Source organism: Dipodomys spectabilis, unplaced genomic scaffold (genome assembly GCF_019054845.1).
Source record: "Dipodomys spectabilis isolate Male_0828 unplaced genomic scaffold, ASM1905484v1 ptg000115l, whole genome shotgun sequence".
Classification (NCBI taxonomy): domain Eukaryota; kingdom Metazoa; phylum Chordata; class Mammalia; order Rodentia; family Heteromyidae; genus Dipodomys; species Dipodomys spectabilis.
This window is the reverse complement of record NW_024870792.1, coordinates 11,208,443-11,280,531: the sequence shown is the minus strand read 5'-3', so window position 1 is coordinate 11,280,531 and position 72,089 is coordinate 11,208,443. Positions and strand designations below refer to the sequence as shown.

The 72,089-nt window shown below is 35.4% G+C and overlaps 1 protein-coding gene across 1 annotated transcript; it reads right to left on the bottom strand.

Moving 5' to 3' along the window:
• Positions 1-41,321: 41,321 nt before the first annotated feature.
• Positions 41,322-43,105, bottom strand: LOC122115053 (dnaJ homolog subfamily A member 2-like). The gene has a single exon (XM_042688372.1). It carries the CDS (start codon positions 42,986-42,988, stop codon positions 41,750-41,752), a length of 1,239 nt encoding a protein of 412 aa, XP_042544306.1. The 5' UTR covers positions 42,989-43,105; the 3' UTR covers positions 41,322-41,749.
• Between the last annotated feature and the right edge of the window lie 28,984 nt (positions 43,106-72,089).

Genomic DNA, 72,089 nt, shown 5'->3' with positions numbered 1-72,089 from the left:
AGAGTTCTATTTCCACTGCAACTTAAGATCCAATTTATTAGACAGACCTTACAGATAAGATAGGTATCACACACCACATTTGCTCATCCCCAAATACTCCTCTTTTTCTAATTCTAAAGGAAGTGAAAAGGGGAGATAAAAGGTAAAATGATATGTCTTCTAGAACTGCATGTCCTCAATGTTCATGAGAACACTGCTATGAGATTCATCATTACTTTAGGAGTCTAGAAGAGGAAAAAAAGCCATCACACCAGAATAACTGAGCCATTGTTCTTCTCTGTTCCCTGCAATTCTTATAATTTAATGACGATGTGATTCATTAGCTTTATAAATCTGATAACATTACTTTGTTTATTATTTCATCTCCTTCTCCTTTAAATTTTAATATGCAAGTTGGTTAAAAATAACCTTACTACTTAGGTTTTAATATGTTCTGTATGTAGTCTATACAGTATACACACTTTCAGCCTTGTAGAAAATAATAGCAAAGATATCCTTTAACCATTTTTCAAGATAGTTAACAGTAGAGGACTAGTTTAGATATTTACATTTCTTGCATGAAATTCAGTGAAAATCATTAAATAGTATGTAGCCCAGGAGATTTAGTCTTCTTTCTAAGAACAAATAGCACTGTAGATTTAACTATACTACCATAATTCAAGAGATGTACAGCCTGCAATATCTAAAATTCCACTATATTCATTGTTATACTAACATGCACATAATAACATTTACTGTAATTAATATTACTAAATCCTAATTACTAAATCCTAATTACTTTAATTAGAAATATGCTGGTCTTATTCCCAATATTCTTAAGAACCTAAATACTTAAAAATCATTTTTTTTCAGGTTCATGTCTTTATCTTTGTTTTGTGGAATTATTTTCAAGTTCTTTAGTATTCAAACCTAGGGAGTGTTCCAAGTCATATCTGTCATGATAATTCTTGTATGAACTTATTAACATTTTCTAATATTAAAACCTTGGTCTCTCTCTACCTGTTTAATTTAAAGCACATGGTTCTATCACATTAGATTATTAAGGCTAACATCTTCCTCAATTTTACTCTGATTAGTTTTTAGGATGATCAATTTAACATCACAGAAAACAATCAGTTTTCCTTTTCCTAATACATGGATATTACAATTGTCTTTTAGATCTCATTAGAACTTCATTGAATTTATGGATTGTAGTAGAAAGAAGATACTGTATGTTTTTAATTTTCTCAGACATTGCCTTAGGGAAAAGAGAGTAAGGGGGGAGAGGAAGAAAAGGAGAAAGAAGGCAAGAGAGAGTAGAGGGAGAAGAGAGAAAGAGAGAGGGAAGGAACAAAAGGGAAGGAAGGCGGGAGAGAGGGAGAGAGACAGAGACAGAGTGGGGCAGGAGACAGATAGACTAGCGAAAAGCCAGAAAAAGTTATTAGATAAAATATTCCCTAAGCTATTTTAAATCTTGATCATCTCATATACTTTAAAGTGACATAAGATCAGAGTCTACTTTAGTGTTATCTGTTCACTCTATAAATCAGTAAAATAGTGCACAGGAAAAGACATTTCAAACTTAAGGAGAAGACTGAAACAGATCTATTTTTATCTGTTTTTAGGAAGCAGTTATATTCTGCCTCCTTGAGCTAAGTACAGAGAAGATTTGAACATTGGATGCTGATCCTTTTCCAATAACAACTCCTTAAAAAGATAGAAAAGAAAAATTTGGTTTTGTTCACTTTGTCTTGTTTCAAAGGTAATATATTGACATCAGTGCTCTCTATGAAAGTCATGTTAGTGTTCACAAACCTAGAACACCTAAGTTAGAAAAACTGAAGTACTGTGGTTTGAGTACATATAAATCTGTATGTCCACCTGCCAAATAGATGACATTTAAGAGCAGCTACCAACTTGAAGGGGTACTACTGTAAGTTTGGGCTCAATATAAAAATATGAAATTTAAAGAAAGACTAAGTTGAGTGTATGTGTATGTTTTGCCGGCTATCAAAGCCAGGACCTTGAACATACTAAGCAAGTCTTCTACAGGTGAATTGTACTTATTCCCAGATATTTCCTTTCTTTTTAGTCCCCATCAAGAAATACAATATAAACAATTTGTTTTTTCCCTTCCTCTCCCCAAATTATACCAACATCAAATACAGTGAAAACAGGCATTGTACCGCTGGGGAGGGATATACAAAGCAACAAAGAAATATAAATATGTTAGAAACAATAGCAAGAAAGAAAAACCATTAAAGTCCTTACCTTGGGGTTCATTTCGCCTAACATCAACTTGTCTGACCATTTCTGCTTGTCTCAGATATATACTAGTTATTGCAAATAAGTGAAACCATGGGACCGATGTTTCTTTGGGCCTGGCTTACTTTACCTAATATAATTTTTCCAAGTCTTTCCATTTCCTAACAATTTGGGCAATGTCATTCTTTATGATGGAGGCATAGAATTTTAAATAAGGATACAGGTGGACCCATTGCAACAATGAGATGTACAAGACATTATGTTGAAAGACGAACTTTATAACTTTGGCAGGGGGAGGGGTTGAGGGGAAGGGGGAGATGGTAAGGCAAGGATGGTAAGGGAAAACAAAGGAGGAGGCAACAATGCTTGATAAGAAATGTACTCATTACCTTGCTCATGTAATTGTAACCCCTATGTACGGTATTTTCACAATAAAAAAACATTAATAAAATAAAAGCCTAGAAAAAAAAAGAAATACAATATATTTGACTCAAGATAAATGTCCCTTCCTTGGAAGAGGAAAGAGTAAAAGGAATTGAAGAAAATTTTAAAAAGAGAGGGTAACTATGCCCAACAATAAATGTACTCATTACCTTACTTATGTAACTGTAACCCCTTTTTACAGCCTCTTTACAAGAAAATAAAATTTAAAAAAGAGTTGCAGAGTTAGTGTTCTTATAATTGTCTCACTGACAGAATTCCTACTGAGATGATATCTAGGGTCATAATACATCCCTTTGTGTGCACTCAAAATGATCTGGCAACCTGACTTTCACCTAAATAATGACCTTGGGGGTTCATGCCCTTTAACATTAATATATCACTCTGCTCAAAGAGAACAGCATCCACTGTACTGAAAAAAATAATTGAAAACAAAAAAGTTATTGAAAATTGTTTTTCCTACCACAAAAAGTCTATATGAGTAAGCATTAATATGATATTTTTATTAGGTTCAAAGCTTATGTTGTGACTGGAATTCCTTATTTGGTGGATGATATTGGCTTGTAATCAGATAAAAATGTATAAAATGTTTCAAGGAAATCAGAAAGCTCAACAATGACAAACTTACTAATGAAGAATTTTGAGTATTAAGAACAGTGGCAAGGCCTAGGAAGGTGGCTCAGTGGTAGAAGGCTTGTCTTGCATGCATGAGGCCTTGGGTTTGATTCCCCAGCACCACATAAGCAAAAAGAAAAAAAAGCCAGAAGTGGTGCTGTGGCTCATGTGGTAGAGTGCTAGCCTTGAGCTCAAGAGCTGAGGGACAGTGCCCAGGCCCAGAGTTCAGATCCCACGACTGGACCCCTCCTCCCAAAAAAGAACAGTGGCAATTAAATGACAGTATTATTTTTCAGTTGAAAAACATTTGTATTTAACAGTTTTGACTTCAGACCCAAATTTTGAAATGATTCTTATTGGTAAATACATACTCCAAGCATTCACAGCTGACAACTGAATGTAAGCATCCTAACCAAACACCCATAATACCAAAACCCTCTCAGGTACAGAAAAATGAATGGTGTCAGGTATATGTCACCATGAAATTCCATCGACTTCATTTCCTTGTACAGGAAATTAAATTTGAAAGAGGTAAAGAATAGTGGTGAAAGAAAAAGCTATAAGAATTGTCTTGGGTTTTCCATTTCATCCATTTCTTCTCTTGGGCTTACAGGTGATTTGTCTATGTGTAGAAACTGTATCTCAGATTCTCATGTATCAGTAGGATTTTAGGGCTGCTTTCACCACAAAATCTGTTGAGAATGCCAACCAACCTTTGCCAAAATGAAATGAATACCTATGATATAAAGTGATATTGCAAGTGAAAATATACTCAGGAAATGTTAGTATTAATCGGTTATAAAATGCGCTTCATTAGGTGCTGTATAGAGGGGTTAAAATTACATAAGTAAGGCAATGAGTACATTTCTTGTCGAACATTGCTCTCCCCTCTCTTACTTTAAAGTAAAAACTCCATGCAAGTTTTACATGGGGATTCTTTGTAAAAGATGTTTTATATTCCTTGACATAGTGCAAACCCATCATTTATATGATCATGGTACTTTCCTCTTTCTTTGCTTCTGCTGTAGTTATTGAAGAAGAAATCAGAAGGGAAGTTGCTCTTTGCCATCACAATTTGCATTAACTAAACAGATGTGTTGAATGACATTGCTTGACATTGCTGTTTCATTGTTTATCAGTGGGAGGACACAAGGTTTGTAGCCAGGTATGGTAAACATTGATGGCTCTCAGGGGAAAAAAAGTAACTGTCAGTGAAGTTGAAAGGAACAATGGGAACTCAGAAAGGACAAAGATTCTATGTTAAAAATGCAAAACAAAATAGAGACTGAACAAAAGCATCACCCAAATGAGCAGCTGTTATATATAGGTGTGTATATATACATTTATCATTGTAGTGCCCCATTAAGAAAATGGTTTCATTTGCATCTCTGAAATCTAGCTATAAAACAACTCCTCATTAGAAAACATATCATAGGAGATTGCAAAAGTCTTGTAAGTTGCATTCTTTTTGAACAACATTCGAAATATCAAATACCACTGTGCTGCTTCAGTGATGGCATGCAATTATATTTAAGCCTCAAGGCACAATGAAATGCTGAACAGTTTAATCAACTAGACAGTATTAGAGCATGTTTCTCAGCAATGTGTCCCTTTACAATCTCTTATGCTTGCACAGATCCCGACTGCGGTGTTTATTTGACTCTTCTTCATTTCTGAAGAGCCCAGTGATTTTCTCTGAATGATCATATTTAGATGACACTCATTGCGGCTGATCTGCTCTCCATGAGATGTTGTCAGGAATGTCTACACAAGAGAGTCTATTATGATCTGTAGAAAAAATAGTTTTTACATTAACTTTACTTGCTAAATCTTTGTATTCTATTTCCAAGTGTCTAATTGGTAGCAACTTTACCTTTAGAACATATTGCTATATTCTATATTTTCAATATATTATGGAAAAAGAGAAACAATTACTACTTAATCTTGATTTTTTGTTGTTGTTGTTGGTTATGGGGCTTGAACTCTGGGTCTATGTGCTATCCCTGAGCAATTTCAGCTCAAGTCTGAGTGCTCTACCACTTGCGCCACAGCACCACTTCCCTGGATTATTTGTATATGCAACGTAAATTAGTGTGTGTGTGTGTGAGAGAGAGTGTGAGTGCGTGAGTGCGTGAGTGTGTGAGTGTGTGCATGTGTGTGTGTGTGTTTGCTGTCCTGGGGCTAGAACCCAGGGCCTAGACACTATTGCTGAGTTTCTTTGCTCAAGACTAGCACTCTACCAATTGAACCAAAGCTGCACTAACAATTTTTTGTAGTTAATTGGAGATAAAAGTCTGATGGACTTTCCAGCCTGGGCTGGCTTTGAACCACAGTCTTTAAATGTCAGCCTCCCAAGTAGCTAGGATTATAGGTATGAGCCCCCAATGCCCATAAAGTCAGAGTATTTTTTTATAATTACTTAAAATATTTAACAATTTACTGAAAGCCAAGAAAAGTTTAAACTAAGCAATTTAGATAGTTGCTAAATAACGTTTTTAATTTGAGCTTTAGTCAGCATTTGGTTGAAATTTTCGATGGACATTATTATAGCACTTTCTAAGGTGTATTATCTATCTAGGGTGTTTACAAGTTTTTACAATGTATACATTATCATCATAAAATTATATAGAGCACAAAACAAACCTAAGGGAATATTGTAAGGAACAAATCGCTTTGAAATTACGTGTTTTGACACTTTATCTCATGTGATTTTTATGGGAATCAGCATAGAGCCTGTAATTACATGTACTTAAATCAAGCATGACAATAAAGTAATTGTCACAGAAGGTCATTTCTTGTCATGAGGAATAGATTAGTCTCCAAATGTTTAGAAAGTAAGATCTGAAATATACTCAGAATATTAAATTCATTCCTAGTTACCAGTGATGATACTGTATTTGTGCTCCCTTCTAATTATTTCACAATGAAGTTTTATCTGGTAAGCTAATCAAGATGATAATAGCCTTTATAATTACCACTTGATAATTTCAATGTGATGCTGGCAGGTCAACTAATTCTCTGTCATAGTAAGCTAGCAGTGAATACTGGTTAGTGTACTACATGATTTCATTTGCTGTATACTATAAATAGTTGATTCAGTGTAATGAAAAGACCACTTACTCTTGGTTAGGGAGATAGATGCTATGCTTGCTGCTTTATACTTCTAGTTTGTAACACGTACAATCTCATAAACTTATATTTGTTTCAAAATTATTATAAAAATAAAAGACATAAAAGTTGAATTATTATCAAAGCTTCCACTCCTCTAACATATTAACTGTGCTAATTCCTCTGTGGTCTTTGACTTTTTCCAAATTTGTGTTTGTGATACCAATCTTCTCATTTCCGTTTTCTGACCTCACAATCTAAAAAGGTAATGTTTTTTTTTTTTTGACGTTTACAAATAACTGAATTGTTATAGCCATTGCCTTTTTGATATCAGGTTGATCTAGCCATTTTCTTCTTTCTCAGCAGCTGCTGGTTTTATCCAAGCCCTTGTTATCTCTCACGACAAATACACCAATAATATTGAAGACCTTTGTTTTTGGTCAACTTACTATCTTGATTATATATTGTTGCCAGAGATTTCTATAGCAACTTTCCAACTGCAGAACAATAAGCCAATTGTTGCCAAACTTGATTCCAAAGGGTAGAACACGAGCCTAGAAAACATAGGTCTTGAATTTAAACCCCAGAACGAAAAAAAATTATGAAATTGGTATAAAAGTTACTTGAAATATCTCCTCCAGTTTCTTGTTGAAATTATAAATATTTTACAAATGTAATCCTAAGTACATAAGTTTATGTAGTGTCCTTTATCCTGATGAAATACGTTTATTATTTCCTATTTAAAAAAGCATTTGAGTTTGTCTTTAACCTTGGAGCTTATATGTACTGTTTTATACCCAGTAAACAATTGATTGCATTGGGAACACATTGTCTGTGGTACTTGGGGGTAAGCCTCAGTGGTCTTCCAAGACATTAGAACAGTTATTTGTAATATAACTCTTGATCAAAACCATTTTCTAACTAGACTCATTCTAACATCTTACTCATGGATTTTTTATTCTTCTTTCTTGTCAAGGTGATGTACAGGGGGATTACAGTTACATAATAATAAGTACATTTCTTGTTGAACTTGTTACCTACTCCCTCATTTTTCTCCCACTTTCCCTACCCCTCTCCAAGTTGTACAGATCATTTCCAACATTTTATCTTGTGAGTATCGCTGTTGCATTGGTTCCCTCCTTGTCCTTTGTCTCACCATATTGTTGTTCCCTTTCCCTTCCCTAATTCAGATAAATACATATATACAATACCAGAGTACCAAAATCAAATGCAGTGACAACAGGGATGTACAAGTCGTTATGTCGAAAACGAACTTTACAACTTTGGTGGGGGGGGGGGGGAGGGGGCAGGGGGGATTGGGTGGGGAGGTAGGGGGGGAGGGATGGGAAGGGAAAACAAAACAAAGGAGGAGGCTACAATGCTTGATAAGAAATGTACTCATTACCTTGCCCATGTAATAGTAACAGTATTTTCACAATTAAAAAAAAAAAACCATAGGGAGAAGAACACACAAAAGAAACAAGAAATCACGTAGTACTTTAAAAACAACAACAACAAAGTAAAACCTCTTTGTCCATGTCTTGGAGTTTATTTTGCTTAACATCCTCTTATATGGTCATCGGTACATATCTATTGAGAGATTCTGCTCATCTGCTAAGATTATCCTAGATGTATACTAATTATTGCAAGTAAGGGAAACCATGGGATCTATGTTTCTTTGGGTCTGGTTTATAATAGTTTTTCAAGTCTTTCCATTTCCTAACAAATGGGGCAGTGTCATTCTTTCTGATGGAAGTATATATGTGTGTGTGTGTGTGTGTGTGTGTGTGTGTGTGTGTGTGTGTGTGTGTGTGCACGCCACATTTTCTTGATTCATTCATCTCCTGAAGGGCATCTGGGTTGGTTCCATATCAAGTATGGTGAGTAATGCTGCGATAAACATAGCTGTGCTGATAGCTTTAGTATGGCCTTATTTGTGGTCATTTGGATAAATTCCCAGAAGTAGGATTGCTGGGTCATAAGGACGCTCTATGTTTAGTCTTTTGAGGAACCTGCATACTGCTTTCCAGAGTTTACACTACCACGAACAGTGTTAGTGCTCCCTTTTGGCCACATCCTCCCCAGTATCTGTTGTTATTACATTTCTTGATTATAGCCATTCTAACTGGGGCGAGGTGGAATCTCAATGTTGTTTTGACCATTTCCCCTAAATTCAGGAACAAGACAAGGATGTCCACTGTCTCCACTCCTCTTCAATATAGTATTAGAATGCCTACCTAGAGGAATAAGGCAAGATGCAAACAAAAAGGGGAAACAAATAGGGAAAGATGAAGTAAAGCTCTCCCTCTTTGCAGATGACATGATCTTGTATTTAAAGAACCCCATGGACTCGACTCCCAAATTTCTTGAACTCAAATGAAACTTTGGCAAATCCGCAGGGTATAAAGTTAACCCTCAAAAATCAATGGCTTTTCTGGAGGCCAATAAGGAGAAGAGCACGGCTGAAATCAGGAAAGCAACTCCTTTTGTAATAGCCCCACCAATAAAATACCTAGAAATCAACTTAATCAAATGAAAAAACAAATAGGGATACAGATTGACCCATTGCAACAATGAGATGTACAAGATGCTATGTCAAAAAATGAACTTTACAAATTAGGCAGGGGGGTGAGGGATTGGGAGCATGGTGGGGGTTAGCTGAGGAGGTGGGAGGGAGGGGATAGTAGGGGAAAAACAAAGGAGGAGGCAATAATGCTGTACTCATTACCTTGCTTATGTAACTGTAACCCCTCTGTACAGTATTTTCACAATAAAAAAACTTAATTAAAAAAATAAGTGAAGGACCTCTATGGTGAAAACTTAAAAAAACTGAAAAAGGAAATTAAAGCAGAACTAAGGAAGTGGGAAAACCTTCCATGCTCCTAGATTGGGAGGATTATCATCATAAAAATGGCAATACTACCAAAGGCTATCTACAAATTCAATGCAATATCTATCAATATCCCAAGCTCATTTTTCAATGAAATAGAAGAAGCAATCCAAAAATTTATATGGAACAATAAATGACCCTGAATAACAAAAACAATCCTTGGTAAAAAGAACAATGCTGGAGGAATATCAATACCAAACTTCAAACTGTATTACAAAGCCACAGTAATCAAAACAGCTTGGTACTGGCACAAGAACAGACCCGAGGACCAATGGAATAGAACTGAAGATGCAGAAATGAACCTGTAGACCTATAGCCACCTTATCGTCAATAAGGGAGCCAAAAAGTAGGGTGAAAGAAAGACAGCCTCTTCAGTAAATGGTGCTGGCAAAATTGGTTAAAAACCTGTAGAAAACTAAAGTTAGGTCCTTATATATCACCCTGCACCAGAATCTAACTCCAAATGGATCAAATACCTCAAGGTAAAAAGCAAACACCCTGAAAATATTTCAGGAAGGAACAGGAGAAACTTTACGGTCCCTTGGCACAGGCTGAAATTTTCTTAATAAAGACTCAGAAACACAACAAATCAAAGAAAGGTTGGACAAATGGAATTGCATGAAACTGCAGAGCTTCTACATGGCAAAGGACATAGCTAGCAAGATAAATAGAAAGACCACAAATTGAGAGAAGATCTTCATTAGCCATACAACAGACAAGGGTCTTTTATCTGAAATATACTTAGAACTCAAAAAAATTAAATTCCCAACAACCAATCCTCAAAAAAACAACCACTTGACTAATAAGTGGGCTAAAGACTTAAAGAGAGACTTCTCTGAAGAGGAAATAAGAATGACCAATAGACACATAAGAAATGCTCAACATCTCTGACCATAAAAGAAATACAACTCATAGTTTATCTAAACATAAGTTCATTCAATTTGCCTAATCTTAGTTTTCAGTCCTAATTTTTCTCTCCTATAATCTTTTATTTTTAATTATATTTTTATTCTCTTTAAGCAGTTATACAAAGGAGTTACCAGTCAAGAAATCAGTTTATAAACACAATGCATGTTAATCCATGTCACTCCTTTCATCCTTCCCCCAGCCCTCCAAACCCACTCATTCCTTCAATTTTCCTGGTTTCATAGGATGTACATTCAATGTTATGACTGTATTCTCCTCCCATTATTCTATTCGTTTTTCTACTTACCTTTCATTTACCTCTCCTACTTTCAAGTAGCAGTTTCCTGGTACTCATTTTGATGGATAGTGAGTTTGTTTTTCTAAAGAGTTACATGGTTTGAATTGTCATTTGGAAATACCATACTTTGATCAATACCTTTGTGTATATAAATTCTTTATTGCTAGCTCTTCACTCGTTAGGAAATGTGTATTCTCTTTCCTTGTTTCTAGCACAATGGAATGAGTTGTTTTCTGAAAGGTTTTATGCTTTTTCCAAGTCTTATTATTTTGACATTAAGTTATATGTCCTAACAGTTGTTCATCTATAACTTTAAATTGATTAACATTTTACTTTAGTGTCCTTTAAGTCAGAAATAGAGAAGTAACTAAGTATTTCTTAACCTCTCAGGTCTTGAAGGCAAAAATCTATTTTAATTTGTCTATGTATTTCTATATTTATTCATCATGAAAATCTACTTCCCCAAATAAGAAAAGCCATTTCAAATGCACAATCTCTGATTTGTCCCTAAGATTGCTGTCTGAAAATCTACATATTGAATGGCACTGCCAGTACTATGGAAGAGAATGAGGCACTCTAAACCACTGAAGATACTTCACATATAGTATAGATGCAGACAAGACTTAAAACCAAAAGGAACAGATTCATGTTTAATGCACACAAATTGCTCTAATAAAAATGAACAAATTGTGTATGTATATTATGCATATCATTTGTTTTTTCCAATACATGTTTAAGAAGTATGTCTGTTTTATTTTCTTTATACATTATAATTTCCTTCACAATATTCATAATGTCACAGAATATACTGTGTATACAATGAGATCTACAAGAGGATTTAATTAGTGACAGTTTTGTTTTACCACATGTACCAGACCTATCAAGCATATTTAATAGCAATTTCTTTTAATTGAGATAAAAGTCTTTTTAGGTAAGTATAAAAACATTCCATTTTATAGGTTAAAATTTGAAGTCTCTAGAAAGACATGGCCAGGACAAATATCTACTAAGTTTTTGAGCCAAAGTTAAATCTTGTATCCTAATTCCATGCTTCTCTCTATGTTATGTTTGATTGAACACATAAATTGTGTTTGAATTAGGCCACTTTTGGTGATGGAATTAGATTATACTATTTTAAATCATTGAGTGTTTGTACTTGGCCATTGTAATTCATAGTTATGTTATTTTAACCACTATATCTTTTGGTGGTTAACATAGAAATGATCCCTAGAACCTCAAATTTCTATTATTTATACTTTAATATATATCTCCCTTTGATGGAGACAGTGCCTTATGATTCTAACTAGTTAATTATGCTTAGATGAACACATAAAGGTGAGGTATCTATATTGATAAAGGTTTTCTCTGTTGCTAGCGTTGAAGAAGCAAATTTTTTTGAGTCCTATACTTTTAAAGAAATGAATTCCGCCAATCTGCTCTAGGGGGGTTGGGAGCTCCCCTGGTGAGCTCCTTACTTTCACCTTGTGAACCTTTGATAGAAGACTCATTTGCTTTTCCTAGTCTCCTGACACTCAGAACAGTGAGAAAGTGAATATGCATTATTTAATCAGTTGAGTTTTGGTGATTTGCTATGTAGTAATCGAAAAAAATATATAGTGTGGATTTGTTTTTATTCTTTAAGTCTAATAAACTATTAAAACACCTGATACTGGTTTTTTCAGTTTCAAAAATATATAATCTGAGAAAGCAATTTTTTCTTAACTCCTAATTCCATTATGTGAATGAATATGCCTTTGTTTTACTGTGCTACCACTGGGCATAGTAAGCAATTAATTTTCTTTTGTCTTTTTTCCTCCTTTTAGCCCCATAAACCTTTCATTAATTGACTAAGCATAACTATATGCCTCAGTGAGCCTATTTTATATTAGCTTTTTTACTTCATATTCCCTGAAGCGTTTTTTAAAAATTGGTTTTCAACATCTAGTAAACATATTCATAATACATTTTCCCCTCTTATTTAAACTTACAAACATTCCCTCAAGTTCATTAAACTAGAACTCAAGGGAGCTCTTGCTTTCCTGGCACTCTGGTTTGTGATTATAATTTTCAAATATCTAAGAAAGAAGAGGCTACTACCTCTGTCATCTTTTCTCAGGTCCCTAATCACTCTTCCAAAAATCTTCCCAGTAGAATATAATATTTAATATTTAATTAAAAGATAAAAGGACACTGTATGTGTACATGTGTGAAGGGGGGAGAGAGAAAGAGAAAGACTGAGATATATTCTAAGGTATTGGTGCTGAAGGACACAAGGAAGCTGAAAAGTAATTGAAAAGCTTGAAATCCAAGACAGCTATTAGTGTAGATTGTAGTCTAGATTTGAAAGCCTGGAATAAGGAGCAATGTGGGCAGGAGGGAAGATCGATATCATAGCACAAGTATTCAGGCAGAGAGTATATTCAGCCTTACACTCCATTTTGGTACATGCCCTCAGCAGATTGAATTAAATTTGTGCAAAGGCTTTGCCGTTATCTATCTATCTATCTATCTATCTATCTATCTATCTATCTATCTATCTATCTATCTATCTATCTATCTATCTATCTATCTATCTATCTGTCTGTCTGTCTATCTTCATCCTATACTTCAACCAACATAATAAATTGGTACTGACTGAATGCAGAAGTGATCCACTATTAAGCCAGACATTAATGAAGTTTACAAAATATGTAAAACACTATTGCTTCTGATTAAATCCTTTGTGATTTAGAGGATATAGGTTTCTAAAAGGAATAAAGGTATGTTGATATGTAATGACATTATTATTAATATTTTAGATGAGTTAATAAACACACATTAAAAGTATTTACAATATGGTAAATATTGGTAGATATAACCCATATAAACCAAAGCTGTTTGGAGTCTCTACTAATTTTTATTTGTTTGTTTGTTGTGTCAGTACTTGGGCTTGAACTTAGGACCAGAGTATTCCTTTCTAGCTTTTTTCACTCAAGGCTAGCATTTTACCACTTGAATCACAGCTCCACTTTCAGCTTTTTGTTTGTTAATTGAGGGTAAGAGTCACAAACTTTTCCTACCTGAGCTGGCTTTGAATCAAAACTCTCAGATCTCAGCTTCCTTTGTAGGTAGGATTACAGATATGAGCCACAGGCACTCAGCTCATGCATTGACTTTAGATCATCTAAAGATCAAAAAACCCAAAAGTTTGAGAGCTGCTCTTGTGGCTCTGTGAAAATAAGAAAATCTGAGAGGTGTTCCATGAGGCCCGAGACAGGATGCTGATGGGATGAAGAGGATCATTGATCACTGATATGATCATTGACTCATCTATTCATTATTGAGATACCTTCATATGTTTCAACACTATGGACAAATGAAAAGTAATGGTTATGTAAAATAGTCAAAAGCTGCCAGGAGTATTTACTGTCTTCATTTCCAGCTTGAGTGTCTTCAGGAGTCCTCCTTTATGATGTGTTTGGTCCTTCGTTACCTGCCCTGTCTCAGCCTCTTCTGCTCTCCTTTCCCATTCTATCACCCTCTAGTTTCCGTTACTTATATATATGCTTGTACTATAACAAGGCTGTTCCTTCTAAACTCCACTTTGAACTTTCACCCATTCAGATTTTTTTAATCCAGATTTATTTAAAGCAGCTCTCTTTTGTTGAAGCCTTCTCATGTGGAGTTTGGCTCTCCAAACTTTGACTCCTCCAAAACAACATTTACCTCAACAAATATCATTCATGTTTATTCCTGGGTTATGAAATCTCATACCTAGTGATTGTTAATTTTTATGTTAGTATTACTAGCATTTAGCATTTTTTTTCTAGCACAGACTGGGACTAAACATAAAACAATTTTATTATTAGTTATATCAATGTTTGGGATTCATTACTGCACAGAAGGTTCTACAATGGAAATAAGAGTAGAAATAGCATTTTTTAAAATGTTTTTCCATACTTAAAAGCATCCAGTGGACTCAGAGACATCCAATACTGCATTTAATAGAGAGTACCTGCTATCTGGCAAAGACAACACCGCAGATTAGGAAAGGAGGCAAAATTGGCCTGCTATTAGCAGAACAGTTTCTTCTAAATTATCAGGTCAGATAAGTCTATGAAAAGCAGTAGGTAGATGATCAACATCTCCTCTCTAACACATATTTATTTGAAATTTTTCTCATGAATTTTAGGTATAAATGTTTCTATCTCTTTCTTATGTCTTTTTTCTATTCTAGGTCTCAATGTCAGCTTTATTTGATCTTGATATGATCTTTTATTCTTTTCCACTGTGCTGGTTCTTTTCTGTAACATGCATGTACATCTCAAGTCTTCACAGTTTAAAATGTGATTAATATGGAATTGATCACTATTATCACTCTTCTAGACCATCACAATAATGTCTCTTTCTTCTTCCTCCTTTTGGGAAAAGAATTTCATTTCCTCCTCAGGACTTCTCTCCTATCTGGATCGCATAGCATAGCATCTGTCTTGACTTTTGGGCTTTCTGTGGTCAATAAAATGCATATAGAAATTCTCAAGATGCTTTTGAGCAGAAGGCTTGAGAGGGTGAAGCTTGTCCACGAGATTGTCAGTGTTCCAGGTAGCAACTGCTTTTTCAGCCTATGTCTCAGAGAGAAGACTTTCTGTAAAATAGGAGCCACAATGTAATGTGAGTGAGAAAAAAAATCTGTTTTCCTTTTGCTTTCTATTTCTCTGAAATGTTGTGTTTCGGGCAAACATTGTATGATGCATTTTATACTGATACATTACCTCGTTTATCCCATTATTATCCCACAATAGCCAGGGGGAGCCTTGGAATGGTGTAAATCAGCGAATTTAAGATATTTCACTTAAACTCTGAAATGGTCCCAATTTCATGAGAGTGAAAGGTGAAGTCCACAGCGGCTGACTGGTCCTCTGTGCGGTGTCATCTCGCCTGCCTAGAGCCTTGTGTACTCAACCACTGACCACCAGCGCCTGCCCGTCCTTAACAAGCTCCTGCCCCAAGAGTTTGGCATTTATTTTTCATTCCCCTCTCTCCCCCTCCCCTCCCCCCCTTACCCCCGTATTTAGGTCCTTTGCCTGTGGAATGTCTTTCTTCAGTGTTCAGTGGTCTGAAAGCTACTATCTCAAGTCATAGACAAGGACAAATAAGTGAAGTTTTATTTGGATTTTCTGAATCTTTTTTATTTTAATTTAAATTGAAAAAGAAAAAAATAGAATTATTCAGGTGCCAAAGATAACTCATTTCTTTTACTATATCCATGCAAAATAAGGGCACCAAAAGTATTAGAACCTTTCCTTTTGTTCTTAACCCTAAAGTGGAGAAGCAAAATGAACCAGGAGAAGGAGCAAGTGAGGAGCTTTTAGTGAAGAAGCAAGTGTGGCCCCTTCTTCTCTGGGGATTCCCCAGTTTAGAGGGGCCCAAGTCTAGAGAGCAATGGAGCTTAACTGTGGATGAAGGACTACACCCCAAGTGGCACACACTTGAAATCTTGTCTACTCAGGAGACTGAAATCTAGATGATTTGATGTCAGCTCAGTCAGGAAAGTGAGATATTCTATCTCCAAAAGTACCAGCAAAGAATACAGGTGGGGTGAGATGGTCCTCAGATGGTAGAGTACCAGCCTAACATAAGCTGGGCTCTGTGTTCAGTACAGAACTGAATGGAAAGCTCAGGCTGGTATCTCATTCTAAAAATAATTCCGTGGAAAGATTTAAATATAAACAAGTGAGAACTACTGGTTCCAGCTTAATCTATAGTATAGTGATATTCTTCTTTTCTTTTTGGGGGGAGGGGGGTGTCTGGTCATCGGGCCTGAGCTCTGGGCCTGGGTGCTGTCCCTCAGCTCTTCAGCTCAAGGCTAGCACTCTACCACTTGAGCCCATAGCGCCACTTCCGGCTTTTTTCTTTTTGTTTATGTGGTGCCAGGGAATCGAACCCAGGGCCTCAGGCATACAATGCAAGAGCTCTACCACTGAGCCACCTTCCCAGCCCAGTTATATTATTCTTTATTAAAGTCATTTTCATATAGGCTAAATTCTGTTCAATGAAGACTTCTTAAAAGTCTTTGGATAGTCAAGAATCAAGAAGCTTTCATAAGCTCTATTTTAATATCAAATATATAGCTTTTAATAGATATCTGTAGAGGGCTATATTTTTAAACTTCACTTAATATTTGATACTATATGGCCAGTAAAAAGCAGGTTTCTAAAGTTTAGTTTTATTTATTTTAAATGTTACACTGGGAGACTAATTTCTCAGTTAAGCTATTTAAAAATCCAAGAGCATGTCAAAGGCTACACTTTCTCTCAAACTGTATTATTTGCCACTGTGTTTCCCTATGCCTTTAAGAGATTATTTTGAAGATGAAGAAAATAACTCTGAAAAAAACCAAAATTACCTTACAAATGTATAATTATAAAAGCAGTTATAAAATATTTTAACTGCATATTGAAGCAATCATTATCTGGGGGTGGGCAGAGGGGGGTGTTCCACAGCAGCTTCTTTAAGGCTTAGGGACATCAGTCATTGAAGATGCAAAAATTCAGAAAATAAAACTCGTGTTGGGAAGAAGCCAAGGAGATAGATCTGTAAGCTCCTCTTTTACAGAGAATCAGAGACTCTTAATGTTTAGTTTTTCTTAACATTAAAAAAGGAACGTTCTTATTATGCTTAGTAATAGCCTCATATTTGTTGAGTATTTTATTATGCAAAGAACAATTGTGTATCTATTGATCCCCTATAGATAACTTTTGATTTACAAAGACCAGATAGAGAATGATTGTTTCCAAATTTACCTAAGACTTAGTAGGTACTCAAGTCTTCACTTATGCTATACTTTTCTGTTTTTTGTTTGGTTTGGTTTGGTTTTTTTCACTCAGAAGTTATTTGGTGATTTTCTGAATTCTGGATCTAGAGAAATACAACAAAATTTGTTTCTTTCAACCATGAAATTTGAATGCATCTTGAAGATTAAAGTGCACTTTATTTTTGTTTAGAAATTCTTCTATCCAACTTCAGGCTAAAGGATAAAACCCAATTTGAATATTTCAGTTACCTTATGCCCTTGACTGACATAAAACTTTGAACTGTATTTGATTTTCAAAATATCTTCAATACAAAGTCATCTGTTAGAATATTTTCTTTCATAAAGTTATTTTTTTTGAGTATGTGTGCCAGTTCTGGGGGTTAAACTCAAGCCTAGGCAACTGTCCTTAAGCTTTTTTGCTTAAGGCAAGTACTCTACCACTTGAGCCACAGCTCCACTTTCAGCTTTCTGGTGAAATTAAAAATAAGTCTCACAACTTTGGCAGGGAGGGAATGGGATGGGGAGATGGGAGGACAGGGATGGGAAGGGGAAATAAAGGAGGAGGCAACAATGCTTGATAAGAAATATACTCATTTCCTTGCTTATGTAATTGTAACCCCTCTGTATGGTATTTTCACAATTAAAAAAATTAATAATAAAAAAAAAAAGAGTCTCATGGACTTTCCTGCCAAGGCTGGCTTCAAACTGCGATCCTTAGTTCTCAGCTTCCTGAGAACTAAGCTGGGATTATAGGCATAAGCCATTGATGCCTGGCCATAAAGTTACAATTTAGGTGAAGATTGTCTTTGATTTATCTCAATGTTTCTTTATGCTGTTTCATACATTTTGAATATTACTCTTTAATTCTTTTGCTTTATCTAAAAACTGACTCTACTGCAAGATTACTAGAAATACTAAAATCAATGTGTAAAGTACTAAAAACAATGTGTTAATGTTTAATGACTTACTGTGCTAGTGTTCCCAGTGATATTTGCAATTATTTTAAGACAAAGAAATGTCAAGTATCAGAAAATAATTTAAGAAGGAATGAGGTGACTACTGAGTCTTTCTAAATTCCCTAAATTCCTAGCACAACACAATTTCCTATTCTGCTCAACATTTCTGGTCTGTACATCATATATTTACATGGCTCTTACTTTGGTTTATTGGAAAAATCTAGAAGTTCAGAAATAGATAAGTCAAAGAATAAAAAGAACAATGATAAAACAACACACCCACACTTTTATAATAGTAAAGATTGCATATGGAAAATTCTATAATTGACTGACAGAATTTGTTCTTCACTCATCAAAGACTACATATTTCCCCAAATTGACTTTGCCATACTCACAAAAAATTCAAAATAATCTAAATTTTAATTAAGAAAGATTAATGTGTTTTGGATCAACACAGAGAATGAAGTATTATACAGCTAGGATTTATTACAAAGAATTGGATTTAAACATTTATTGACTTGAAGAAATTTTCTTAATATATATAATATCGTTTAGAGAAGAAAGTCTATATTAAGGCATAATGAAATCATTTTATAGAAAACTATAAGTTCATGTAGTGTTGTAAACATAAATATTCCAAAGAATGAAGGCAGTATTGGACATCTATTTCTTCAAAGACAATTTGTATAGAAGAGTTGATTGTTAGAATTTTCTTTGTAAAATGTATTGTTTAACTTATTTCTGTGTGTGTGTGCACACACATGCATGCGTGCCCATGCGTGCTCACTCTGGTATTGGACCTGGTCTTAAGGCCTGGGCACTGTTCCTGAGCTTCTTTTGCTAAAGCCTAGCACTTGAGCTACAGTTTTACTCCTGACATTTGGGTGGTTAATTAGAGATGAAAGTTTCACAGACTTTCTTGCCAGAAATGGCTTTGAATCATGATCTTCAAATCACACTGCTTCCTGAGTAGCTTGGATTATCAGAGCCCAACTAATACTTTCCTCTTTCTTACCATAAGGCTATATGTTTTTATAAGTAAAATTGCACAAAAATATAGAAATATATAAGCAAAAAGAATGGCTTTGTGAAGGTCATTCATATGAAAGTCATTACTAATGACTCCATATGGCTGCTCATCTCTCTTCCCCAATCAGCTCTAAAGACAAGCCAGGAAAGGAGGGGCAGTGTTCTCTCCCTTTCAGGAAGGGAAAATTCTGATTGCTCTGATGTTTTTGTGAAATTCTGCAAGGAAATTCTCATTTATCAAATCAGTTCTTTGCTTTTTTGTCAATTAAATTAGAATGGAATTAGAAAGACTAGGATAAGGATTAAAAATCCATTAATAAGGATGAGATGTTTCAGTTTAAGAAGGACATTTGATATGGTAAATTGTATGTATAAGGAAAGAAAATAGTAAAGATAGAAGCATATTTTCAATCACTTTCTCTTTGCCTAAAGATATGGTATTGCACTATAGGCAACTCATGCAATATGTTGTAGTCAGTTTCATGTATAAATCTACCTAACAAATAGCTCAGAAATCCCAGTGATTTCAAACCAGAGACACTATCTTGCACATATGAATGAGAGTTACCTGAGGTGACTGTTTCAGTAAGTTTCTGTAAGTCATATTTATGACTTCTCCCCTTTTCCTCAATTCTAGGACTCAGTCAACATCTTCTGACAGATGGTAGAAGCGCAAAAGCATTAGATCGAGCATGCAAGTTAATTTAAAACCTTTGGATAGATGGAGAATATATTATATTCTTTTATATAACACTGGCCAACGTAAATCATATAGACAAACTCAAATCCCCAAGAGGGAGATACTAAATTTATAATAAAGGATGAATGCATCATGGCACTATAGAGATAATGAATAGCTAATAACAGAAAACTAAAATGGGCTAGATCTTTGGGAATACTCTGTGTGTGTGTGTGTATGTGTGTGTGTGTGTCTGTGTGTGAGAGAGAGAGAGAGAGAGAGACAGAGACAGAGACAGAGATAGAGACAGAGGGAGGGAGGAAGAGGGAGAGGAGAAAGGAGAGAGACTGTTCTGGAACTTGAACCCAGGGTCTGGGTGCTGCCGTTTAATCTTTTTCCCTCAAGGCTAGCAGTCTGCCACTGGAGCCACTACTAACTACACTTTTGGTTTTTTGCTGAGTAATTGGAGCTAAGTCTCATAGAATTTCTTGCCCATGGGCTGGGAAGGTGGCTCAGTGGTAGAGCACTTGCCTTGCATGCCTGAGGCCCTGGGTTCAATTCCTCAGCACCATATAAGCAAAAAGAAAAAAGCCGGAAGTGGCACTGTGGCTCAAGTGGTAGAGTGCTAGCCTTGAGCTGAAGAGCTGAGGGACAGCGCCCAGACCCAGAGTTCAGGCCTCACGACCGGACCCCCCCCCCCCAAAAAAAAAAAAGAATTTCTTGCCCAGGCTGATTATGAACCATGATCCTTAGATTCTTAGCTTCCTGTGCATCTAGGATTACAGGAATGAGCCACCACAGAGTGGCTAGGAATATTCCCTTTTGTTAAGTTAGATAAGGATAATATGTTCCAGTACAAAGTTTATAATAAAGATTTCTTTGTCTCATTAAACTTTTCTTCCATTACAACTTCAAATCTATGCTTGACTCCTAGCACTGTCATGTAAAGTAACAACACAAGAAATGAAATAGAAAAAGGAGAGAAATCAATCTACCACCGTGGAAGCAGTTCTTCAACTTTACATTTCTGCCCCGTAAACTCAGGGAGTTAGAGGCAGGACTTTTGTTCATGTGAAAATGAATACCATCTGTGAGTCTGCCTGCTCTTCAGAGTGCACATGTCAATGTACCAGAAAAAAATTGATCCATAGCAACTCCATATAGGGGAAAAGTTGAGAGATAAGGAAAGGAAAGAGGTGCCAATTGTCTTTCTTTGCTTCTGGGTCATTGTCAGTTTTGGCCTTCCCCTGATTTATTTGCACTTCTGTAAATGCCATTCTTGCTTTTCTAATTACAGACTGTATGTTTTTATTGAGATGAATTCAAACCCTGCTCTCTGTATGGCTGTGATCCAGGCTTGAGAAGTCAAATGATCAAATTCTAGTGATTAAGAGGGAGCAGGTGATTTAATCAAAGCCCTGAAAGCTCTATTGTAGGATTTTTATTGAAACTATTGAAAAGAAGCTTTTCTTTATTTCCTCTAGGGAAGTTGATCTTAGGATGATACATGAGAAGCAGAAAATAGGCAACCATATTTTCACCAGGTGAAGGGAATTAAGAATTGATTCAAGGCACAAGAGCATAAGAGCAAAAGCAAGAAGGTTTCTGTGATATAATTTCTTGTCTTTAATTGTTCCTGAAAATACCTCTAGATTTCCATGACACAAGAAATTTAGTAAGTCAAAGTCACAATTTTGGTCATTTTTTTCTTTCTAGGATTTGCTACTGAAAGACTTTCAGATTAGTTAATATCAGTGTTTAAATTTTGTCTAGTTCATATTAATACCAAGTCACACTTTATGTAATAAAAAATCTGAAAAATCAATTCTGGGAAAGATTGACATCCGTTACAGTTGTTATTTTACAGATTTTTTTTCAGTAATTAATTTTCATTTCTCCTCTTTCCAAATATAAATGTTAATGAAGATTTTTTAAAAGGATAGAAGTTTTACAATAACTACCAAAATAAATATGAAAAATGTTTAAAATGTAAATCATTATACTCAAGTTGCAGAATTATTTTCTTTGTGGCAACAGAATACTGAGTATTTAGGATAATTTCAGATCTAACTATAACTGTGACTATACGCAAATGTTCTGTGAGATTAAAAGGTATTTAGAAAGTGTTAAAATATTTTTTTCTCTTCAAAGGAGAAATGATAATAGACATGCAGACACCAGTTATGGGCAAGCCTGATTTCTAACCTATGCTGATGCTTTGTGACTGTAATGAAATGAAAAGAAATGTCCTCAGCAAGCTCACTATGGTTTGGCCCTAGATGGTGATGCTAGTGATGCTATTTGTGGAGGTGGTAGAAACTTTTGGAAGCAGGACATGTTTAGAGGGCATGCTTTTGAAAAATTTCTTGTCCCTCTCATGTTATCCATCTTGTTGTTGCTTCTGCTCCTCCTCCTCCTCCCCACCCCTCCTCCTCCTCCTCCTCTTTTTCTTCTTTTTCCTCTTCCTCCTCACCTCTTCTTGTTCTTCCTCTCTGTCTTTCTATCTCTCAGTGTGTCCTTTTCTCTTTCTCTCTGACTTGGACTCTCTGCTTCCTGGACACTATGAAATAAGCATGTGTTTCCTGCCATGATGATTCTGTACAGTCTCAAGCCTAAAGCAATAGAGACAACACAATGGATGGAAACTTCTGAAACCATGATTCATTATTTCCTTCTTTATAATTCTTACTTTCAAGTACTTGTCACAGTAATGAAAAAAAATGTTGAACACAGTAAATGTTAAAAGCTACTCAACTTCCGAGCTAACTGTTCCAACTACAAAATAAGGGGTCTGAATGAAATCACTTTTAAATATTCCTTTCCTTTTCAAATTGGTAAATGCTACTATATTGCATGCATTAGTTTCATTTTATATATCATATTGTTCTAAATAAATAGATTATCACCTTTATGTTTTATAAATGTTTTGGGCATCCATTGTACAAAATCTGTCCCTAATTTTCCTTTTATAAAAGTAAGTACATTCCTAAGCATCCAGAATCAAGTAAGGAAATTAAAAAAATGACAATGTAGCTTAATTTACATAATCTCAACATTGTCTCCTAAGCAGAACAGAGGGTGGATAATGCTGACCAATTCACTATGCATAATACATCCTGTAACTCATGCTGACATTTCATAATATTTATTCAAGGGGAAAAGAAAAAAATGATGCAAGATGTTGATGCCCTGATAAGTATATTCTCAAGCATCAAGTGTTTAATTATGAGCTAAACACTGAAACCAGGCTACAGAGAAGTGACTTACTCTGGGACCAATACAAACTTACACTGTTATTGACTAAACTAGAGAGGTCTGAATAGTGGATTACCAGGAGATTTTCAAAGAACTAATTTCCTATATGGGATTAGTGAAGGTTCTTAGAGTTTATTAATTTGTATCCCCTTTAGAAATCTTTGTATTTATCTTATTTCTTTCATGGGCTTCAGAGTCTTATGAATAAGCTAAAAGAAAAATAAAAAGATTTTTATGTCTGTTGTGTAATTCAAAGAAAATTGCAGATAAGGAAAAACTATATTAAAATAATTTCCAGTGTGTCTTTATTCCTGGACAAACTCAATGAGTATTAAAACTCACACATACATATGGTTGAAGATTTAGATTAGAAATAGAACAAATTTCTCATTAAAATCATTAAGCCAGATGAAGTAAACATTACTGACTTGTGTTTTGTTTAATAAAGAAAATGAAGCTGCTTACAATAATAAGTACAGTGAAAATGACTAAAATAAGTAACTGAGAAATTAAATAAAGGTAAATCAAGGATAGAAAAGCAACAGATTCAGAAATTTTTAGAACACACCTAGGAATATAGATCATTTCTCCTACTAGTCCACTTGAAAGCATTGACATAAGTATAATTTACTTATAGCCAGATAAATGAGCATTTTTATATCTGCAAGATCAATATGAACCTACTATTAATGAGACTATAGATCTAATGGAACTCGACTTGAAATTATTTTTTCTTATGAAATCCTATCACAGTATGTGACATAGAGAGAAAAATCTAAAATACATTATGGTCAATTCAAGCCATATGATAAATGTTCAATGTGTTTTTAAAATATTCTTTCTTTGGGGTGATGACTTTGAAGTGGAATCCAACTAGAATAATGTCTTGTTAAGCCAAAATTTTGCAGCCCATTTGCATTGCTATATCATCAAGGTATTAAACTTCATAGTACATTAAACTATTATTATGGTGGTATTTTTAGAGAAAGACGGATATGTTTTATGTTATATACCATAAGACAAATTGCATTTTGCTGTCTTAGTCATACTGCATGTTTTCATTTCTGCTGCAGAGTGAGTTGTTTTCTTTTCTATCTGTTATACAATTTAGTTCCAGAAAGCCTAAAGCATTCCAATCCCGTGTTAGAAAGTTGTAAAGAGCTGGGCATCGGTGGCTCCCTGTAATCCTAGCTACTCAGGAGGTTGAGATCTGAGGATCAAAGCCAGCCCAGGTAGGAAAGTCTATGAGACTCTTATCTCCAACAAAACACTCAGAAAACTAGAAGTGGCTCTGTGGCTCAAGTGGTAGAGCACTAGCCTTGAATTGAAGAGCTGAGGGACAATGCCCAGGCCCAGACTTCAAGCCCCATGACTGAAAAAAAAAAAGTTGTAAAGAAATATCCTGATGCTTGTCTTAAGAGATCATGTTTTAGTATAGAAACCTCAAAAGTGAAAGGACCTGATTGCTTATAGTGGCCACTTTGTGTCCTTATCCTAAGCTTCTCTGGAGAAGCCAATGAGCGAGATGATGTATAATGCTATCCAGAGGGCACGGCACTTCTATATTCTGTTCCTAAGAATTGTAATAGAAGTTTATTGACAGCGAATTAAATACACCTACACCCCTTCAACACACATATAATCTAATAACTATTCACTACTTTGAAAACTTAGATAAAAATAGAGATATGAAGTTTTCCTGGAATTGTAACTTAATCAGGAATTAGCATGAAACAAATATAGTGTTGATTACAAATATCACATAGATACAAAGGAAAAAGGTCAAGAAAGGGGACAATGTAATGGCTGTTACCTGTTCATTCCATTGGAAGTATAAGAGCTCAGAAAGGATCTAGAAAAAAGATTAGACAGGATTTATAGTAACAATATTTCTGTGGGTTTGGAGATTTAGACTGTGTTTGAAGGCTGTTCTCAACAGGTTTTTTTAAAAAATCTTTTGGCAGTAGTGACTTTTGAACTCGGGATGTTGGGTTTTGTAGGCAAGAACTATACCATTTGGAAACCAAAGCTAGATCCTTATATATCACCCTGCACCAAAATCAACTCCAAATGGATCAAAGACCTCAGAGTCAAAGCAGACACCCTGAAAACATTATAGGACGGAATAGGAGAAACCCTAGGTCTCCTTGGCACAGGCCAAAAATAATTTTTTTAACTAGGAAGTTTTCTCTCTCTCTCTGTCTGTCTCTCTCTGTCTTTCTCTCTCTCTCTTTATTGTGAAAATACTGTACAGAGGGGTTAAAATTACATGGACAAGATAATGAGTACATTTCTTATCAAGCATTGTAGCCTCCTTTGTTTCGCCTTCCCATCCCTTCCCATCCTCCTCACGCCTCCCCCCCCCCACCCAAACCTCCTCTCCCTCCCCCCCACCAAAGTTGTAAAGTTCGTTTTTCCACATAATGACTTGTACATCTCATTGTTGCAATGGGTCCACCAGTATCCCTAGTTAAACGATATGTTTTTTCCCTTCCCCTCCACAAATTATACCAACATCAAATACAGAGAAAACAGGGGTTATACTGTGGGGGAGGGGCATACAAAGCAACCAAGAAATCATCTTATAAATGTGTTAGAAACAATCGCATGAAAGAAAAAAAAACATTTGAATACATATCTTAGGGTTCATTTCCCTAACCTCAACTTATCTGACCTTTTCTGCTTGGCTCAGACATATACTAGTTATTGCAAATAAGGGAAACCATGGGACCTATGTTTCTTTAGACTTGGCTTACTTCACTTAATATAATTTTTTCCAAGTCTTTCCATTTCCTAACAAATGGGACAATGTCATTCTTTCTGATGAAGGGATATAATTCCATTGTATATATATACCACATTTCCTTGATCCATTCATCTACTGAGGGGCATCTGGGTTGGTTCCATATCTTAGCTATGGTAAATAATGCTGCGATAAACATAGTCGTGCTGGTAGCTTTAGTATGGTCTTGTTTGTGAACATTTGGGTAAATGCCCAAAAGTGGGATTGCTGGGTCATAGGGGAACTCTATGTGGAGTCTTTTTTGGGGGGGAGGGGGTCCGGTTGTGGGGCCTGAACTCTGGGCCTGGGCACTCTTCCTCAGCTCTTCAGCTCAAGGATAGTACTTTACCACTTGAGCCACAGTGCCACTTCTGGCATTTTTCTTTTTGCTTATGTGGTGCTGAGGAATCGAACCCAGGGCATCATGCATGCAAGGCAAGCGCTCTACCACTGAGCCACCTTCCCAGCCCAACTATGTGGAGTCTTTTGAGGAACCTCCATACTGCTTTCAAAAGTGGTTGAACAAGTTTACACTCCCACCAACAAGCCATCTAATCTTCAATAAGGGAGCTGAAAAAATAGAATGGAAGAATGACAACCTCTTCAGTAAATGGTGCTGGCAAAACTGGTTAACTACTTGTAGAAAACTAAAGCTAGATCCTTATATATCACCCTGCACCAAATGGATTGATTCTCGGAGTCAAAGCAGACACTCTGAAGACATAACAGGATGGAATAGGAGAAACCCTAGGTCTCCTTGGCACAGGCCAAAATTTTCTTAATAAAGACCCAGAAACACAACAAAGCAAAGAAAGGTTGGACAAATGGGATTGCATACAATTGCAGAGCTTCTGCATGGCAAAGGACATAGCTAGCAAGATCAATAGAAAGCCCATGGATTGGGAGAAGATCTTCAGTAGCCATACAATGGACAAGAGTCTCATATCTAAAATGTACCTGGAACTCAAAAAAAAATAAATCCCCCAACACAAATCCTCAAAGAAACAACTGCCCAATAAATAAGTGGGCTAAAGACTTAAAGAGAAACTTCTCGGAAGAAGAAAGAAGGATGGCCAATAGACACATGAAGAAATGCTCAACCTCCCTAGCCATAAAAGAAATGCAAATCAAAACAACATTAAGATACCACCTCACCCCAGTTAGAATGGCAAAAATCAAGAACTCTAATAACAACAGATGCCAGAGGGGATGTGGACAGAAGGGAACCTTACTTCATTGTTGGTGGGAGTGTAAACTTGTTCAATCACTTTGGAAAGTAGTATGGAGGTTCCTCAAAAGACTCCACATAGAGCTCCCCTATGACCCAGCAATCCCGCTTTTGGGCATTTACTCAAATGTTTACAAACAAGACCACACTAAAGCTACCAGCACAAGTATGTTTATTGCAGCATTATTTACTATAGCTAAGATATGGAACCAACCCAGATGCCCCTCAGTAGATAATGGATCAAGGAAATGTGGTATATATACACAATGGAATTCTATGCCTCCATCAGAAAGAATGACATTGTCCCATTTGTTAGGAAATGGAAAGACTTGGAAAAAATTATATTAAGTGAAGTAAACCAAGCCCAAAGAAACATAGGTCCCATGGTTTCCCTTAGTGCAATATCTAGTATATGTATGAGTCAAGCAGAAAAGGTCAGATAAGGTGATGTTAGGGAAATGAACCCTAAGATATGTATTCAAATGTTTTTTTCTTTCATGCATTTGTTTCTAAATCATTTATAAGATTATTTCTTTGTTGCTTTGTATGTCTCTCCCCCACAGTATAACCCCTGCTTTCACTGTATTTGATGTCGGTATAATTTGTGGCGGAGAAGGGGAAAAACAAATCGTTTAAATAAGGATACAGGTGGACCCGTTGCAACAATGAGAAGTACAAGTTGTCATGTCGAAAACGAACTTTATACTTTGATGGGGGGAGAAGGAGGGGAAGGAGGAGTGGGTGAATGGGGTTGGGGGAGGCTGGGAAGGGATGGGTATGGGAAACAATGGAGGAGGCTACAATGCTTGATAAGAAATGTACTCATTATCTTGCCCATGTAATTGTAACCCCTCTGTACAGTATTTTCACAATAAAAAATAAATAAAAATTTAAAAAAAGAAACACAAATCAAAACAACATTGAGATACCTCCTCACCCCGTTAGAATGGCTATAACCAAGATTTCTAATAACAATAGATGCTGGATGGAATGTGGACAGAAGGGAACAAAAATTTTCTTAATAAAGACCCAGAAACACAACAAATCAAAGAAAGGTTGGTCAAATGGGACTGCATGCAGAGCTTCTGCATGGCAAAGGACATAGCTAGCAAGATCAATAGAATGCCCTTGGATTGGGAGATCTTCACTAGTGATACAGTGGACAAAGGTCTCATATCTAAAATATACTTGGAACTTAGAAAATTAAATCCTCCAACAATAAATCCTCAAAGAAACAACTGCTCAATAAATAAGTGGGCTAAAGACTTACAGAGAGGGGCTGGGAAGGTGGCTCAGTGGTAGAGTGCTTGCCTTGCATGCCTGAGGCCCTGGGTTCGATTCCCCAGCACCACATAAGCAAAAAGAAAAAAGCCGGAAGTGGTGCTATGGCTGAAGTGGTAGAGTGCTAGCCTTGAGCTGAAGAGCTGAGGGACATCGCCCAGGCCCAGAGTTCAGGCCCCACGACAGGACCGCCCCCCCCCAAAAAAAAAGACTTACAGAGAAACTTCTCTGAAGAGGAAAAAAGAATGGCCAATAGACACATGAAGACCATATTAAAGCTACCAGCACAAGTATGTTTATCGCAGCATTATTTACCATAGCTAAGATATGGAACCAACCCAGATGCTCCTCAGTAGATGAAGGATCAAGAAAATATGGTATATATACACAATGGAATTCTATGCCTCCATCAGAAACAATGGCATTGTCCCATTCGTTAGGAAATGGAATGGAAAGACTTGGAAAAAATTATTTTAAGTGAAGTAAGCTAGGCACAAAGGAAAATAGGTCCTATGGTTTCTCTTATTTGCAATAACTAGTGTATGTCTGGGACAAGCAGAAAAGGTCATTTAAGGTGATGTTAAGCGAATGAACACCAAGATAGGGACCCAAGTGTTTTTTTTGCTTGCTATTGTTTGTAACATATTTATAAGGTACCACATGATTTTTTTGTTGCTTTGTATATCCCTCCCCCACCTATAACACCTGTTTTCACTCTCTTTGATGTTGGTAATTTGAGGAGGGGAAGGGACAAAACAGTTTAAGTAGAGATACAGGTTGACCCATTGGAACAATGAGATATACAAGATGCTATGTCGAAAAATGAACTTTGCAATTTAGATGGGGTTGGGAGTATGTAGTTGTGGAGATGGGAGGGAAGGGATGGTAGCGGGAAAACAAAGGAGGAGGCAACAATGCTTGATAAATAATGTACCCATTACCTTGCTCATGTAACTGTAAACTCTCTGTTCTTATTTAAGAAAAGAACTATATAATGTGAGCCATATCTCCAGCTTTTTTGTTTCCATTGTATTTATTTATTTAGTTATTTAGTTATTCAGTTAGTTCTGTTGGTCATGGGGATTGAACTCTGGGCCTGGGCACTGTCCCTGAGCAATTCAGCTCTAGGCTAGCGCTCTTCCACTTGAGCCATAGCACCACTTCCTTTTTCCATTATTTTTAACTAATATTTTCTTTCTTTCCCTGGCCAGTCTGGACTATAATCCTTCTATTAATACTTTCTATGAAATTAGGATGATAGGCCTATATCACAGTACCTATGTTTTCATCAGCTAAAGTGAGGTCTCATGCACTTTTTGCTCAATCTCAGTTTCTTCTGTAGCTCGAATTTCAGTTATTATCTACCACTCTTGGTTTTAAGTTTTCTGTATTGAACATGTGGATAGATCTATCCACAATGTAGCAGGCACTATCCACTCTGCATGTACCTGGATGGAACAAAAAAGTGGAGAAAGTCAATGTTTCCCCTTTTCTCTCTGGAAGCCTGAAACCTGTCTTCTCCTCTGGACATCATAATGCCTTATTCTTCTCTGGTCTTTAGATTCTGGAAGACTATTAGCAGTACCTAAATTTGGGCTTTCGGGCCTTTTCATCAGACTTCAAATGACACTATCACTTTCCATGTTTCCCTAACCCTTCACAATTGGATTGAATCCTATGACTCTTGTTCTCAAGTTGTGGACTACTGAAACTTCTCATTTTCCAATAAAGCAAATTGTAAATTGACTCTGGGAACCAATTCTCACAGTAAATTCTTTCATATTTCTCTTTATTCATTCTATCAGTTCTGACTGTGGACCACTAATTAAACCCCTGAACCAATCCAATATGGACAGACAGACAGAATTATTGACTACATTATTTCAGATGTTGTTTTTAGATGGAATTTGCTCAAACTATATTTATTGTGACATCATGAGAGAGATGATTATGTGTAGTTAAAATTTAAATCAAGATAATTTGGTGCAGGTCAAATTTTATTTTAAGCATTTTTCTGAGTCCACCTAAGCATAACTTCTGCTTTCACTATATTTGATGTCAGTATAACTTGTGGAGGAGATGGGGAAAAACAAGTCGTTTAAGGATACAGGTGGACCTGTTGCAACAATAAGAAGTACAAGTTGTCATGTGGAAAACGAGCTTTACAACGTTGGGGGGGGGAGGACTGTGTGGAGGGGGTGGGGGGGAGGCTGGGAAGGGATGTGAAGGGTAAACAAAGGAGGAGGCTGCAATGCTTGATAAGAAATGTACGCATTATCCTGCCCATGAAATTGTAACCCCTCTGTACAGTATGTTCACAAAAAAAAAAAAAAAATACCGAAGACCAAAAAAAAAATCTGTTTTCCACGCCCTGCAGTAAACAAATCTACCAGTATGTTTTCCTCAGAAAGTCATTAATTGAATTAGTCAGTCTAGGTATTTATACTTGATGCTTCGATCTTGTGAGGAAAGGAATGCTCAACTAGAAATATATTCATTATCTTACTCATGTAACTATAACCCCTCTGTACAGCATCTTTACAATAAAATAAAATAAAGAAATTATAGCATAAAATCCTTTGGTAACTTTAAGTAGAAATTTAGGTTACCTGAAAATTATGAGGGAATCTTTGTGTATTTGAATGTGTGAATGGAATGCAATTTTTTAAAATCACACTGCATTCCTCCTAGCACAAGGCTGCTTTGTTACATTTATTGAACATATTATGTCACTAACTTGAAAGCAATATGATAATGTTTTGGGTAAAGGTAATAAAACAACAAAAATATCCATTTGTAATTAAATTTTTATGTTATGTAAAGGAAAATATTCTGCAAATCACATGTCAAAGTAATACCAGCTATTTGAGATGTAGAGATTGGATGATTAAGGTTCAAGGTCAATTTGGGCAAAGTTAGCATGAGATCCTATCAGAAAAATAAACTAAAAGGCAAATGCAAGTGTGATGCCCTGATTTCAATTCTCAGTCCTGGTGAAAAAATTGGGGGTATCTCATAATTATACAGTCACAGTTTTATTATCTACTAGTTAAATTGGATAAAATTGGTCAATTTCCAGCTTTTAGATTTAATATTTGAGAACAAAAATGTTTTGACAAATGTCTATTTTTTAAGTAACATGCTATAGCTAAGGAAAGACCTTTATACTGTCAGAAATATTTTTCAAAGCCTAGTCACATACTACTAGACCTTATTAATTACTGTGTCTAATTGACTGATGATATGTTTGGAGAATTAGCTTTTTCCTTTTGTAGGACATTGGAGATAAGAAAATAAAAATTGGGGAAACTGATGAACCATACGAAGATTTTGCAGAGCATAGTAACCTCATCAGACATTCAGTTTTCATAGAAACATTCAAGCCAGGTAAGGAAATTTTCCGAAAGCCCACCAGAACTCAAATCATTGAGACCATTTTTGACTTGCATTAAATTATCCTAGTCTTTCCCATCCCATTGTCAGTGATATATGGGAAGATTTTCTTTTTGGTAATTGCCTTTAATACCTGAGAATTACTTCTATAAAATTGTTCCTTATTGAGTGTCTTATAGTTAACTCTGTACCAGCCTGTAACCACCACTCTTGTCTTTATGCTTTCTACCTCTTGAAAAAGCATTTTGTTTGTTTTTTCAGGGTCATAGATATTCAGTAAGTTGACATGCATCGAATTCTTAGTGTTTGGGGTTACAGCTATATAGGGAAATGTAATAAAAGTAGACTAGTTTCTTTCTTTAAAATCTCATTATAGAGTGGGTATGATGAAGCAAATAAAAGAAAGTAGGGAACATAAACTGTTCAGAAGGACATTGGAGAGAAACAGCAATGAGACTCAGGGGGCTAGATTCTCAGCTCTTTTATTAGCTAGAGATATAACATGAAATGAGTCAATAAACTCCTGGTTTCTTAGTTTCCTCGTCTGAAAGACTCAAGAAAAAAATATCTCATTCCTACCTTCATTTCTGAAAATTGTTTTTTGGTTGTTATTGTTATCTGTTTTCTGAGTTGAAAATGATTTTGAAAAATTGTGGATTTAGCATAAAGTACAAATGAAGTACAATACTTTAATTCTAACCTTAAATAGAAAGAAGTAAGACATTTAAACTATTTAAATTTTTTATTTTTAGTAATATTACTCTAAAATGATAAGTAATAAATTTTATTTTAGAATACTTGTAGTAGAATACTTTGGTAGTATATCAACATAAAGACAAAGTTTAGAATAAAATTTAGATTCTCCCATAAGTCATACAAAGCTAGTGAAGCATTACTAAACTTGGGGAATACACAAATAATAAACATGGTAATATTAAACCCCAGTATGCAGATATTTCAAATACAAAAAATAATTAAATATAAAATATTCCTAACCATTCATACTCCTTACAAACAGAATTTGGTGAAGAAAGTGATGGAGAAGAGAGGAAAGTTTGTACTTGTGATAGAGTTTTTAGAAATAAGTGGACTTCTTGATGCATAGGAACCTGGGCCTATGAACGTATACAACTTACAAAGGTACATACTTGCAATATGGATTATATCATACAACCAACAAAAGAAGTCCTTGAAAAAGAAAGGTCAGACTAGTAAGCTCTGGGAGAATTTTAAGATTGTTAGTAAGCAAAGTTAGCTGAGTTTTTTTTTTAATAGATTCCAGATGTATATATTTCAGGCCACATTTACCCAACATATGCACCTTGCTGAGACCAAAGGATACTTACTTCTAAGTAGCCATTATTATTAATCATGAGCAAACAGTATGGAAATAAGTAAATGCAAATGACAGTCTGACCTTTGTTGATAAATTCCTGGGTTTCAGCTATGGACTTAGCTGTCATGATGTCTTTTATGGTGTGCATTTCATTGCAGTGTGGAGGGAATGTTTTAAAGAAGACCATTCTCACAGCAGGATAAGCACATGTTTCCAGGATGATGCTTGCCAACAAACCAACAAACCTAAATGTTCTCAGAATTCCCTATCTGACCTTGGATGTGAGAAGTGAGCAAAGGAGAATCTTTATGAGTCCACTTTGCTCAGTAGTTCTTACTATTTGAAAAGGACTCCATGTGTATTGAAGAAACTACCTCTTGCTACATACAGTGCTTGAAGAGGAGACTTACAGGGAAGAAACAAGAGACTGAGAGAGTCCTGAGTAGGAATTATTTAAGAGATTTCTAGAATTAGAAACAGTACTACCATGATATTCCAACATGTTATATTTGAACTTATCTAATTTATTGCCTGCCTTTATTTCATTTTACATGTCTCAGTGATATTTTTAATTGTGATTTCTGATTTTTTAATTATTTGGATCTACTAAAGTATTAGCTTTCTTAGGTATTCTATATTCCCTCCCAAAAGTACAGCTTTTGTTCATTTCTTATGTGCTGTACGTAATAGAAAAAAGGACACGATTTCATGTTAGATATCAAGCTCCATACTATGATATTCCAACTATGATATGTTTAAATTTATCTATATAATCAGTTCATCCCTAAATACTAATTGAAGATATTTTGATCACTGATGTGCCTTGCTCTTCTCCTCTCTTGCTGTCTTGTTTATTTTCTTTGCTTTCTTTCTTCATAATAGCTTTATCAGGCTCAAGTAGCAAATCTAGTCTTTCAGGGTTGAAAGATGTCTCTGAGAACCTAACTCCTCATCCCTTTCAGACTTAGGTAGAATTAGGCTGAGCAAGCTCCTGAAAGGCTAGAGAAAACTTTGGGGATAGAAGGAGAAAGATAGAAATACTTGTTATGGGAAGGATTCAACTCAGGAATTCCAGGAGTAGTATCAATAACATTGTCCAGAATCACTGATTTTAACACTCTGCTGATATATATATAATATTGAATGTATTACATATATTCTATATATTATGTAATTGTTTAAATAATATATAATAAGTAGACTCTTTCCACTTTTAAAGTAGTTATACTTACATATTTTTACTATTCTCCTTTCCTACCTTTATCAGATTGATTTTTCTGCCCAATTCCTCTGTGTTGGAAGTCTCCAGTTTATTTAATTTGAATATTGTTTCTAGTACTTTCTTATAAGTGATTAACATTTTTAACTTTCCTCAACATTTAAAAATATCTGGTATTACTTCCTTCTGGAACTATAAATAAAGACACGTACATGCTTAGATTCTATGTATGTTATCATTTAGAATATCATTTATAAATTGTTAAGAATTAGCCATAGCCAAGTTTCAGTGGCTCTCACTTCCTAGCTACACAGGAACCTAAGATCTGAGAATTGAGGTTCAAAGCCAACCTGGGAAGGAAAATATGTGAGATTCTTTTCTTCTATTAGCCACCAAAAAAGCTGGAAGTGGAGCTCTGTTTCATGTGAGAGTTATAACCATGAGCACAAAAGCTCAGGGTCAGTATGTAGGCCCTGAGTTCAACCCTAGGACTGGCATGTGCACAATGAGAGAGAGAAAGAGAGAGACAGAGAGAGAGACAGAGAGAGAGACAGAGACAGACAGAGACAGAGAGATACAGAGAGAGACAGAGAGACAGAGACAGAGAGACAGAGACAGAGAGAGAGACAGAGAGAGACAGAGAGAGAGGGAGGGAGAGGAGGGAGAGGGGGAAAAGAAGATATAATTTTCTAATTTATTTGTTAAGCTATGATTTTATTTTCTCTTGGATTGGTGTTTTATATGTGATGGCTTCTTTTTAGCATTTTTTTCAAAAGTGGTAAATGAATTACAAAATATGGCAATACAAAATGATGTGCATATATAAACATTTTTTAATTTATCCTTTGAATGCCATTTGGCTATATTTTAAACTTGGAATATATATATATATATATATATATATATATATATATATGATATATGTATATGGAGGTGTAATTCAGAGCCTGGGTGCTGTCCATTAGCTTTTTAACCCAGGGATGGTGCTCTACCACTTGAGCCACAGCTCCATTTGACTTTTGATTGGTTAATTGGAGGTAAGTCTCATGAACTTTCTGCCCTGCTAGTTCTGAACTGTGATCTCAGATCTCAGTTCCCAAGTAGGTGGGATTACAAGCATGAGTCACTAGTGTCAAACTCAACAGTAAACACTTTTCTTTTGAAACATGTATGCATGTGTGTATGTGTTTCTATTTGTGTCTCTGTGTTGGTCTCTGTTGACTTTTAGATGAATGAGTAGTCTGAGCATCCTTGTCTTCCTTCTTTAAGAAAGTTTTGAAAATTATATATTGTTTGCCTATTTTCTCTTTTCAGAACTTTATTGACATATCATAGAAACTTTTAGATGTGTCTTTCAACATTGTGAACTATCTCTCCTTTTGTACCTTCCCCTCTCTTCTCTTTCTCATTATCAGAGAATTTTCTCACTTGCCTTTACCTTTGACCATGTAGGTTTTTAATCCTACCATGATTGTTCTGGGTTCATATTTTTGAATAAAATCTTTTCTCACATCACTCTGGGAAAAACAGTTATCTATCTTTTTCTGTCCCTTATATTAAATCTTTTTGTCTCACAGGTGCTAATTTTTCTGCTTCCTGCATTGTTGTCCCTAATAGCTGTGAATTTCTTCAAAATCTTACTGATTCTTCATTTGGGGCTTATATTTGTATTTAAGATTTCATATTTGATTGAGTACCTGTGTTTTCCTCCTATTGTTTGTAAGGGTACATTAGGTACACTACACATATAAATGGTACACAGTCTCTGTTTTCTTCTTTTTGCTTATGTGGTGCTGAAGAATCGAACCTAGGACCTCATGCCTGCAAGGCAAGCGCTCTACCACTGAGCCACCTTCCCAGCCCCAGGTCTCTGTTTTCTTAAATGAGAAAGGAAAGCACGATGGAAAGCTGGAAAGTGCCTATAGTTTTGCCTCTGTTAACAAATCCGAGACCCACTACTGCTATCGTAAACAATCACCTTGTGAAGCATGAATGGAGAGGAGCTGTATGTCTATGCTTGCAACTGTACTCAATTAAATGAATGTTGCCCTTCAATGACTTTTTTGTTCTTAGTATATACTGTCTTTGGGATAAAGCATAACATAGTGGAATCAGTACCACTGCTCTTATGTGTTTTCCCTCCATGCCTTTGTGAATGTCTATGAATAATTTCAGCTCGCTCTTTCTCTTTCCCTTCTTCCCTCCTTCCCTCCTTCCCTCCCTCCTTTCCTTCCTTCCTTCCTTGTGCAAGTTCAGTGGCTTTAACTCAGGGCCTGTGCACTATCCATGAGCTCTTTTGTTCAAGGCTAGTACTCTAACACTTGAGCCACAGCTCTACTTCTGGCCTTTTGGTGATTATTTGGAGATAAATCTCAAAAACTACTTTCTTGCCCAGGCTAGCTTTGAACTGAAACCCTTATATCTCAGCTTCCTGAGTAGCTTCTTTTCTCTTCTTTTCTTTTCTTTTTAATGAATGACTTACTTTAATAATGAGACTTTGAAAATAAAATAAATATCTAAAATACTGTACTATTAAATATCAAACATAATTATTTATTTATTTTAATAAGTTTTTTATTGTGGAAATACTGTACAGAGGGGTTGCAGTCACATGAGCAAGGTAATAAGTACATTTTTTTATTAAGCATTGTTTCCTCCTCCTTTGTTTTTCTCCTACCATCCCTTTCCTCCCATCTCCCCAACTACATACCCCTCTGCCTCCCACTAAATTGTAAAGTTTGTTTTTAGACATAGTGTCTTGTATATCTCATTGTTGCAATGGGTCAGTCTGTATCCCTATTTAAACAATTTATTTTTTCCCTTCCACTCTCCAAATTATACCAACATCACATACAGTAAAAACAGGGGTTATATGTGGGGGAGGGATATACAAAGTAACAAAAAAAAACACATGGTACCTTATAAATACATTAGGAACAATAGCAAGAAAGAAAAAACCACTTGTGTCCTTATCTTGGGGTTCATTTTGCTTAACATCATCTTATCTGACCTTTTCTGCTTGTCCCAGACACATACTAGTTATTGAAAATAAGGGAAAACATGGGACCTGTGTTTCATTGGGCCTGGCATACTTCACTTAATAGAATTTTTTTCCAAGTCTTTCCATTTCCTAACAAGTGGGGCAATGTCATTCTTTCTGATGGAGGTATACAATTCCATTTTCTTGATCCATTCATCTACTGAGGGACATCTGGGTTCGTTCCATATCTTAGCTATGGTAAATAATGCTGCAATAAACATAGTTGTGCTGGTAGCTTTAGTATGGTCTTGTTTGTGATCATTTGGGTAAATGCCCAAAAGTGGAATTGCTGGGTCATAGGGGAGCTCAATGTGGAGTCTTTTGAGGAACTTCCATACTACTTTCCAAAGTGGTTGAACAAGTTTACACTCCCACCAACAATGCAGTAGGGTTCCCTTCTGGCCCCATTCCTTCCAGTATCTGTTTTTTAGTAGTGTTCTCGATTATCACCATTCTAACTGGGGTGAGGTGGAATCTCAATGTTGTTTTGATTTGCATTTCTTTTATGGCTAGAGAGGTTGAGCATTTCTACATGTGCCTATTGGCCATTCTTATTTCCTCTTCAGAGAAGTTTCTCTGTAAGTCTTTAGCCCACTTATTTATTGGACAGTTGTTTCTTTGAGGATTTGTTGTTGGGGGATATAATTTTTTTGAGTTCCAAGTATATTTTAGATATGAGACCCTTGTCCATTGTATGCCTAGTGAAAATCTTCTCCCAAGCCATGGGCTTTCTACTGATTTTGCTAGCTATGTCCTTTGCCATGCAGAAGCTCTGCAATTTCATGCAATCCAATTTGTCCAACCTTTCTTTGATTTGTTGTGTTTCTGGGTCTTTATTAAGAAAATTTTGGCCTGTGCCAAGGAGACCTAGGGTTTCTCCTAATTCTTCCTGTAATGTTTTCAGAGTGTCTGCTTTGACTCCAAGGTCTTTGATCCATTTGGAGTTGATTCTGGTGCAGGGTTATATATAAGGATTGAGCTTTAGTTTTCTACAAGTGATTAACTAATTTTGCCAGCACCATTTACTGAAGAGGCTGTCTTTCTTCCATTCTATTTTTTAGTACCCTTATCGAAGATTAGGTGGCTATTGGTCTTTGAGTTCATTTCTGTGTTTTCAATTCTATTCCATAGGTCCTGAGGGCTCTTCTTCTGCCAGTACCGAGCTGTTTTGATTACTATGGCATTGTAGTAGAGTCAGACATAATTATTTAGTTACAGATAAAACAATATCTCTTGAACCATATGTACATTAAAATGACATTAATTGTTAGTCTGAAATTCAAATTTAACTGGGAATCCTATTCCTCGTGTGACAGCCAAATCGTAGTTTTTGTTCAGCTGAGCAGCTTTCTTCCTATTTCCATCACATATTTGCATTTATTTAGCTTTATGCTTTTCCTGTCATTACTATGTATTAAGGCATATGATTCCTTAACATGTTTACATTTCATGTCAATTTTAATATCTAGCTTACTACTTGGGGCTTGAGCTCAGGGCCTGGGCATTGTCTTTAAGCTTTTTTGCTCATGGCTAATTCTCTACCACTGGAGCAACAAGTCTACTTGTGGCTTTTGGGTGGTTAATTGGAGATAGGAGTTTCAACTTTCCTGGGGCTAGCTTTGAACAAGTATCTTCAGATTTCAGCTTCCTTAATAGTTAAAATTATAGGCATGAATCACTGGCACTCTCACTAGGATTGTTGATATGGGGTTTGATTAGTTCTTCCTAAGACCTGTGCATATATCATCTTGTAACTTATTTGATATCATCCATTTTCAGGTGGGCACAGATATCTTTTAACTCTCCTCTTAGCATAGTTTTTACTGTATCCCAAATAGTCTGCTAGATTATGTTTTTTTTTTATTTAGTTCCAGGAATTTACTTTTTTTTTGCTCCCTGATTTTCTCATTGATGTAAACTATTCAATCTACATGTGTTTGTGAATTTTCTGTAGTTTCTACTGGTTTTAATTTTTAATTTCATTTTATTGTGGTTTTTAAAGTACAAGAAAAATATACTTTTACTGAGATTTACTTATGACTTAAACTGGGATCTATTTTGGAGATATTTCTTAGAGTTACTGAGAAGAAATGTCTATTCTGCACCTTTTGGATAGAATACTCTGTAGATATTGGTTACTGATATAGAGTCATCTTGTTTATGCTAGTCAGAATTTTTAGAGAGTTAACATTTAGATTTATGATTAATGAGAAGTAAATGCAAATTTCTATACTCTGTTCTCCTATTTCTCCTTACTCATTTTAGAGCTTTCTCTGGTTTACAGAGTTGAGAATATTTGATTTTCCTCCATTTCTCTTTTTTTATTGTAAAGATACTGTACAGAGGATTTAGAGTTACATGAGTAATGAGTACATTTCCTTTCATGCATTGTTACCCCCACCTTTGTTTTTCCCCTTCTATCCTTCCCTCTCCACTTCCTCAACTCCTCCCTTCTCCTTTCAACATAGGCTCTTTTATGTCTCATTGTTACAATGGGTCAACCTGTATCTATGTTTCAGCATTTTGTTATTTCCCTACCCCTCTCTAAATTAGAATATATATATATATATATATATATATATATATATATATATATATATATATATGATGCAGGGCACCAGAATCATATAGTGATAATGGGGGTTATATCATGGGAAAGAACATACAAATGATACAAAATCTTCTAGTGATACTTATTCTTACCTGTACTCTTGTACTTATGAATATCTTTGTTACTTTTCTGTTATGGCACTCTTCAAAGTGTCTGACTGGTCATGGATTCATTTACTTTGTGCTTATCTTGAAGAGTCTTTATTTTTCACTAATTTTACAGGATAACTTTTCTGGATATTGTAATCTTGTCTGGTAGTTTTTCATTTTCAGGAACTGAAATAAATTATCTCATGCTCTCCTGACTTACGGTTTATACTGAGCAATCTGCCTGTATTCTGATTGCATTGCTTTTGTAAATAACTTGGTATTTTCTAACTTGCAGCTTTTAAATTTCTTTCTTTCTTCTGTATTACTACCATTCCAACTATAATATAGTATGGGTTCTTTTCTCATCTTGTTTATTTGGAGTTCTGAATATCTTCAGTAGTTTACTATCCTATGTTCTCCTAAATTTGGGACTTTTTTGCTATAATTATATTTACAATGATTTACATATCTTTGGTTTACATCCATACTGCTTCCTCCACAGCAATGATTCATAGATATGGTAATGCATCAGAATTCTGAAAATGTGTGATTATGTTTATTGGAATGATTCCTCCACCTCATTTTCAGACTTTTATATACTTTCTTGTGCTTGATTTAATCTATTGATGATGATTTTTATTTTGTTTTATTTTGATTTATGGATCATTTTGGAGTTTTTCCCACAATCTCTATTCCTGCTGAAATTCCTTTTTAATTCATTAATTTGACTTCTTTATTGCATTTTCTTTGAAGTCACTAATCATTTTTTACACAATTAAATTCTTTGGCATTTAAATGTCTTTGGGTTCAGTTACTAAAGTCTTATGAGTATTTAGAGGAGTCAAGTTGACTTGGGATTTTACATTTCTTGTGTTTCTATTTTATGACATGTCTTTGCTATAATGGATATCTCTATTGTTTTAATATGGGTGAGGGATGGGTTTCATACCATTCTTTTTTTTTTTTTTACACCAACTGCTTTTTATTATTTACTGAAACCTTTCACAAGATGGTTAAAAAAAATTTACAACTACCACTAATGTAATTTCTCCCATTGTTCCCAGTCAGCTCCAAACCCATTGTGTGCAAGGCCCATTTTTTCCATGCATCTAAATGATAGACACAAGCTATGAAATTCTTTATTCTATTTGTAGCAGCTTATGCAGGTGCAGCCAAACACAAAGCTTCAGGACGAATTGTACAAACTTTACAATGTGGGATTTGAATTTAAAGTATGAAACATAAAATCTACACAAAACTGGTAAAAATCAAGCATAGATACCAGGACTGAAACTTATAACCCATGTGTGAAAGGGAGTCTTGTTTCCTTTCAAGTGCTTTATTCTGCTACAGAACAGTCGAAATGAAGATGTAAAGCTTTGTGGTTAGTTTAAATTATACACTCTGTAGATACTATACCAATTTAAAAGTTACACATAGACCAACAGATGTCCATCAGTTCATCTGGATTGATCAGACACTCCAATAGCTGGATTACTGAGAACAAATCAGGCAAATGTGGAAAGAAAATCCACCTGTGCAAATGTTTGCAGAGTTTACTGATGGGCACACTGCACTCCAGGTCCATGATGGCTGCTGCTTTCTTCATCAGAGCTATCATTATAGGCTTCACGGCGCTGACCACTTCCCGAGCCTCGAGTGCTATCAAATTCCTGAAGCTCTACTTCCTCTGTTTCTCCAATTACATTAGGAACTTCTGGCCCAGATGGCAGAAGATCTTCTAATTCAGAAAGCTTGTCTGGGTTGATCCAGTTGTTTTCAGGAAACTGCACATCAAATTTTATGTAAAGATCACCTTTTTCAAAGGGATTACGATACTGAGGCATTCCTTCACCTCGAACTACACGAACACATCCTGGTTCAATTACTTTGCCGGGGGGGTATCTCACCACAATCTGACGTGCATCAAGGTGCTTAAATGTGAACTGAAAGCCACATAAAGCTTCAACAAGTCCTATCTTATATGTCATGTGCAAGTCATTCCCATCTCTCTGGAACACCTCATGTTCTTTCTCTTGTAGCAAAAGAACAATGTCTCCTGGTTCCACTCCTGGGGCCTGATCTGCTTCCCCAGTGAAGGTAATCCTTTGTCCATGTTTCATGCCTTTGTCTACATGGACTTCAAGAATCTTGACTTCTTTAATCACCTTCTTCCCTTCACATTTTTTACAGCGGTCCTTTTCATTAATTACCTCTCCTTCTCCATTACAATCAGAGCACACAGACTGCATCTGTTGTACCATTCCTGGAGCCAACTGTCGGATCATGATGCGCACACCTCGACCCCGACAAGCACTACACTTCTGAACAGCTCCAGACTTCCCACCTTGACCACTGCATGCACTACAGAGTACATTCTTGCTAAGTTGTAGTTTGGTTGTCTTGCCATTATACAGATCTTCTAAAGATACTTTCAGTGGATGCATCATGTCCTCTCCTCTTCTTCTGCCATTTCGACTTCTACTCTGATTGCCCATGAAGCCAAACAACCCTCCACCAAAAATGTGAGAGAAAATATCATCCATGCCACCACCTCCGCCACTACCTTCCCGAAGACCTTGTTCTCCATATCTGTCATACAACTCTCGCTTCTCTGGATTAGATAATACTTCATAAGCAAAGCTTATTTCTTTAAATTTGTCTCCAGCATTTGGATTCTTATCAGGATGGTATTCTTTGGCTAACTTTCTGTATGCCTTCTTCAGCTCGTTCTCGCTGGCGCCAGGAGGGACTCCCAGGATGTCGTACAGCTTCGTGTCAGCCACGTTAGCCATGGCGACCAGCCGGGCAGCGCTCGGAAAGGAAAGCGGCGGAGCGGAGCCGGGCCCACACAAGCAGCGTAGGCGGCAGCGCAGGCCGAGGGAGACAGCGAGGGGGGGAGAAGGTGGGGCCGAACCGGGTTTCATACCATTCTTGATATAAAACCTTTTCTTAACATCTTAGTCTCTACTTCTACTGAAGGAAAAAGATTAGCTTGGTAAAAACAACCACAACAACAAAAACACAGAAACAAGCCAGATATTTAAATATTAGGTAAAAATATCTAACCAACTTCATCCCCAAGAAAGGAGCAAAAGTTAGGTAACATTATTCATAAGAAGTAACAAAAAACAGATTTGGGAAAGGACAAAAAAAGAGAAGAGGCAAGATAAAGGATGACAGAAGGAGTAGATAGGATAAGTACAAGAAATACTAGTCAGGAACACAAATATAAAGAAAAGCATTTTAAAAACAGACAAATTAGTAACTCTAATTTGATGAAGAGATGGAGGATGGAAATATTTACCTTTTTTCTACCTTCTGATTTTGAAGTTGAGTAGATATATGAAAGCTGTTTGTGAATTGCTTTCTCTGTTGTATTCAAACAGGCTAAATAAATGGCTGAATCCTGCCCTGGCTTAACAGAGTAGCATGGGCTAAAGCTGCATGCTAAAGCAGCATGACTGCTGCTCAACTCAATACATACCACGGATCTGGCAGTTGTGGTGTCAAGGAAGAAAGCACAGGAACTATTTCTCTGTGGTCTGTTCATTTGGTTGCCTGTTTGTACCAGAGGTACCTACCAGTATATATTTATAAGAGAAATGCTTATGAAAGTAGTGGCTTTTATTGCCAACAAGTGTCTCTGACAGTAGAGAAGATGACCCATTCAAAACAATCTGCACTGGAAGAGAAATAGAGCTCAAGCACTCAACCATCCTGTCTGCCCTAGCCTCAATCATCTCTGTTCAAGCCCCTGGTAATATGTTCACACAATCTAGTCTTGTTCAACTTCACACAATTTGAGCCACTATTCCAAAAATGCATCTTCCTTTAGCACAACCCATATGTCTCATCATAGAACACTGTGGACATGAATCTGTATCCAAGTCATAACCAGTTTCCTGGGTCCATACTAATATATTGGATATTAGTTACTGGCTTAACTTGTGCAGAAGGAAAGGTTATTAGGACTTGAAGAAATAAAAACGGAGACTTTGATCACATCAGCAGTAAGGTTTGGCTAGTGAGATTTTTCCTAAGATGATTTATTGTCAAGATGCCATTTAGTAAGCCAGGAAGAACAAAGGTGAACTTGTCCAGTATCTGCTTACTTCCAGATCCTGTATCTTCAATCTTAAAATTCTACAAAGTGCCATGTACATGTGGTACTCACCAACACTATCCTTCTCAATTTTACTTAAAGCACCATTCAGGTAGATTTGCCCTTTCTTTAACTGTATTTCCAAGAACTCAATGTTAGGATTCTTTCCTTTTTTGTAGGTCTTATCTGGCCCATATTTAGTTTATTAGTGTAGCACCATGCCTTTTCATGTAACACATACTCCCTTTAGCCAAGCACTTGATGCTTTGTTTCAATCTTGTAAAGATGCAGCAATGAACTGGGTTTCTCTAATCAGTCATCTTCTACCTTCTCAAGTGAATTTTCAAAAAGCAGTTTTCTGACTGAATGAAGTTATCAAAAAGATGATAGTGTACATGATGTTCATGTAGTGGAGTATCAGTATCTCCTTTTTTCTGTAAGATAATTACCACTGTCAGATAAATTGATCAGATTTAGTCCCCTTTTAATTACCTTCAGAAAGGCAATAATCTGCATATCATATGCATTTATGACTTGGTTTTTGACTCATGCTGTTAATACATGAAAATTTCTAGGTCACAGGAAAAAATACATTTTACTCATTATTTTGGGTACTGCTGAAAAACCTGTCATTTGTTGAGGGCTCATTTTCATTTTCTCTAAAAAAGTCCATTATGCAGTTGGGTTAATCACTTTCCTCAACATTTTTAAGGAAGTCCACTTTTGTTTTGAATACTATACTGCTGGTACTTTGATTTTTATGTAAGAATGAACAAACAAGTCTCTGCATTTCCTGAGAAATAAATGATGAAATTAATTTGAGCAGAATGCCTGAGCTTCTGGATTTAATCTCCAACACACACACACACACACACACACACACACACACACACACACACACACACACACACTTTTTTCTCTCTCACATACAAAAACACACACCCTAAGTAAAAAGAAATAAGAGTTAAGATAACTACTAGTCTATAAAAAGAAATAATGGTAATAAAATAACCTGAAACTACCGCTGGACATAATCTTAAAGTCTGGGGGTTGAATCATTACTCTTAGTTGGTGGGTCAAGTTCCTGCTCTTTCACTACAGAAAATCTTCCATTTATTGTCTAATAATCTATTCAACTTCTAGGTAGGACTGTCTAAAAGCCTTTCCATCTTTAATTCTGTGTGTATTTCTTCTGAATTTGTAGAAATTGTGACTGTGCTGATGCTCTGCCCTGGCCCTCTAAGGAATCATGACATAATGGAAAAGGAAGAGGAATATATAGTGATGATTTTCATTTTATACACACAGGAATTTTGCTACAGGAGACCCTTCATCACTCCTTTTCACACAGTAGAGTGTCATCCTTCACATTTCTATGTGCAGTACAGATGCTTTCCTGTAGTGATATGGATGTGTTTGTACTCTGAGATTTACTATTTATCTATTACTGAGCTTTTAAGGAATCAATAACTAGCATCAGTCTCTTCTACTGAATTCTTACCAGGTGCAGGAGTCAGCCAGGCAGCCATAAATATGTTAGCTGTATTGCTAATAAAGCAACTTTTAGTGTTGAGAGGAGTATGTAATAAAGGTTCCTAGTCATTTAGGTCTATGGCTAACCATCTAAACTTAGATTTATGGGCTAAAGTTGCCTCATCATATTAATCTAGAATACAGAACCAAAAGCAAAGGATGACATGTCTCTAAGTAATGAAAGGAGTGAATATATCTGCAAACTGGTCAGTTTGTCACAGAAAGTGAGAAAGGGGTTAGACAAGAGATCATACTTACTTCTCTGAGATCCTGTTGTGCTCAAGTGGTACAATAATGACAATAATAACAATCTTAATATAAATTGCTTTTTTCTTATACATTCATGTCAAGAATTATAATTTAGAACTCAGAAAAGTGGCTACCTGCAAAAGGAACCTTCCTGTACACTAATGCTTTAGAGAATCAATAGATTGTACAGGTAAGGGTACCCAAGGAAATATCATGAGTATGAGATGAATGTGTTAAGATTCTAGATTCAGCCACTGTCTGGTGATTGTCCTCTGAGTGCCAGACACCATACATATTGCTTTCACATTTAATTTAGCTTGGAGATGTAGGCATGATTCAACTAATGGTTCAGATAAGAACTTATTAGTTTCCTAAGGTCACAGAAATATTAAAATCAGGATTTGAACAGATGATATTGAACAACTTTATTTCATATTCATCCCTCTTTGGTCCCTTCCTGTTTATAAAAGTTCTAATATCTAATTTCTTATTGTCTCTAAGGACTGAAATGATTGTTCCAGTTTGTATTGATTTTAACTGCTGATGAGAAAAGCCAAATTTAACTCCTAAAGTTATATTTGAAATGCTATCAAGATAATGGATTTTCTCTCTTATTTTCAACTGTTGTCATCAGATGCTTTTAAATATATAAAATAAGACCATTCATTTATTCGATGTAAGGGTCACTTTCAGGATGACTGCTAGATTTTTCTTTTAAATGGTAGGTATAGATTCAGAGGCTTGTATACTTCTTTCTATGAGTACTTAGGAACAGAATGATTCTTGAAGTGCTTTATACATACATAGGGTCTTTTTGGAACGAATTCAAAATGAACTTCTCCAATAAAACCTTATAATTCAAATGTAAGGATGCAGAAGATATTTTACAAATCCAGTCCAATGCAATCTCCTAAAACACTGAGCTGCCTTTAACAAAATCAGTCTTTCTGTCAGGCATTGGCAGTTAAGCTGCAGTCTGCTGAGATGGCTGTATTCAGCAACCTACTCAGCACAGACATTAAGCTCTGGCTGTGACCATACAATCCCATTTTAAACTCTTGTCTCTATATGTGTCTGTCATCACTTGGCAGCTGACTGGAACAGACATTTAAATCTTTAGATCTGGGAATTTAATTAACGGTTCTGAAATGAAATTGAAGGCTGTATTCTATGCTTACACACACACACACACACACACACACGATAAAAATTTCAAGCATCTAAAATGCAGCTTTGCTATTCTAAATTTAAGATGAAAGTTTTTTATATTATAAATAGCCAATGAACATATATATGTATGCTATTATATATATATATATATATATACATATATATATATATATATATATATGGGATTAAATAGTGTAAGCCTTAGATCTTAAGTTGCCTACCTCTATCTTCAGTAAGGTCACTTGGCAGAGTAGAAAATGCAGAGCTAAGGGGAACTAATTCATAGCTTTCTCTCCCACCTGGATGCAGAATTACAATTCAATCCTTCGCTGCTGGCTGGCTCAGCTTTGACCTTTCACACCATTCTAGTCTCTTAGAAATCACTTGGGAGAATGAAGGAAAAATTCCTCTGCTTCACAGTTTAAGGAGCCATGTGGTTTTGTGACCCTGTGCCTTTAGGATTTGCTTTTCTAAAGGTGCTGTAAACTTAGTAGGCCCTTTTCGGGACATTGTAGAAAAGTATGATAGGAAAGGTTCTTCTAAAGTGTCAGCTTACTGTAATGTCAGTTAGTCACACTTGTTGAATTTTGGAATAGTGCAATGTAAAGCAATGATAAACCCAAGAGATCATTTCCTCTTGATGAAGGAGGAACATGAAGTTCCAAATGGCCACATAGTGATAATCTGACAGACTTGATTTTTATATTTGTATGTTGTTTGTGTAGCAGTATTGAGGACTGAACTACGGAACTCAGAGTCTCACACTTGTGAGGCATCACCTCTACTTCTTGAGCCATACTCTCAGCCCTTTTGATTTGATTTTTGTTTTTGAGAGAGGGTCTCCCTAAGTTTGCTGAGGTCAACTCAACCTATGATCATTCTGCTTCTTTCTAGTAGCTGGGCATACAGGCATGTGCCATCCACCATGTATAGCTATAGCCTTGCTTGAGAAACTGATGCTGTTTCATTCAGAGTCCAAATCTCCATTAGTTCATAGTATATGCTTTAAAAAAGAATCATAGATACCAGGTGCCCATTGGCTCACACTGTAATTCTAGCTACTTAGCAGGCTGAGATCTGAGGAATGTGATTTGAGATCAGCCTGGAGAAAGAAAGTCCGTGAGACTCTTCTCTCTGATTAACCACCACCATAGTCAGAAATCAACCTCAGATGCAATTGTTAGAAGGCTAGCCTTGAGCAAAACAACAAAAAAACCTTAGGTACAGCACCCAGGCCCTGAGTTCAAGCTACAGAACTGGCACAAGAAAAGAAGAAAGGAAGAAAGGAAGAAAGAAAGAAAGGAAGAAGGAAAGAAATGAAAGAGAAAAAAGAAAGAAGGAAAGAAAGAAAATTTCTGTTATTTTTAATGACTTTTTTCAACACATTGGATAACATTAATATTTTGGTGTCCATTTGTAAGGTGCAATGTACGTTCTTGTAATCCCAACAACTGAGAGGCTCAGGAAGGATTATTCATGAATTCTGACTTGATTACATAGTGAGTTTAATGCTAGTCTAGGGTACATATTGAGACATTATTAAATAAGCAAAGAAATGAAGATTCATAATTTCTTACTTTTATGTTATTATGTATCAACAAAGGTGATCTATCATTATTTACAGTTCAATCCCAAACTAAACTACCTGAAATGAAAAATAAAGGAGTTTACTGTGTATTAAGAAAGTAGCAAAGTGTTTATGACTATGTACTGCAGTATTAGATTTTCCAAGTTTTGAACCTTTAAGTTGCTGTGTGTGAAGTCTCCATTTACACTTACTAAAACTTTATTTTCACCTTGTAAAATGAAAAAAAATGTTGTAACTACCTCATAAGCTTGTGTGAGTATTAAATATGATAAAAGTTTAGAACTGTGCCTAGTACATGTTAAATTGATGTAAAGGTAACTAGTACTATTATTAGTTATAATTCCAGCATCTTTATTTCACCCAAGTTATTTGTTATTTGACCTGATTACCAAGGTTATTATCTATCTTGTAGTTTCTATTACATTTAAATTATAGAAAAGATATAGAATTATAGATTAAACTATGCACAGTCTCTCTCTCTGACACACTAGCAAAATAGTTGACAAAATAAGAAATCAATACATGTTAGTTTTTCTCACTAATGTGGACTTACTGATGTTTCCTTTAAACATACACAACTCTTTCAATAGGTGACATATTTATAGGTTTATAAGCTTCAACTTAAACAATTCAAAGCTTTACATAGGAGGCTTAGCATCTAACTTCTTTCTTTATTCAGATGTTATTCTCACTACCATGGTGACTGTCATTTCTTGCTGTACATATGTCTTTTTAATATTAATTTAAGCATATTACACATTACACATGTAATATGTTTCACAAATTTTCTTCATCTTTCTTCTTTTCTTAATACATCTTAGAGAGTTTGATATACCATGAGAAATTTTTCTTTTGCTAAATTTGCAGCCTACTGTAGGTATATACTAATATTATTTGTAACGTATTCTTATTTGTAAGGATTTCCTTTTCTTCTTCTTCCTATTATTATTAATATTACTTTGTGCTGGTGGGTCTTCTACACTAGGCTAGGGCTTTATCACTGAGATATTAATACAGACCTCCTATAGTATTATTAACTGTCTCTCTATTGATATGTTTTGAGTTGTTTCCAAATATTTTCTATTACAAGGAAAGCTGCAACTAGTAACTGTATTTATATCAGTCTGCATTATGGAAGGCCATCTGTAGAATAAATCCCCAGGAGTGAAATTGTTGTATGAAGTTCACATTTAATGTTTTCCTGCCAAACAATCCTCTAGAATGTACCCAGCTATGCTAAACATTAGATACTCTTTAACTGTTGCATTTTTCCAATCTGGATACATGAAAAATAATACCCCAGTGTATTTCTCTTTGTTTTTTTAAATTAGAGATAAAAATTTGCAGACATTTCTACCTTTCCTTCAGAAAGGAACCATCCTCCTGGTCTTAGCCTCCTGTAGAGATGGGATTACAGGCATGGGATAACAGTACCTGGTTTGTATTTATTTTTATATATGCAATTCTAAAGTTTTGAGGTTGATTTGAACTTTCCATTATTTAAGGGTGATTTGAATTTTCCATTCTGAAGATATTGGTCTTAATTGTTAAGGACTATAAAATGTTATGAACATGAATACTTATTTCCCATATGGTTAGAAACTTCCTCTAGCCCATTTTTCTCTCCCATTGCTGTTCAGATGCGGTTTCACACTTTTGCTTAGTGCTTGCCTCAGACTGTGAACCATCATCTGCCTCTTCCCTGCTGCCACACCCATGGCTTCCAGATGCATACTTCTTGTTGGTTAAGATACTTTTACTTGTATTGAATTTAAACTGTGATCCTCTTCATCTTTGTCTTCTGAGTATCAGGGATTATAAAAATATAGCACCATACCTAGCCTTAAAAAAATAAAAACATTTCTTATCTCTTTTGTTTAAAACGGCAGTACTAACCCTTACTAGCAAGTAGAAGATTCTAAATATATGCTTAGTGGCTTCAGTTATAAGAATTCTACATTATTAGACATTCATTACTCTTTAAACCTCATTGAAGCTCCTCATTGAAGTTCATCTGTTTGTGCCAAATATCATACTCCACATATCTCTGGAAATATTGTTTCCATTGTGAATGGTGAGAAGATAAGCCACCTGTCCATAAGTGCCTACCTCCCTTTACTTACCTCTTTTCCATTAGAGTATATGTTACTGTACAGTATGTGTGTGATGTTGTATTCTCCTTTTAGGTAGTCATATTAGAATGTTTACCTTATCCATAAAAGATATAACATTACGCTTGTCTACTATGTATGTGTCATAATTCTCTATGGAATGTATGATATAGTTAATACACTTTTTTAAAAGTGGAGACATACTACATTTAAGTTCAATGCCATTTTTACTTAAATAAGATATTAAAATAATTCACTATTTATATGAAATATTCATTGAATATCTGAGGAAAAGTTATGCTTTACTCAAATAGTACTCCTAGAAACAAGGCTTCTCATGGAACTACATAAGTTTTGCTGTCTTGGAAATAACTGCTCTTTTCATAAAGACATTCTATGGCTACTGGAGGAAAAGTTTTATTCATCTGAAGCTTGAAAATATAGCATACAAAGTAGCATTATTGATAGTGTATATTTTTGACAGGTACTGTTAAAATTTTAAATTTACTTTTATTAAAAAATAATAATTTGAAAAATAATACTATCAATATCTCTATTTAATAAGTAAAGGAATAATAATAGCTACTCTTGAATTTTAAGATATTAAGACTCTTACCCAAAGCACCTGATAGAGGTTTAATAGTACCAGACTTTGAATCAACATAGCCTGAGTCTAGTTGCAGAGGGAGGACATCTGAGCTTCCTTCTGCCCTAAGATCTGGAGAGGAAGGAATGTGTGGAATTAGGAGGAAGGAGGGAAGGAGAAAAGGAGATAGAGAGAGGGAAGAGGAGAGAGGTAGAGAAGGATAGAAGGAGAAAGGAAGGGAGAGATGAAGGTAACAGGAGCAAAAAGATTGCTTGATTCCTTGAACACTGGCATCTAAAGGAGGCTACTGGTTTCCATGCCAACTCCATCACAAACCTATCATTACCCGAAAAACGACTGGATATGACAACCAATTCTCTATTCTTGCATGCACTTTTAGATTTGCAGTCTCCTTTGGGAGGGCAGGAGTACACATACTGTCTTTCTAATAAATCTGCAGGAATCCAGGACTAAATTCTGTTTTACTGAGGCTGCCTATGAAGAAGATAAATGGTAATTACTTTCATTATAAATACCAAAGTTGAAATTTTCTACTACCCTTCCAAATATGGCACAATTGAAGTACTTGTTGTTTCCCTTCTCTGTCTGCATAACAGGTATATGTTGTGTTTGTGTGTGTACATTATATGTGTATGTGTGAGAGAGAGATTATAAACATATGTATATAGATATAGGTAGATTTAGTTAAAATTTCTTCAGGAACTGTACAAAGAAGTTGCTAGTGCATCTCTCTCTTTTTTTTTTGTCGGTAGTGGGGCTTGAACTCTGGGCTTGGATGCTGTCTCTGCACTCTTCAGCTCAAGGCAAGTGCTCTACTGCTTGAGCCACAGTTCCATTTCTGGTTTTCTAGTGGTTTATTGGAGATAAGAGTTATTGGAGATAAGAGTTTCATGGACTTTTCTGGCTGGGCTGGCTTTGAACCGTGATCCTCAGTTCTCAGCTTCCTCAGTAGCTAGGATTACAGGCATGAGCCACCAGCGCCTGGCTTGCTAGTGCATCTCTTAATAGGAACCTACCTCTGTAAATTGCGTGATGAAGAAACACCAAACTGAGGTACAGAGTCAGGCCTAACTCCATGAACTGGTCATCACCTTCCTCATTCATAGAAATAGAGCAATACATGAGAAAAGTGTATGACTGTCATATTAGCTCAGTGACACAGACACAGAAAAAAAAGAAGAGAACAAAACTCCTTGGTAAGTATGGGTTACGTTGGCTGAAAATTTGTTGGATAAATAGCATTTTTTGCATGTATGTAGTAAAAACCTAATTCTGACTTAACAATTTAACCTTCTTAGTTTTGTACTTTGATATTTTGCCAAGAGTTGAAATTCTTAAATGAATTAGCATTTCATAATTTATTTCCTCATTTTTCATTTGCATATTGTTACATTCTAAAATGTGAGAAAATAAAAATCTGGCTGAACTAAGAAAATAAAAGTCTACCCTGCTATTGACTGGGCTCAAATACAGATACAGATAACAGTTAATTTAACAGGAAATGGCATTTCTGCCAAGGGATATACTGCAGCTAGAAACTTCCATAATGACTAGCTTCAATCAAGTGAAGGCTGCCTTTTACTGAACAAGAAACTGTTCTCAACAACTGTAAATTATCAGAAATTTTGCTCTCTGAAAATGAATCAGTAAGAATTAAGCCTCACATGCTTGCCTGGAATATGGAAGTTAAGTTGACACAGAGAACAAAGAATGGTTCAAAATCTAGGATGGCCTAGAGCTTCACTATAAGATTTTAAAATACAACGTTCTATCTGCATCCTAATTAACTGTGGTTTCCAAACACATAGCTACAGAATGCACTTTGTAGGCCCTGTTCAAGGTCTATTGAAAATCTACTTTATATACATTTTCTAACAATGTATCCTTCGCCTTCTCAGTTTTATAAAATTTTTACTTTTCTCCTTTGTTTTGTTCCATGCTCATACTCCTGTTCACATATGGTCTACCTCTAGCAAAGGTCAACAAACCAGGTGTATATCTGGTGGTTTATTGTAGATTGATTAGGTTTAGATAAGTAGCTAAAGAGATCTGAAAACAGATGATTCTGGTATGTCAGAGAAGCTAGTAGTGTGATTCAGAAGGAGAAAGGATTAAAGTTGAATGAAATATAGGTATAGAATTAATTCATAAAATATGTGACATGCCTTGCTTCTCTATTTGCAGAGGTAGATAGGCATTTTAGATCAAAGCCTGTAAGCAACAAAGAGGGAAATAAAATCGGTTTCTAAGCTTACAGTCATTAAGGCAAAAGCAAATTGCCTGGCAAAAGTCAATTCTTCTTGCCACTGGGATTTGCAAGAAATGTGTCTCATCAAGAGAGACTGATGAAGTACATTAACCATCTCTCAATTGAATAAATACTGTTACCATTCTAGACAAAAGCAACTCCTAATGTTGAAACTCCTCAGGACTGAAGAGCTTGTTCTGTCTGTGCTGGCACTGATTGCATCCCCACTCCTGCCCTGATTTTTCAGTTCTTTCAGCCTTTGTGAAGTGATAAAGGATCTAGTCAGAGTGTGAGCCCTTCCTATGTGTACATGTGGGCTATTAGCAGCATAGAAGTTAAGGAAAGAACAGAGTGGCTCAATCTGCTCATTAATTTCATCTTCTATTTCCCCCAGAACTTTCACTAAAATAAGTCAGAGAAACACAAATCTAATCCTATCCACTCTATTAAAACACAATGTTATAGTCACAGAATGATACAGTTCATTTTCTATTAAAATACATTTTAAGTAAAAAAAAAGCATTTAAATAATAAAAAGAATAAAGCTTATGCTAAAGAATTAAAGGGTTTTCCAAAAACTTTACAAATATATACAAGAAAAGCACACACTTAGGACATACTTGTAGTCAATTTGGGACTACTCTTCAGGGTTCTAAAAGATTTTAAATATTTAAATTATGACAAGAAAAGCAATAATTACTTAAATCTATAAAATGAAATTTCTGGTCATTTTTCAAATCAAGTTTGAAGGGACAAAAAACCAGTATCCTCTTAAAAGAATTTCTTTTTTTTAAGTTTTTTATCCAGTGAATCTTTGCAGTTGTCCAAATTAAAAAAATATTTTAATTCATGAATAGAAGTCATCAGTATTTTTAAAGCAGTTGCAAATTGAGGCTCAGACTATGGATTAGTGGTAGAGTGCTTGCTGGGCATGTATGAGACCGAGTCTGATTTTTTGGTACCACATCAATAAAAATAAATGAATAAAATTAATTTTAAAGTATTTGAAATTTCTGAGAATTTTCATCTGCAATTATTTTCATTCTGTTAGTATTATTTTGTTCTGAAGTTATTTGACAACTTAATCAACAAAATCACTATAAATCACTATTAAATAAAGAAAATTGATATAAAAGTTGCAAGCTTTAATCCCCTATTACAAAGATGCTTGCAACTCAGATGGGAAACAATCGTTTACAATCTGTTATTAGGTGTAAGCACACATGCATTTAATGAGTGCTAGTTACAGACCACCAACACCTGAGGTACTTAGTGGCTTTAGGATCTTAGCAAAGATTGGATAGCACAAAGGTATTTATAAAACTCGGTATATGGTATGCTTGACTAGAAAGAGGAGAAGAGACAAACATGTGCTGTTAGCAGATTTACCTTTGTGGTATTTGAGGAAGGGAAATAAACTAATGTAATTAAAGGATTGAGACTTTAGTAGTTCTACTTTCTTGTACTATGTTAGTAGGTAGCAGAAAGTGAACTAAATGTGCTGGTTTTTCCTTATTTTATTGTCACTGTGGTAAAATAGCAGCAATAACCAACTTAGAAAGAGAAATAGAGAAATAGTTTATTTGAGCTCATAATTATGGAGGTTTTATTTGTTATTTTTAATAATCTTTAGTGAAAGATGATGAGCAGGGAGGCTACAACTACATAAGTAAGGTAATGGGTACATTTGTTTTTAAACACTGTTAACCATCCCTCATTTTCTCTCCTGCTTACTCCTCCCTCCTCCACCCTCCCACAAGTTGTAAGGTTCATATCCAACATTGCATCAAGTGAATATCAAAGTTGCATTAGTTCATCCTATGCCCTGCTGTTCCTATGATTCCTTTTCTTTTCCACGGATCAATTAATCTTATATACAAGACATAAGATAGAGAAAAGGAAAAAAAAAGAAAAAAAACTACATGCAGGGTCTAATAAGAACCTCTTGTTTCCATATATTGGAGTTCATGTTGATACACTTTATTTTATATGGTCCTATCCACTAAGCAATTGGATTATTGAGATCTCCTGTTAAAAATATCATAGACACAAAGAAACATAGGTTCCATGGTTTCCCTTATTTGCAATAACTAATATACATCTAGGATAATATTACCAGACAAGCAGAAAAGGTCAAAAGCTATGTACAGATGACCATTCAAGATGCTAAATGAAATGAACACAAGAGGTTTTATCTTCGTCGCTGTTGTTTTTAATGTAGTATGTGATTTTTGTCTCTTGTATGTTTTTCCCCTATGGTATAACCCTTGTTGTCACTGTATTTATTTATGGTATAACCCTTGTTGTCACTGTATATATACATTTTTCTAATTTGGGGAGGGGAAGGGAAATAACAAAATCCTGAAACAAGAATACAGTTTGACCCATTGTAACAATGATCTGTACAAGACACGATGTTGAAAATGAACTTTACAACTTGGTGGGGGGTGGGGAGGTGGGGAGGTGAGGGGTAGGAGGGAGCATTTGGGGAGGGAAGGGATGGTAGGGGAAAAACAAAGGCGGGGTAACAATGTTCAATAGGTAATGGACTCACCTTACTCATGTAACTCTAACCCCTCTGTACAGTATCTTTACAATAAAATATTAAAAAAATAGACATATTCTAGTTCTTACAAATGAGGGAAACCATACAACCCACTTTTCTTTGGGTCTGGCTTACTTCATTAAATATACTTTTCCCAGATCTTTCCATTTCCTTATGAATGGAGAAATATCATTCTTTCTTTTTTCTTTTTTTTAGATAAGTTTTTTATTGTGAAAATACTGTACAGAGGGGTTACAGTTACATGAGCAAGGTAATGAGTACATTTCTTATCCATCATTGTTGCCTCCTTCTTTGTTTTTCCCCTACCATCCCGTCTCTCCCACCTCCTCAACTACACCCCCCTCTTTTTTAAAATTTTTATTTTATTGTAAAGATGCTGTACAGAGGGTTTAGAGTTACATGGGTAAAGTAATGAGTACATTTCTTATTGAACATTGTTACCCCCTCCTTTGCTCTTTCTGATGAAAGCAAGGAACTCAATTGTGTAGATGTTTTAATGTACAGTTTGCTGACAAATGGCTTTTGAGCCTGTAAGAAGGTAGTACATGGAGATGGGAACATAGATAGAGAAATCTAATCATTTCATGACAATAGCAAGCCAAGGTAAGAGGCAGGAAGTAACCATTTGTCCATTATCCCATCAAAAAGCATGCCTACCATGGCCTAATTCCTTCATAAGGCTGAATTTTCTAGATTCCACTACTCCCATGAGGGCCATGGATGGACTGGACACCATGCCAACCCGTGGGATTAAGAAGGGCATGAACCCAAACAATAATACTAGAACAAACTGGAGAAAATTAAATGAAAATCATAGAAAAAATATCATTGCTTCATAAGAAGATTAGGTAAAGAAATCTTAGCTTTTACATTATAGAATTAGAGATTTGCAATACTGTTCACTGATATTAATAAGAGTACTCAGGTTTTATAGAACAGATATATTTCTAACTTTGAGTTGCTTTTCCTGATTGTCAACCTAGATTTTATTGGAAAGGTGATGTACAGAGTTACAGTTACATAAGTAAGGTAATAAATATATTTCTTCTTGAACGGTCTTAACACTCCCTCATTTTCTCCCACTTCCCTTCCTCACCCAACCCCCATTACCCCCCCCCCCCCCAAGTTGTAAAGTTCATTTCCAACACAGTGTCTTGTCAGTATCACTGTTGCATTGGTTTATTCTTTGTGTTTTGTCTTACCATTTCTATGATTCCACTTCCCATCCTCAAAGCAGATAAACCTATATACAATACGAAGGGTACTGAAATAAAAAACATTGACAACAGGGGGTAAAACAAAGGAGGTTAAGAAAAAAAAGAAAGAGCTCTTGTTTTCATATCATTTTGATTAGTATCATTTTATAAGGTCATATTTATAAGATTGTATTTATAAGGTCATATGCACATAGATTTAAGTTATTTGCAATCTTTTGCTAGAACTATCCTAGACATATATAACAAATGAGGGAAACCTGGCATCCTATGTTTTTAGGTATGACTTACTTTACCTAATATGATTTTTCCAAGTCTTTCCATTGCCTTATGAATGGGGTGATGTCTTTCTTTCTCATGGAAGCATAGAATTCCATTGTGTATATTTCCCGCATTTTGTGGATTGATTCATCCACTGAAGGACATCTGGATTGATTTCATATCCTAGCTATGGAAAATAATACTACAATGAACATGGTTGTGTTGATAGCTTTAGTGTGTCCATGTTTGTGAATATTTAGGGAAATGCTCAGGCATGGAATTTGTAGGTCATAGGGGATCTCTATGTTTAATCTTTTGAGCAACTTCTCATACTGCTTTCCAGAGTAATTGAACAAGTTCACATTCCCACTAACAGTGTTGTAATGTTCCCTCTTGGCCACATCACTGCCAGCATCTTTTATCATTTGTTTTCTGGATAATAGACATTCTAACTGGGGTGAGGTGGAATCTCAATGTGGTTTTGCTTTCCATTTCTTTTTATGGCCAGAGATAATGAACATTTCTTCATGTTTCTATTGGCCATCTCATTTCCTCTTCAGAGAAATCTGTCTTTAAGTTTTTAGCCTACTTATTAGAGGGGCAGTTGTTTCTTTGAATATTTGCTTTGGGGATGTTTAATTTTTTGAGCTCTAAGTATATTTTAGTTATGAGGCCCTTGTCTGTTGTATGGATAGTGAAGATCTCCCAATCTGTGGGCTTTCTATTTTGCTAGCCATGTCCTTTGCCATGCAGAAGCTCTGCAGTTCCATGCAATCCCAATTATCCAATCTTTCTTTGACTTGTGTTTCTAGTGATCTTTCCCTTTGAATTTGATTGAATAATTTGAGGAGCAATGGAGTGAGTTCTTTGAAAGCCCTATAGAATTCCGCTGTGAATCCATCTGGTCCTGGGCTGAGCTTGGATGGGATGCTTTTTATCGCTGTATAAATCCTTGATAAATGTCTATTTAGCTGGTTTAGATCTTCTTAGTTCAGTTTGGATATATCAGTGTTTGCTAAAATTGCTTCCATTTCTTCCAGATTCTCAAATTTGTTAACATGTTTGGCAAAGTATTCCCTTGTGATGTTCTGAATCTTGTTTCTGTAGCGATGTTCATATTTTCACATTCTCACTGCTGCTTTTATTTATTTGGGTGCGCTCTCTCTCTCTCTCTCTCTCTCTCTCTGTTTCCCTTTAGTCAGATTTGCTAACTCTGTCAATTTTTATTATTTTTTTCAAAGAACCAACTCTTTGTTTTGTTGATCTTTGTTATGTTATTTACTCTGATTTATTTAATTCTGATTTAATTTTAATTATTTATTTCCATCTACTGGATTGGGGTTTGGCTTGTTGCTTGTTTTCAAGGCGCTTTCCCTTGGTGTTTCAACCTGTCCACAATCTGCAGTCTGTGGCCAGTAGAATGTGGTTTTCTGCTCTTAATCATCCAGTTTGCCCTGGAGGTGACTTAAAAGCCGTGTTCACTCTGTCTCTGATCCCTTTGTCCAAGCTTTTTCTGGCTGCAGCCGAACCTTAAGCAGGCTGCCTGTATTTTTCTTTTTTAGCCAAAATTTCTGTACAATTATTGCTCACTTGGTGTAACTCCCTAAATGTGGACTTACCTCTGCAATGCTAAAACTCTGGTTTCTTGAAAAGAGCTCAGTTAGCTGTACCTCCACCATCTTCCTATCTTCTCTCCCTGAAATTATGTCATGCTACTCTTTCAATCAATATGTCTGATGGGTTATTTCTTACAGTTAAAATTTGTGTCTTAGGGGCTGGGAAGGTGGCTCAGTGGTAGAGCGCTTGCCTTGCGTGCCTGAGACCCTGGGTTCAATTCCTCAGCACCACATAAGCAAAAAGGAAAAAAAAAGCCAGAAGTGGCGCTGTGGCTTAAGTGGTATGAGCGCTAGCCTTGAGCTGAAGAGTTGAGGGACAGTGCCCAGGACCAGAGTTCAGGCCCTATGACTGGACCAAAAAAAAAAATTGTGTCTTATACTAATAACTAGCTATGATTTCTAATATTTGGAGGGTTTATCATTTAATGCAAATGAGAATGAAGCAAATAATTGGCTATATAATTGTAACTTAAAAAACAGGAAATAATATAGCTGAATTTTTGTACTTGTAGTATATATAGTGAAGCCATAAAAATAAATAGCAACCCACTTTTATAAATTATTTCATGTACATAGATTCAAATATTTAATATTTAATTAGATCTTCTTTCTTTCTTTCTTTCTTTCTTTCTTTCTTTCTTTCTTTCTTTCTTTCTTTCTTTCTTTCTTTCTTTCTTTCTTTCTTTCTTTCTCCTCCTCCTTCTTATTTTCCCTCTCCTCCTCCTGCCCCTTCTTCCTTGAAGCATTTTCTAGAACTCACAGAGTACAGAGACATTTTGATATAATTTAAGGAGTTAAAATTTCTAATTTAATTCTATTCTTCCCTAATTTTTACTATGTTTCAGCCTTTATTTGCTATTGCTTTAATAAAGTTGTTATGTTATGTTTCTTTGTTTGTGGCCTGTATAATCCAATTAAAGACTTAATTGTAATTGTAGAGTACATCAAAGACAATTTATGTTAATCATATTCTCAATAGTTCTTTACCATTAACACCCTGAAAACCAAGAGATATTTTAGAAATAAAAATTCTTTCTTAATGTAAGTAATGATTATTCCTCAAATAAGAGAAATGCCCAGATTATACAGAATTGCAAACTTTTATAATTTTATAGCAAATATCCATGGAAATTCTTCAAAAAATAAAAAATAGTACTAATCTGTGATCCATCAATCCCAATGTTTGGCTTTAAAGCCACAGGAAACAAAAATCACAAATTTGAAGAACTATCTATGTTGACATGTTTTTTACAGAATTATACATAATAACCAAGATGTGATTACAAGCTAAGATTGTTAATTTGAGCTTAATGAACTGACACAGAAATTGTGATTTGTATATTATGTATTTTTTATTAAAGTTAAGGTCTTTTCATTAAATATGGGTCTATTTACAACAGTTTTTAATTTTTTATTTAAAGCACACTCAAACTGCCTACAACTTAACTATACTGATAATAACTTATAGAGTAAATGTTGAACACTATTCAACATTCATGACTAAACAATATTAGGATGACAATATGTTAGGTAAAATCATCCAGACACAAAGCCAAACACTACATGATCTCACTCATGCATGAACATAAGAGGGTCAAACTGAGGAACAGAGCATATAATGATAGCAGGGATTGGGTGGGGTGGTAGTGAAGATGTGGTTATAGGTCATACACTTACTGTTACAGATGAATAAATACTGTAGATCTACTACACAGTAGGTTGGTTGTACTAAGTATGACCTATTGTACTACTAAGCTGAATGCGCTAAGAGAAAATCAAGCATGTCTAATCACCTCAAAGGGGTAAATTGGATGAAGTGAAGAATGATTGTAATAATCCTTACAAAATGCATGTGCTTACCAAATGATCTAATGTGCCTTAATATATACAATTTACTTAGGTAATTATTCCTCAATAAAATGAGAAAAAGAGAGACAATGAGAGAGAGAGAGAGAGAGAAAGAGAAGGAACTGCCTGAGAATTTCAAAAGTACTGTTGCTATGGGTGTTAAACTTCAAGGATACTTAAGCTCAGCTGCTGAGAACCTTCTTCCACCTGAGTATCAGAGGGAAGAGCTTATCAGGGTGATGGTTTTTTTTTTCCACATAGATTAAAATGTTAAAGAGCTCTAGGCAAAGGTCCTTCCCAAATTGCCTTTACCTCACATTGTGATAAGTGCTTATATTACTTAATATTGATTAAATGTTGTTTAAATGGCTGAAGAGAAAGAGAGAGATTGATTTTTCCTGAGGTGTTAAAGCCTCCAAATTATTTACAATAAGAAAAACACTATAATTTTTAGAAAAACTGTCACTCAAGTTTTTTCTCTGGGGATACACACACACACACACACACACACACACACACACACACACACACACACACGCAGGAGATGTTTATTTACCTCTTAATTCTGTAAGCTCTATAAGGAATCAAAAGTGACTTGTTACACTTGAAATATAAAAATGTTTTTCCTAATGTGTTTGGCACTGCTGCTAAAGCAATATTGGTAATGAAAGAGTAATGTTCTGCAACATTTTAGAGAGGAGACCGCAGTCCAGCGTCATTTGTTATAGTAAGATATAATTTTTCAAACAACATTCTAGTTTAGAGGTCAATTTTTTTCAATTAAAATAAGCACTGGGTTTCAAGAAAATATTCGGGGTGTCTTAGAACATGGATAATGAGAGCTTGTGAATTGTGTTTAAGTAATAAACCCAGTTTCAGTGAAAAATAGGGCTATTCGACAAAATCAATGTTTCCAAAGCTTAGAAAAGCAAATCTTATTGTAAGTAGCCATGTCTCATAAGTAGCTCTTTCAATTCATTTTAAACATCAAGATACACTATTGTTGGACTTATGTTTAAATTATTATTTTATTATAATCTCAGTAAAATAGCTCAATTACATGTATACATAATGTATATGTATACGTATATGTACTGAAATATTACACAAATGTCAAAAAGAATATGATATATTGATATATCCATGTATTTATCAATATAGATAGATAATTGGGAATGAACTCAGGACATTATGCATGCAAAGTGCATAATTATTAATTTTCTCAGTGTGCATCACATCTGGACTCTGCATCTGTCATCTTTCCTTCCTTCTCTTTTCCTTCTATGGATGTGGTTTCCAAGATCAGTTTCTAATAATCCCTCTTCAAATTATCCTCTCTATTTTAGTTTGTTCTCTAAGAAATCAACTTGAAATTCACATTGAAGTCTCATGAATTTTAGATTGCTTTTATATGTGCCCATAATTTTATCATGTTAACCATGTATTATTATGAAGAATCACATGTGCTTTCCAGAATCTATTTATTATTCTTGCTATTAAAATATCAATTGATTCCATATCTTAGCTATGGTAAATAATGCTGCAATAAATATGGTTGTGCTGGTAGCTTTAGTATGGTCTTGATTGTGATCATTTGAGTAAATGCCCAAAAGTGGGATTGCTGGGTCTTAGGGGAGCTCTATGTGGAGTCTTTTGAGAAACCTCCATACTGCTTTCCACAGTGACTGAACAAGTTTATGCTCCCGCCAACAATACAATAGGGTTCCCTTATGTTCACATCCCCTCCAGCATCTGTTGTTATTAGAGTTCTTGATTATAGCCATTCTAACTGTTGTGTGGTGGTATCTCAGTATTGTTTTGATTTGCATTTCTTTTTTTTTGGGGGAGGTCCAGTCATGGGGCCTGAACTCTGGGCCTGGGCGCTGTCCCTCAGCTCTTTAGCTCAAGGCTAGCGCTCTACCACTTGAGCCACAGTGCCACCTCCCGCTTTTTTTCTTTTTGCTTATGTGGTGCTGGGGAATCGAACCCAGGGCCTCAGTCATGCAAGGCAAGTGCTCTACCACTGAGCCACCTTCACAACCCCTGATTTGCATTTCTTTTATGGCTAGAGACCAACCCAGATGCCCCTCAGTAGATGAATGGATCAAAAAAATGTGGTATATATACACAATGGAATTCTATGCCTCCATCAGAAAGAATGACATTGCTCCATATGTTAAGAAATGGAAAGACTTGGAAAAAATTAAATTAAGTGAAGTAAGCCAAGCCCAAAGAAACATAAGTCCCATGGTTTCCCTTATTTGCAATAACTAGTATATGTTTGAGATAAGCAGAAATGGTCAGATAAGTTGATGTTAGGTGAAATGAACCCCAAGATAAGGACTCAAATGGTTTTTCTTTCTTGCTATTGTTTCTAACATATTTATAAGATGATTTTTCTGTTGCTTTGTATGTCCTTCCCCCATGGTATAACCCCTGTTTTCACTGTATTTGATATTGGTATTGTTTGCGAAGGGGAAGGGAAAAAATTGTTTAAATAGGGATGCAGGTGTACTCATTGCAACAATGAGATGTACAAGACGTTATGTTGAAAAACGAACTTTACAACTTTTGCGGGGGATGGGGGGGAAGGAATGGTAAGGGGAAACAGAGGAGGTGGCAACAATGCTTGATAAGAAATGTACTCATTACCTTGCTAATGTAATTGTAACCCCTCTGTATGGTATTTTCACAATAAAAAAACATTAATAAAAATATCAATTGAAACTATTAAAGAAATTAAGTACAGATAGAAATTTTGCTTTTTTGTCAAAAAAGTTTGTAATGTAATCATGTATAAGCAAAAGAGTATAAAAGGTAGTCTCAATTGCAAAATCTATAACTGTTAGTAATTTCTTGAAATAAATTAGTACTCACTTCAAAGAAAGAAGAGCAAAATTATAGAAAGTGTGCTTAAGTTAAATTTTATATAAGTTCTGCAATCAAAAACGTTTTCCATAGAGGTTCCTGACAGATTTCAAGATTCACTTAAAAGATCTTAATTCATACCAAAAAATTAATTGCAAAAGTTTATAACTTTATAACTAAATATTTAAATTGTAAGCACCATTCCATTTTATACTTGTTTTTGGTTAGCTCATAAATATTGGCCTCAAGTATATTAGATAATAAACACACATTACAAAATGAAGCACACTGCTTTTGGTTTAAATATCTTTCTTAAAGCAAGTTGATAGGATTAGTAAAGATTTTTGAAAGGTTTAAAAATGTATTCAAAGCTAAATGAAAGAAAGGGATGTATAGAAACTTGTGTTGTAGCTCAGTGTCTCCCACACAGTATTATGCACACAAGAACCTGGAGAATTTGTCAAGATGTGTGTTTGGATTTAGAATGTCTATGGATGGGCTGGAGTATTTACCTCTTAACAAGTTCCCAGATGAAGCAAATACTTTTACTACAAACAGCAAGGTCTAGACAGGTAACCATTATCTTGTTCTTTTCTTGTCTTGGTTCTGCTAATTTTCCTTGATTTCTAATAAGATAATACCTGCTGTTTATTGTATATTATACATTTTTAAAAAGCAAACTTTAATTCTATTCCATGTTCCTCTCCTTTCTTCCACACAAAACTTTACTAATTTTGCTATTAATTCTATGTATCATAAGATAAAATAAAATTTAATTTTAAGGTGATTTTAATAGTGTTTGATAGAATGAGTTGTCCTTTATTCTTACCTTTTCTGATACTATTTTGCAGACCTGCACATCTAATGTTGCTGAAATGTGAGATGGAGGCATTTTATGAGATGGGTTGAAGTGTCAAAAAGCAAGATCTGGTGGAAAATATATGTTTCAGTGTGGTGAAGCTAATCATAGATAAAGTGCTGTTCTTTGTGAAGATGGGGTGATATAAATGTAACAGGAAAGGATTATAGAGCTAATACTATATCTTTCTTACAAAGAAATCTAGTCTTATTTGTGGTATTTTATTTCACATGTTTCAAAACTGACAGTAATTGGTATAATAGAAAAGGCAGCCCTATATTGAGGACATTGAACATTTTTCTATTTTGGAAAAATATATATTTGTTCATGTCATAGCATGTGATGAAATGTTTGTACCTGCTCATTCAACAAACTTCTTATATCCAAAGGAAGTGCTGTCATATTTTCTTTCAGAAATCATTTTTCAAATAGTCTATAAATTTAAACAAAGTATTTTCTGTATTAATGGCATTTAATAATAATACAGTTTAAAATTTTTCTCCTGTTCTTGACTCACATTTTCTGTTTATGTTTTTGTGGTACTAGGGTTTTAAATTCATGCTTGCTAGATAGGAATCTACTATGTAAGACATATCCCCAGCATTTGATTTTGCTTTAGTTATTTTTATATACCTTTTTGTGTTCATGCTTGTAACCATCTTTAGGCTGCAGTCTTCCTACTAAAATTCTCCTGTATAACTAGGACAACAGGCTCAGGCCATACTAGCATGTTCCTTGAGATAGGATCTTGCTTGAGATAGGATTTTGCCTGAGCTAGTCAACAATTCTAATCATCTGATCTGATCTCCATTGCTTAAGTAGTTAGACAAGGCATGGACCACCAGGCTTTGTCTAAATTGGAAAAACTTATATCTCTGAGTAAACTGTATTAAAATAATTTGGGAAAAGCATATATAAATATAATATGCTTATTCATAGATGGATAGACAGAGGATAGAGTATTATGCAGTATAGATAATTGATTTACTATCAATTCTACACATCACATGAATTAGACCATAAATCTGAATGTGTCTATATATCTATATAACTGCATTAAAAGATGAAGTACACTGCTTTTGGTTTAAATACTTTTCTTAAAGTAAGGTTGATCCAATCAGTATAAATTCTCTCTCTCTCTCTCTCTCTCTCTCTCTCTCTCTCTCTCCATCTCTATAGCTATACATCCAGGCACTGGTAGTTCATGCCTGTAATCCTAGCTAATAATCCTAGCTACTGAGATCTGATGATTGAAGCCAGGCTGGCAGTAAAATCAGTGAGAGTTTTTTTCTCCAATAATTTACTCACAAAAAGCTGCAAGTGGCCGGGCGCTGGTGGCTCACGCCTGTAATCCTAGCTACTCAGGAGGCTGAGATCTGAGGATCGCAGTTCAAAGCCAGCCCGGGCAGGAGAGACCGTGAGACTCCTATCTCCAATAAACCACCAGAAAAAAAAAAACGGAAGTGGTGCTGTAGCTCAAGTGGTAGAGCGCTCGCCTTGAGCTGAAGAGCTGAGGGACAGTGCCCAGGCCCAGAGTTCAAGCCCCACGACCGACCAAAAAAAAAAAAAAGCTGCAAGTGGTGCTGTGGCTCAAGTGGTAGAACACTAGCCTAATGCACAAAGAGGCTCAGCGACAGCACCTTGGCCCTGAGTTCAAGCCCTGGAGTGGAATATATATATATATATATATATATATATATAATATGTAAATTTAAAACATAAAATATATCAGATAAATTAGTGATTGCCTAAAACAAATATATTTCTTTTGATTTTTCTATTTGTTATAAACCTTTAATACTTTTCAGGACAATAGCAACAATGTCTTCCTAACTAGTATTCTAGGGTTTTGAAGCAACGTCTTGTCCTCAAGATGTAACATTTTAGATAGCTCTGATTGGAAATGTATCAAAATTAATAATCAACTTGCAGTTATTACTTGATAATATCAATTTCATGTTCACCAAAATTTATCAGGCTGAAAAATAATCTATAACTAAAAGAAACAACTTTTATTATGTGGAATGCTATATGATTTCATTACAGTGTTGATTCAGAAAGTAGGTATTGGAATTAATATTGCTACATAAAACAAGAAGCTAAAAATCTAAGACTGATTTGCATAAAGCACAAAAGATCTTGAAAAAATTCTATGAGTCTAAAAACAAAAACAGAGGTTTTGAGCTGGTAATCTCTACTTTTACTCTATTGAACATACTTACTTTACAATACTAAACTTTTAGTTACCCTTTATCTTAAGTTCTAGTATTCTTCCTTATTCTTTTTTTAAATTTTATTTTCTTGTAAAGATTCTGTACAGAGAGGTTATAGTTACATCAGTAAGGTAATGAGTACATTTCTTGGCCAGCATTGTTACTCCCTCCTTTTTTTTCTCTCACTATCCTTTCCCTCACCTACCTCTTCTACTCCCTCCCCCAAAGTTGTAAGGTTCATTTCTAACTTTCCATCTTGTGAGTCTCATTGTGCAATGGGTCATCCTGTGACCTTGTTTCAGCATTTTGTTAGTCCCCTTCCCCTCCCCAAATTAGATAAATGTATATACAAGATGCAAGGTACCAAAATCAAATACAATGACAATAGGAATATACCATAGGAGGAAGGACATAGAACAACAACAAAGAAAAACCTCTTGTGTCCATATTTTGGAGTTCATTTCGCTTAGCATCATCTTATATAGTTATAGCTATTGAGCAATTCTGCTCATCTGCTAAGATTATCCTAGACATTTACTAATTATTGCAAATAAGGGAAACCATGGGACCTATATTTCTTTGGGTCTGGGTTACTGCATTTAATGTGATTTTTTCCCAAGTCTTTCCATTTCCTAACAAATAGGGTGTTGTCATTCTTTCTGATGGAAGCATATAATTCCATTGTATATTTATACCACATTTTCTTGATCTATTCATCTACTGAGAGGCATCTGGATTGGTTCTGTATCTTAGCTGTGGTGAATAATGTGATAAACATAGTTGTGCTGGTAGCTTTAGTATGGCCTTGTTTGATCATTTGGGTAAATACCCAGAAGTGGGATTGCTGGGTCATAGGGGAGCTCTATGTGTTCTTCTTATGCTGTACAGATGCGTTACAGTACATGAATAAGGTAATGAGTACATTTCTTGTTGAGCATTGTTACCCGCTCCTTGTTGTTGTCCCACTATCGCTTCCCTCCTCCACCTCCCTCACTCCTCACCCCCAAAGTTGTAAAGTTAATTTCTAATATAGTGTCTTGTGAGTGTCATTGTTGCAATGGGTCATCCTGTGTCCTTATTTCAGCATTTTGTGATTACCCTTCCCTTCCCCAAATTAGATAAATGTATATAAAAGATGCATAAAATCTACAGATTCTTTATTCTTTAGAAATAAAGCAAAGCAGCTGGGCACGAGTGGCTCACACCTATAATCCCAGCTTCTTAGGAAATTGAAATCTGAGGATTGCAATTCAAAGCCAGACCACCAGCAAACCAGAAGTGGCACTGTGGCTCAAGTGATAGAGCACTTGCCTTGAACTGAAGAATTCCAGGACAGGGCCCAGGGCCATAGTTCAAGCCCCAATGACCGACCAAAGATTAGAAAAAAAAAAAGCGAATAACATATTCTATCCTGTCATTTGTTGATTAATACTATATACCTATGTTCACCTTTATGATTAATACTTCACTTTACATGCAAAATGTCTCTCAAAGATGAATGAAGTAATATCTAGATCACCAGCTTATGACTCTATTATAAGATGGTAGATGCTTTAGGAGGTAGAGCCCTAGTTGGAGGAAGATGAATCATTTGGAGTTTGTCCTTGAATTGATTATGGAGATCCATCATTTTCTTGTCTGTCTCTTTAACTTAGTGGCTTCCATGAGGTAAGCAACTTCCTCTTCTATGTGCTTCTTCCATGATATATCACCATGGCACATGCCCAAAAAGAACTAGGCCAACTGGGCCAGCCTTGGATTGCAATCTCTGAAAATGTAAGTCAAAATAAACCTTGCTTACTCATAGGTTGATTAATTTGAGATATAGTCAGCAAAAACTAATCAACACAATCATGTTTGGTGGAGAATACAGGAGAGTCAACTTGCATGGTTGTCATACTGATGGCTTGCAAAGACAGGAGTCTCTGCTTGGGGACAAAGATAACACATCTGAAGCACTGACCTATAACATGTCCTTCTCAAGCAATCACAGGGGCTTAGTATCAAATATGTGCTTATGATTTGAGACAGCAAACTTGAACTTTGCCTTGACACTGTTTTAACTAAGCACAACAAATTCCACAGAAAAGGAAAAAAAAGAAAAATGAAAAACAAGAGCAAAAAACCAAATCAGAACTTACTATCTTGTGATAAGCTGTGCACAGGTACCATTCTGTCTAACACTTGTCTCCAAATCGATGCAGTCTTGAGGACTTCCTTGCAAGTTTCTAACTCACTAACACAAACAACTTCATCCCTGACATGTGCTATGCTGACATCTGTAAATCCGTAGACATCCTTACTGGTCAGATAGGGGTGTGATACTGTTGTTCAACACTGTGCTTTTCCCACTGTGAACTAAATACAATTATTGCAATTGTTGAAATAACTTCTCATCAAGAAGCCAGCTTTTCAGAATCTGAATTCTTTCAAAGCTTAAAAGAAACTTAAACTTTATTTATGATTTTGACTATGAGTTTTCCCTCCAAAGGTTGGAATCTCACTGATTTAATTTCTTGTCCTGAGGAAACAGTCTTGTCCAAAAACTGTCACTCAAAGCAACTCACACCCTAATTGGCCTTTGCCAGCTTTCAGGGTATATCTCACTCTTCAGAAATGGAAGTTTTGCTCTAATTTATTCTGTTACTGTTTTTAGATTCTTGTTCTTTGTAATGTCCTGCTATATTTTGTGTGTAGTTTGTAATCTATGATTTCTGTTAGTGGAAGAACTTTGAGAGCACAGCTCTGATTATAGGTTATGATTAACAGGTCTTTGCCTGGTAATGGATGACAAGATTTACTTGCTTTTTTACATTCATCTATTCATTGGTCTCTTTGTCTTATTTGCTATGTCACCCTTCCTTTGGAGCAATCATGTTTTTATACCAGATTTCAATACATCATAGGACATAGATTTAGCGGGACTTGTATTAGTTCTCAGATTGAAAAGTTGTTGGTATCACTTTGTTCTGATTTTGACAGCATACTCTTTGAAGTTTGGATGTTGAACTTGTTTGTATATCATCAAGCCCTCAAATACTATACAGAAATCAATCAACAAACAAACTTAAAAGCAAAGCTTTATGTCCACTGCAGTAGAAAGTATACATCTGTTGGGCCGAAAACTTTCTTTTAAGTTTGTTCTGTTTGCTACCTGGTCAAGAAATAGAATACCAAGTGCTCATAGACCCTTTTTGTGCTTTTCTTTTTTTAAAAAAATTATTATTTTCATCTTTGGAAGTCCTGGGGTTTGAACTCAGGGCTTCCTGCGTGTGACGCAGGTTGTCTACAATTTGTGTTATTCTCCTCACCGTTGTGGTTCTGGTTATTTTTGTGATCCTTTTGTGCTTTTTGTCCTGGCCTACTTGGTGATGGATCCTTCTATTTAAGCTTCTTGACATTGCTAGAATGACAGCTTCTTGCCTGCAGGTCGAGCTTTTCCTGTTGATATGATGCCTCACAAATTTGGAACTGTAAATCTGATCTCATCCTTTCATATAGCTGAGATGGTGGAGGTGTACCATCATGCCCACATTTTGGTTCAGACTGGGGTCTTGCAATTTTTATTTTCTTCAGAGTGACCTCAAACAATGATCCTCTAGATCTCATCCTCCTGAGTAAATAAGATTAAATTCTGAGCCATCACATTTTTCTGCCTTCGTGATTCTTTTTTTAAGTTTTCTATCACATAGTTGAAGTAACTGGGTAAGGTTTTAATTGCAATTAAATTATGTGTATTTTTCACAATAGTTAAATTTGTAAAACTGAATGTGACAGATCTGTAAGTTTTATATGTATAGTTATAAATATATTATTTAAATAATTGTGGTTATTGTTCTTTTTTATTTTATTATTTTTGTTGTGTTTGGTAAAAAAATTCCTTTTTTGTTTTAGGATTTTTGGGTAATAATTGATCTTATAATTCACCTATTAATTATAATCATATATGTATGGTTTGGCCATAAGAGCTCTCTGATTTTTAAGAGTTCAAAATAACTGTAGTTATTTTTATAACGCTTATAGGGATGTGTTGTACTTGAAGTGCTATGAAATATGAAAGATAACTTTTAAATTCACAGAGATTATAGCCTAAATAGGGTGTTATTTTCTGTTTGTTTTTCTGTTTAAAGAACCAGGAAAGTCTATAAAATACATAAATAAGAAAAAGATGAGAAGCATAATTTTGTTTGCTAACAGCAACAAGTAAATAAGATAATAAATATTAAAGGTGTCAATAGCTTGATAAGTCTAATTGGATAAGAAATGGCATGGCAAAAGCTCACAAGATAGATAGCCCACAAAATGGAAGAGTTTTATAGCTATGCATCAGATAAGGCCTTCGAATATAAAAATATACTTAGTGATCAAAAAATTAAATCCCCCCAAAATAAACCCTCAAAGAAACAACAGCCCAATTAACAAACGGGCTAAAGATTTAAAGAGAGATTTCTCAGAAGAAATAGTAGTGTCCAATAGGCACATGAAGAAATGTTCAACATCTCTAGCCATAAAAGAAAACAACATTGAGATTCTACCTCACCCCAGTTAGGATGGTTATTATAAAGACAAGTAACAATAACAAATGTTTGGAGGGATGTGACCAAAAGGGAACCCTACTGCATTATTGATGGGAGTGTAAACTTGTCAACCACTCTGGAAAGCAGTGTGGCTATTCCTTAAAGACTAAGAATGGAGCTTCTTATGACTCAGCAATTCTACTCCTGGGCATTTATCTTCTAGAACACAAACAAGGCCCCACTAAACCTACCAGCACAACCATGTTCATAGCAGCATTGTTTACCATAGGCAAGATATGGAATCTACCCAGATACCCTCAGTA

Coding starts and splice junctions, on each gene's coding strand:
- LOC122115053 (XM_042688372.1), bottom strand. CDS start 42,988: ATGGCTAACGTGGCTGACACGAAGCTGTACGACATCCTGGGAGTCCCT.